This window comes from Astatotilapia calliptera, chromosome 15, assembly GCF_964374335.1.
Source record: "Astatotilapia calliptera chromosome 15, fAstCal68.1, whole genome shotgun sequence".
Classification (NCBI taxonomy): Eukaryota; Metazoa; Chordata; class Actinopteri; order Cichliformes; family Cichlidae; genus Astatotilapia; species Astatotilapia calliptera.
Window position 1 is genome coordinate 14,099,087 of NC_137436.1, and position 60,535 is coordinate 14,159,621.

At 40.3% G+C, this 60,535-nt stretch overlaps 7 protein-coding genes across 12 annotated transcripts; 6 read left to right on the plus strand and 1 right to left on the minus strand.

Annotated features, from left to right (window-relative positions):
• The first annotated feature begins 2,670 nt into the window (after positions 1–2,670).
• LOC145420382 (uncharacterized) lies at positions 2,671–6,634 on the plus strand. The gene is made up of 5 exons (XM_080289569.1): positions 2,671–2,841; positions 4,994–5,078; positions 5,171–5,250; positions 5,350–5,464; positions 5,543–6,634. The coding sequence occupies exons 1-5, from the start codon at positions 2,776–2,778 to the stop codon at positions 5,710–5,712; spliced, it is 516 nt and encodes a 171-aa protein (XP_080145695.1). The 5' UTR covers positions 2,671–2,775; the 3' UTR covers positions 5,713–6,634.
• An 816-nt stretch (positions 6,635–7,450) lies between these two features.
• On the plus strand, positions 7,451–17,714 carry laptm4a (lysosomal protein transmembrane 4 alpha). The gene is made up of 7 exons (XM_026142899.2): positions 7,451–8,031; positions 12,116–12,236; positions 13,677–13,753; positions 14,766–14,888; positions 15,791–15,886; positions 16,026–16,124; positions 16,792–17,714. Exons 1-7 carry the CDS (start codon positions 7,864–7,866, stop codon positions 16,864–16,866), a joined length of 759 nt encoding a protein of 252 aa, XP_025998684.1. The 5' UTR covers positions 7,451–7,863; the 3' UTR covers positions 16,867–17,714.
• A 616-nt stretch (positions 17,715–18,330) lies between these two features.
• On the plus strand, positions 18,331–22,860 carry matn3a (matrilin 3a). 5 transcript variants are annotated; one of them, XM_080289353.1, is made up of 7 exons: positions 18,361–18,578; positions 19,180–19,617; positions 20,105–20,680; positions 21,605–21,730; positions 22,064–22,161; positions 22,310–22,376; positions 22,474–22,860. In XM_080289353.1, the coding sequence occupies exons 1-6, from the start codon at positions 18,413–18,415 to the stop codon at positions 22,364–22,366; spliced, it is 1,461 nt and encodes a 486-aa protein (XP_080145479.1). In that variant the 5' UTR covers positions 18,361–18,412; the 3' UTR covers positions 22,367–22,376; positions 22,474–22,860. The 5 variants fall into 5 exon arrangements, with proteins under 5 accessions (XP_080145481.1, XP_080145479.1, XP_080145480.1 ...); XM_080289355.1 differs by lacking the exon at positions 19,180–19,617 and having other exon boundaries at positions 18,331–18,578; XM_080289354.1 differs by lacking the exon at positions 21,605–21,730.
• Positions 22,861–27,340: 4,480 nt separating this feature from the next.
• ttc32 (tetratricopeptide repeat domain 32) lies at positions 27,341–29,965 on the plus strand. 2 transcript variants are annotated; one of them, XR_013901590.1, is made up of 4 exons: positions 27,341–27,505; positions 27,715–27,881; positions 29,170–29,356; positions 29,494–29,965. XR_013901590.1 is itself a non-coding variant. In XM_026142524.2 (3 exons), exons 1-3 carry the CDS (start codon positions 27,390–27,392, stop codon positions 29,295–29,297), a joined length of 411 nt encoding a protein of 136 aa, XP_025998309.1. In that variant the 5' UTR covers positions 27,342–27,389; the 3' UTR covers positions 29,298–29,965. The 2 variants fall into 2 exon arrangements, 1 of the variants encoding a protein (XP_025998309.1); XM_026142524.2 differs by having other exon boundaries at positions 27,342–27,505; positions 29,170–29,965.
• Positions 29,966–30,136: 171 nt separating this feature from the next.
• On the plus strand, positions 30,137–34,847 carry zpax1 (zona pellucida protein AX 1). Its single transcript, XM_026143206.2, has 21 exons — positions 30,137–30,294; positions 30,379–30,455; positions 30,528–30,623; positions 30,703–30,827; positions 31,029–31,172; positions 31,253–31,333; positions 31,409–31,573; positions 31,661–31,757; positions 31,830–32,047; positions 32,123–32,279; positions 32,355–32,563; positions 32,649–32,766; positions 32,834–33,033; positions 33,145–33,259; positions 33,330–33,499; positions 33,576–33,664; positions 33,755–33,885; positions 33,985–34,174; positions 34,323–34,458; positions 34,539–34,668; positions 34,752–34,847. Exons 1-21 carry the CDS (start codon positions 30,275–30,277, stop codon positions 34,817–34,819), a joined length of 2,736 nt encoding a protein of 911 aa, XP_025998991.2. The 5' UTR covers positions 30,137–30,274; the 3' UTR covers positions 34,820–34,847.
• A 4,614-nt stretch (positions 34,848–39,461) lies between these two features.
• Positions 39,462–45,608, minus strand: LOC113007014 (uncharacterized). Its single transcript, XM_026143316.2, has 21 exons — positions 45,466–45,608; positions 45,328–45,386; positions 45,162–45,248; positions 44,913–45,034; positions 44,620–44,763; positions 44,377–44,475; positions 44,123–44,293; positions 43,720–43,822; positions 43,197–43,411; positions 42,772–42,922; positions 42,473–42,684; positions 42,279–42,393; positions 41,967–42,166; positions 41,778–41,892; positions 41,536–41,705; positions 41,354–41,448; positions 41,019–41,149; positions 40,170–40,359; positions 39,918–40,056; positions 39,724–39,817; positions 39,462–39,563 (listed from the first exon to the last, which is right to left on the minus strand). The coding sequence occupies exons 1-21, from the start codon at positions 45,486–45,488 to the stop codon at positions 39,493–39,495; spliced, it is 2,706 nt and encodes a 901-aa protein (XP_025999101.2). The 5' UTR covers positions 45,489–45,608; the 3' UTR covers positions 39,462–39,492.
• A 1,063-nt stretch (positions 45,609–46,671) lies between these two features.
• Positions 46,672–50,827, plus strand: kcns3b (potassium voltage-gated channel, delayed-rectifier, subfamily S, member 3b). The gene is made up of 2 exons (XM_080289894.1): positions 46,672–47,367; positions 47,839–50,827. The coding sequence occupies exon 2, from the start codon at positions 47,843–47,845 to the stop codon at positions 49,337–49,339; it is 1,497 nt and encodes a 498-aa protein (XP_080146020.1). The 5' UTR covers positions 46,672–47,367; positions 47,839–47,842; the 3' UTR covers positions 49,340–50,827.
• Positions 50,828–60,535: the final 9,708 nt, after the last annotated feature.

The following is a 60,535-nucleotide window of genomic DNA, read 5'->3' on the forward strand; positions in this document are numbered from 1 at the left end:
GAAGAAAGGGATGCTTAAAGAACCTTTTTCTTTTTTTCTTTGGGTATGTAAGTGGATTGGCGGAGGCCGGTGGGGCCATCAAAAGCTATACAATTCACCTGTAACGCTCGTAGTGACGGCTTCTTTGCTTCATATGAATTGTAGAATAAATGTAGTATATGTGCAGTTAATAAGTGTAAGATTATTAGTTTCACTAAAAAAAAAGTCTAGTTGTGGTGTTTGACAGGCCTTGCTCTAAATTTGTAGTGATGCTTTTATTTGTCTGTACAGTTGTACATTTGTAAACGTTTATGCTGTAAATGGGATGTCTTTTACACTTTTTCTTTTTTCTTTTTTTTTTTCTTTGGAGGGGGGAGAAAAAGGCTAATGTGCATTTAGATGTGTGTATATTCATCACTCCTTTCCCCTTGAATATAATGTATACAGGTTTTATTTGATCAAGTGTTATTTTAAAGGAAATGAAAACTTAATAGCTTCACAATCTGGCATGGTTTTTGTTTTTAAATCTGTTCTGGGCCAGCCTCTATTTGTACTGAAGCTGTAACATCCACTGTTGATAGTCTTTCTGATGTGTGACAGTTTAAAAAAAAATAGAAAAAGGAAAAAAAGGAACACTCTGTACTAAAATCGAGGCTGCATTTAGTCCTCTCTGCTACCATGGAAACTTCACAGGATATGACGAGAATTATTTTTGTACAGAAGAGTGCTGTATTTTGAAACAGCTACTACCTTGTAAGCAAAAGCAATGTAAAATATTGTCAATTATATAAATATGAACATATGAGTTTTGTCACACTGTCAAAGTCATGTACATTTTCAGGTGGCCTTATGTACATTTCCAGATGTTAGATGAAGAAAACGAACTCCTTTTTCGAAGCAGAATTGTGACATTGTATGATTAAACTGTTCTTCTAACATTTGACCTTAATTATTGCCGAGTTGTTTTTTTTTTGTTTTTTTTTTCCTCCTTATATGTTAATGATTTTATAATCATTTCAAGACACTGGATTCTAAACTAATGGTGAAATAAGTGCCTAAAAGTTGGTTTACATCCATCCATCCATCCATTTGCTTCCGCTTATCCTTTTCAGGGTAGCGGGGGTTGCTGGAGCCTATCCCAGCTTTCATAGGGCGAGAGGCGGGGTACGTCCTCATCCACTTGTATCAGTATGTGCCAGACTGCGTTGGAAAGATTAACATTAATTTCTGCTTTCCAAAACAATTAAAAAGCCTTCACTTCACTGAAAACGCAGCAGCTGCAGAAGTTAAAAGGGAACTTGTACCTCTCCTGTATTGTTCTTCATCAGCTTTGTGGTAAATCAAAAGTTACATTTATATTCCTCCTCACGTATGAAATGCTGAATGACTTAAAGATATCTTGGCATTTATCTCAGTTTCCAGCCTTGGTCTTAGTTACTACAGTTACAAGTCTTCAGGTCCTTTTTATGTAGAACAGCTCCCACTCTGAATCCGGTGACCCTGAACAGTCCCTTAGTTATGCTGCTATAGTCTCAAATTGCTTATGGACTTCCTATGAAGCACTGAGCACTTCTTTTCTGAGGTGGATTGATGCTGGGGCAGCCGTAGCTAGGTAGATAAGAGACTACTATTTAGTGTCCTTGGGCTGGACACTCAATGCATTCATCATTTAAGAGCACATGAATGTTTGAGAAGGCGTTTAGGCATGAAATAACAGAATAAATGATGCGTGGAAGTACAACCCCAGGCCCCAAAATGTTTAGATGTTGTGTAAATTAAAGTAGAATGCAATGGTTTGTAAAACTCATAAAGCCATGTGTTATTAATAATCAAACAAAGAAAACATCAAATGTTTATAATGACACATTTTATTATTTCGTGAAAAATATTTGCTCATTTTGAATTTGACGGCAGGAACACATCTCAAAAAAGTTGGTTCGCGGTGCACAAAATGCTTGAAAAATACTGAAAAAGAGAACATTTTTCAACTAATTAGGTTAACTGGAAACATGTCAGTTACATGATTGAGTATAAAAATCAATCAACGGAGAGTTTCTCAGAAAGGAATCTGAGCCGAAACTCGGTGTAAAAAAAAAAAGTCTAAGAAAATTTCAAGTAAAGTACAGGTATTACTGTAAAAGTCTTCTGAAAGCAGGTGACTCATAGTGTGTCATAGTATTTACAGCAAACATGTTTTTCAATGACTTATTAGGACTCATTGTAATCAATGTTTTTAACAAACAGACAGATAGGGAAAGTAGCGATGTTTCCCTTACATTTTTATTTCATTTTAGTTCGTTTTTCGAGTTCAAAAAATCATTTTAGTTAATTTTTTTTTCAGATTTCTTATTACTACCATTTTAGTTAACTAAAATGTTTTTTGTTTTTTCGTTTTTTACATCTAGTTTTAGTTTTAAGTTTAGTTTTGGTTAAATAGATTTTTTTTATATACAAAGCCAACAGGATCCTCACGCGATATGATAGATAAAAAGATAGTTTTAAGGGTCAAACTACAGCACGAATAAACAAATTACAGTTTTGCTTTTATTTCCTCCTACGGTAGGTTAATTTATTAATTAACTTTTTATTCATTTATTTGCTCTTACCCAGGGGTCTGTCTTATGTACAGACTCCAGCGTATGAGCCCTGCCACCTGTTATCAGCTACAGTTAACGTGTGTTTTATTGGTGGGCGGGATTTGGACACAGTGACACCGGGAGAAGCTGGAAGTTCAATAAAAACACCTTCGCAGGCAGCTCCGGAGAAGAGCAAAGCGGACACCAGCTCAGCTAAAGCATGCGGCTATCTTTGGCAGCTTCTTTATTTCTCTCTCTGGGATTAATACATCCGGTGTGGACGTCGGTAAGTCATTTTTATCTTGTTCAACACTTTTAAAAAGCCATACGTGACGCTAAAGATCTCGCGCTCACCTTTCTCACTTCCTGAAGTTAACCGGGCTGCATTAGACTTTCGAGCAAGAGATGTTAATGTGTACATTTTCAGCTAAGAGTGTCTTGTGGTTTGTTTTTATTTTTAGGAAAAGTCAACTGAAGATAATACCAATTAAAGACCAGTTTCTGGCTTTTGTAGAGTCACGTGACTGCAAAAAACAATAACACACACCTATTATCCACCATATTGTTATCGGTAGCAGTGATGAAGTAGTCTAATTCTATTAATCAAAGCTGAAATTCTTAACTATAAAAAATAACATAGAAATAATCAAAAGTATTAGGAGGCTTCTCGCTTGTTTATAACGATGCATGGTGTAATGTAAAGGCCGTAAAATCAGATTATTGTATCTGGAAAGCAGGTTTCAATAAATTGTTCAAACCTAAGAATCCGAAAGTATTAATTATTTATACAAGAAACCGTTTTTGAATCAGTCGAAATTTCTTTATGAGATATGGTTTGATCTTTTCATGTAAGCCTCGTTAAAAGGCAAACTTGTGTCTTCTTCAGGGTTTCGATTGGAGCCTTTAATCCTCCCTGAAACGTACATGATGTATGAGGCCTGTTATTACTAAGGCTATAAGCTTAAGTTGGGTTAGCGTCACGACTCTGATTTGGCCTCCATAGCATTAGTTTTCTTCTCGTTCAACCATTCTGTTGTTGATTTACTTGTGTTCATTATGTCTGGTTTCAACATCCAGCCTCTCCTTACCTCAGGGCATATACACCTGCTGTGACACATGACTGAAAAAATATTTTGATGTGGTCTTAAAATTAATTATGATCTCAGTGACTGAAAGCCCTCCAGGCCCTGAGCACCTATAGCAGGATTGTAAGACTGGTTCTTATACAGTGCTTTCCTACTCCGGTTGAGCACTCAAAGCACTTCCTTCTATGTTTAGGTGTATGCAAGCGTCGGAGCACTTTAGGGTTCAGTATCTTGCCCGATCATGCAGACAGGGATCAAACCATTAACCTTCTGATTAGTAAACAGCTCCACTTCCTGAGCCACAGCCAGAAAAGATGTTATGTTGTTGTGGAGTCCGTCCCCCCCCCCCCCCCCCCCTCACTTTTTGCCAAAATGTTAAACTTTAGTGTCATTTCTTCATGAGCATTGTCATAATGGTGGTGTAGAGGCTTCAACAAGTATTTTTCTCATAACCTCGGGTTCTGTTTACCGCCTTCTTGGAGGGCATCCACAATCTGGGAGAGCATCAAGGGTTCTGATTCCATCCATAATAATACTGTCTGTCATACTCAAGTCATTGAAAATGGTTTATTCAGTGAATGTTGTTCATGGTTCAACCAATTTTCTTGAGAAAAGCAAACTTTCCCAGTACAGACTCTGTATGGTGGGTCATGTTTACAACCCACGTTCCATATCTCATCTCTAAAACTGGAACACATGAATTCAAGTAGCTTTTGGAGGCTGTGCTATGACTCAGTGGAGCCTCTGTTTATTGGCTTAGTATGACTGTGTTTGCCTGTAACTGTAACAGAGCACATTTTATTTGTGATAATGCAGAATACCGGTCAAAGAGTACACAAACTCTTTCTTGCAGCTGTAGAATGGCTTCCTTATGAGGCCTGTATCTGTTCATTACACATAAACAACAGATTGTATATGTTTTATTGTACTTTGGGTTCTGAATTCACTGATTATGAGGACTAGACATTCCCATCTGATTCCCATCTGATTGTTCTAGCTAAAGATGTCACCTGTATTTATTATTACTCCCTGAAGTTGTAATTAAGTTTAATTACTTTCCAAATGGGTGGAGTTGTATTCCCGCTTAAAGTCATCTACTTGACACTACATGCCAGTAACAATCTAATCACTTGTGCCATTATGGGCTTGTCAGCCACAGTGTGTGTGTTTCAGGTTATTTATTTTGTTGTGGGACTTTGTATCCTGGACATGATTCATGTGTTTATTGGCTTCTTAAGGAAAGTACCTTCGTTAGCTTCCTTCACCTCTTGTATGTTTTCATATTTAACAATATAACAGGAAGCAGTCAGCATGTTTAAATACCCTCTTGTGTTTTTTTCCCCCCATGATTAGCTTTCTGTCCCTCCAGAGGAATTGGAGGGATCAGGCTATGACCTGGATGGTTCTGGTTCCGGTTCTGGAGATGGGTCAGAGGAGGGTAATTCTTCATCTATAAAATGTTAATGACCCATTTTACATAATGTACATGACCACTGTATGTTTCATCCTCTCTAACTGCACTCTTGCCAGGTGTAACTGAAGATCAGCACAACAGCAAAGACGGCAGAATTCTGGCAGAAACCAGAGACGAGACCAAGATTACTTTCCATGTATGACTTACTTCAATCAGTCCCATGATTTCTTCACCTGTTGATGTTGGTGGTGTAACAGGAAGTGATCGTGTGTAACTGTCTTGTCTTTTGCTTTAGGGCTTTTCAGACAAGACGTTTGGCAACACGCACAGGTCAGCAGCAGACGATGACTCTGGATATGTTGCTATAGCAAACAGCAGGAGCTACTTTGAGAATAGTGAATTCCTTGCAGGTACTTTGCAATATGGCACAATGAGAAAGCTATAAGCTGCGACTTTCTAATATAGCTCACCTAGGTTTATGTTTACAGGTGTTATTGCAGGGGGAGTAACGGGATTGGCTCTCGCAGCAACTGTGGCAGGAATATTAATCTACAAATGGCAGAAGAAAGAGGAGGAGGACCGATACAGTCTGGGCCCAGAGAAGGCTTTAGATCATAATTATCAGAAACCAAACAGGGAAAAAGTATTCCTTGTTTAACCACACCTGCATCTGATAACTGTAAAGCTGTTGTTTGAAAAGTTGATGCTACTTGGCAATTTATGTACCTCAAAATCTACTGTAAATGCATACTTTACTCGTGGTCTCTGGAAGGAAGGTGGGGTTCATATTTCTTATGCACTTAAAGTGAAATATGTCTATTGTTGTTGAATGTATTTATATTTAAGATAAAACATGAAAGATTTTTGTAGTCGATGATCTTCCAGGTGTCCGTCTTTTAAAAATAATTGTGATTCCTTCGTCGTACACTGAGTAGCTGTAGCACTGGGGTCGTATCCTCTGAGTTTTGGGTGATGTGGGATTTTGTTACGATGTGTAATTTTAATTGCCTTCAGTGTGTTTGGTTGAATGAAGGTAAAGCAAAGATGCACCGTTTAATATGTAATTAGTTATCATTATATGAAAGTTTCTGTTTAATTGTTTTGAAGAGGTAGCTTATTGTAGCATTTATATTTGCCTTTAAATGGGCAAAAAAAAATATCTACTGCACTTCTAAAGAAAATGGAGTGAAGCAGGCCTGTCCACCAGACATTCTGACAAATCATAATGCAATAATAAAACACGAAAAAACAGGCAAATTAACATTTTTTGTAGAAACTTGGCTACTCTGTCATGTTTTACAGGGACGGGTGAATAAATGAGAATCATTGTTAAGTTGCCAGAGAGTGATAATCAAAATTTCTGTAATGTGGTGACCATTGATAGGCAGGAAAATCTCTGTCATTCACCATTACTTTAAGCTATGTGACCCATGTGATAGATATGAATTGAAGGGGCAGCTCATTTAAGAGTGCATAACACCGCTATAGCTGCTGTAATGCAACATGTTTTATGTTGCGTATATGTATGTCTATTTTTGCATGTAATAATCAATAATAAAATAACTTTGTAACAATTAAAATCTGATTTTTTTTTATGTTTTCTGTGCAGAGGTGGTTTCTTTGAACCACACAGTTTGCTTATACGTGCATATGACTGAGAGTTTGTGCATTTTATTGCATGGCATGTGTTACTACTCAAAGATGATCAGAACTGCAGAGCCTTGTTTAAGTAGAAGGTGGTTTTATACACTGCATCCTGTAGGCTCAATATGAACTGAAAGGCTTTAAATTGTAATACCCTAATGGGTAAATATCATCTGTAAGATATTTTGTGTTAGTGAGCTTGATTATTTGCAGCATGGCATTATTATTATTTTTTTGTTATTATTATTATCATCGGAGATATAAGAGCGACAATGACAGTAGTGTGGTGTGCAGTAGTAGTGATTTAATTTACAATGGAGATGGACTGTGGACTATGATGTTTTCAGATGACATAGACCAGGTAAAAGAGAGCGTGGGAAGGTGGGGATTTGCTCAGGAGAAAAGAAGAATGACAGTAGAGGAAAGTCAGAATATGTCTTTGGAGGGGGAAGATGAAGGTAGATGAGTTTAAAAACCTGTGGTCAACCTTCCAAAGTGAAGAAAAGAACGCAGGCAGAATGGAGCGGATGAAGATGTGCGTTAGGGATAGCAGCAAGTCTAAAAGGTAAGGTTTACAAGATGTTAGTGAAACCCGCTATCATGTATGGTTTTGAGACAGTGGTAGGACTGACAAAAAACACGTGAGGTAGAGCTGGAGGTGGCAGAGTTGAACATGCTGAGAATTTCACTGTGAGTGACGAGGATGGGCAGGATCGGAAATATGCGCATCTGAGGGACAGCTCAGGTCGAGGAGTTTGGAGACAAAGTTAGAGAGGTAAGACTGAGATGGGTTGGAAATGTACAGAGGAAAGTTATTGGATCTTGAAGATAGAGCTGGCGGGTAGGAGGTTTATGGATGTAGTGAACGAGGATATGCAGGGGTTGGTATGGCAGAGGAGGATGCAAGGGGGAAAAGTGAGGTGTGTGCAGATGAAATACAAATAACAATTTATGAACATTTTTGCGTTGCGGAATATTCAGTAAAGTAAATCTATTTAGGCCTTTTTTTTATTATTTCTTTGCGGCCAATGGTTGAATCCTCTGTCAATCAAACCCTGGTGTCTCTGCCTTTTCCTGCCCGTCAGAGGGTTTGTTTTCATGCGCGCTGCGCGCAGGCCGTCAGGGAAGTGGTGGGCGTTCCTCTTCATTCGCTCGTTGACTGTTGATGCTGAGAAGAATTTCTCCTCCGCAATCAGCTCTTCAGATGTTTCTCCCTACGCTTGTAGAGGACATGCATCATTTTAAACCCAGTCGAGACAGACTGTACACCACTAGGTGTTGCGGATGTTGCCACGTCCGAACGGGGACGATCATCCTGGGAACATGGTACATGGTACGTACTGTGGTTCGCAATGATAGGGGTCAGTAAGCTAACGTTAGCTAGCACTTTACCAGTTCCGTTAAGTTCCCCAAAGTAGGAAGTTATGCAACGAAGGATGTTAATACAAGGTGCAAATGGCTCTGAGAATTTGTTGCAGTAGTTTTTAGGGACTAAAATATGAAGTAGCTGTTACTCTGGACTCTTTATTCGTCGAGTTAATGTTAACAGAAAGCTAGGGTTAGCAATAACCCGCTACCGCTGTCATGTCGGATTTTGCTTTCTGTTAGTCTCAAACTCGCACAAGTTTGAAAAAAAAAATCGCTTAGTAAATTAAAACAGAGAAGACGTAGTGGTTCATCATTTTTTCGAAGTCATCAGCAGCTGGTTGGTTATTATGCGTATTAAAATACATGAAATTTGACTTGCGTAGCTGACATTTCGCTAACTTGCTAACATGGCGTTTATCAAATAGTGGCCATAATAGCAACCCAAAAAAGCAAAAACGCGCATTTAACACAATAACTAATTATTGTGTCTCACATATGTGGTGATGGCAGTTGTATTAAAGTAGTCAAAAGTAAAGTAATTGGGCATGCCCACGTAGCTAAGGTTAGCCAACTGTTTTTTGCGCATCTTGTTGCTGCAGCTCTGCTGGCTGGTTAGAGTTAAATCGCTCACTGAATTAATCCCCTTTTCCTTTGCCCACACCACGTAGCAGATGTTGCATGCTTTGGTTGCTTATGTAAATCCCGTTTTGCTTTTTTTATCCCTCTGCAGCTGCACAAAATTTGCCTGGTTTAATCACGTGAACTGCGACTCCCAAATCACTCGGTCGTGTCCATAATGCTCTCTACTGCAGTCGGATAAATGAATAACAGTCGTAATCGACCGGGGTGTCATTTTTACATTATTAAATCCCACCGTTACAACGTATCAGATCAATGTCTGGTAGATAAATAAATACTAGCAGTTACACACATTATACCAAGCTTATTTTCTCAAATTAATATCCATAAATACTTCGATGGAGTTTATAAAGTTAAGCCCTCCACTCTTTCCTTTGTTGTTTTGTTATTGTTTTTTTGTTTTTGTTTTTTTAGCCCAGCTCAAGCCGTATATTTATATGTTTGGTATTGCTCACTATTTCGGGTGGGTGATATAGCCTCAATATTACGTCGCAGCATTTCAAGAAAATTTGCAATAATTATATTTCTGACAATATAGAAAAAAATACTAAACAGTGTGTTTTTTATATTTGCAGGCGGCTGCATTTGTAAGTTGATGACCCAGTCCCTAATTTTAGGTGTGAATCAAATAAAACAAGACGCAAACAGCAGGATTATAGTTCAACAGTTGTAATATATCTAGTGACAGCATAAATCAAATGTCAGCACAAAAGTAGCTTAGGTAGTTTTCTCTTGGGATATTTCAAGTAAAAATAGAAAATGTCTGCTTAACACTTTAGTTTAGATAAAGTAGTTTAACCCTGTAATACTACAGGAGCTGTACAATATTGTCAGCAAAAAAAATCTACCTGAGATGTTGTATCTTGTGAGCTTTTTAACCAGCTGTTGAAGCCCTACTACAAGGTAACCACACGAGTAATTTCCAGCCACTGTTTGCTCTTCCTGTAATGTGTAGTGCATCTAACAAGTTGCAGTGCTGCTTGGTGGAGTCATTTGTTTATATTTACATTGAACTTCATCAGCTGTTAGTATCTCCTCCTTTCCAGAAATTTGATTCTGTTCATTTGGATTTTAGTAGGTGAACTGTTTAGTCACTCATCCAAGTGAGTGGATATTATTCATCCTTACCTGGATGATTAAGCTTGCATCAAGACATATATCCTGCCTTGTAGCCTGGTTGTACTCGACTGTGTATTTTTTATTTATTTTATTTTTTTCTTTTGAAACAAGTGTGTTGTTTCCACCTTTAGCGGGACCATTTTTCTAGCATATTTTAGTACTGCAAGTACTGCACTTTGTTGGAGGATGTTGAAGTAGCTTCCTTTTTAAGTAATAAATTATCATTGGACCCGTGGCTCTTGCTTTCATGTTCAAGCTTGTATCCTTGTTGCACACTGGGGAACTTTAACACATGATGTTGCTGTAGCAGTGCTATTGTGATATGACACTTTTACAACACGTGGTAAAAATGATCATGGCTGTTATAATATGGCACAGCTCTACTCACTGTGCATTCAGACAGCGCTACACAACAGCAGGCTCTGTAATTTTCTATACAGAGTATGTACTAACATGGTCTTTAATGTGGTTTCGGCGTCTCAGGCTTGTTTGTTGTTACCATTAATGTAAAAAGCGGAAGTAGAGTTACTGAGAGAGGCGACATGAAGACGTACCTACTAGCTGGGGACTTTATTATAGTTGATGCAGCATGGTGGTGCAGCAGTTAACAGTGTTGCTTCAGCCAGAAAGTTCCTGTTCTGAATCTGCTGGCCAGCTGGGGCTTTTCTGTGTTTAGTCTGCAAGTTGTCCTTTTGCTCGTTTGGATTTTCTCCAGGTGTACAGACTTCCTCCTACAGTCATGCACGTTAGGTTAACGGATCCTAAATTGCATGCATGCTGGTGTCAGCAATGATAGAATGATTTAAACTAAATATTCACCTCTTTGTCAGTAATTTTGATCTAGAAAATTTAAATATTGTGTCTCAGATGTGTCGGAGTCACTTAGTCTTACCAATACATATGTGGTCACATTCAGTAAAGAAACATTAGCTGCAAGTAAAGATAGCTGGTAGTACTAATTGGTAAGCTAGTGTCATACATTACAGATTTTAATTATTGAAAGGTGTACTTAGTTTTTTGTAGTGTTTGTAGTGTAACAATTTTGAACTGTTTCTGCTTAAATTGTGCTACTTTAAAATGTTTGGGGATGTTTTGTTTACTTTCAAGCTACAGTTTTCTCAAGTGCTTATCCAGCTGGGGCTCCCAGTTGTCAAATAGCAGGTGGAGTCCATGGAGGTCCATGATAAAGTCAAACTAGTTGAAAGTGACTTTGATCACTTTAAGATAAGGAGAGTGTTTTCCTGTTTCACTGTCCACAAATGAGTCACCAAAAACATTTTTAAAATGGTGTTTGGTTTAACCTGTCAGTATGTGGGCTGGTTTTTCAAAGGCACCGGGTCAGAACTGGTCCCGTGGCTCATTTGTGGGAAGTCGATAATGGTGTGTAGCAGTGATTAATTCGGGCATCCACATTTGGCATAAAAATGATTTTTCAAGCAGATGATATCAAAGGAGAATTTGAAGGCTACATAACAGAGACCCAGTGTAGGTTTTATTTATGTCAGTGAGTAATTGGAGCATAAGTTGAAGGGCACAGGTGTAAGGGGGCTTCCAGATTGGGTTAAAATGGCCTTTATTTATATAGAGCTTTACTAGTCCCAAAAGACCCCAAAGCGTTTTACACATCCAGTCATCCACCCATTCACACACAGGTGATGGCAGCTACATTGTAGCCACAGCCACCCTGGGGCGCACTGACAGAGGCGAGGCTGCCGGACACTGGCGCCACCGGGCCCTCTGACCACCACCAGTAGGCAACGGGTGAAGTGTCTTGCCCAAGGACACAACGAGCGAGACTGTCCAAGCCGGGGCTCGAACCGGCAACCTTCCGATTACAAGGCGAACTCCCAACTCTTGAGCCACGATCGCCCCACATTGTATGTTCATCTACTTCACTTAATATCTTTGGGCTTAAACAGTATGTGCTAGACTCCTAATTTTGAAAGCATTCAAAGAAAACAAAAACAGAACAGTTTCTGAAAGATATTGTTGTGCCTTCTTGAATCATGGAAAAAGACGAATACCCAGATAAGGCAAAGAAGGAGGTTTTGCAATCTTGTTGTGATCTTTATCTGATCATACAAGTTTACTTCTCTCCCTTTTACGTAACCAGTGGTTTCAGTTGATCTTTTTCAACAATATACTTGTTGCTGTGCCTTTCAGCTTCAGTGTTGGCATGTTTCTGGAATCTAAAATGTGTCCTGGTAATTGTATGTTCATCTACTTTTGGTGAAGGAATACATATCTATGTATTTTAAAGCCCATTTTAACCTTCTCTTTCCTCCACTCAGGTAGTGAACCTGTTGATGGGCATCCTGCTCACTGTCGCTGTGACCCACCCAGAGAACGTCCCCACTATCGACCTGCAGTATGAGGTCATTGACCACTATTTTGCTTCTGACCGGATGTCTGGTAAGTAAAAACAAATTGTCATAAAACTAATTTCATAACAAAAAAAACTGGATTGTATTCTGGTTAGTGGATCATACACCAGTATTAACTTTCAAAGGTTGGTCTTTGAATTGTACTGTGTCCTATGACAGTAAGGGCTTGTGCTCTGAGGTAGAATGAGTGAAACATTAGTTCACTCCATTGGAATAAATAGTGGAGCCATGCCTTTTCTTTTCAGTGCTTTTCACTAACTCATGAGTCGCTGTTATTCTGTGGTTGATCGTGTGATTCATTTTCCACTGGGAGATCAGCTCCACACTCACTGCAAAACAAAATTTACAAGGACAGCAGAACACTGTTAAGTTGTTTACGTGTCATCTTAAAATGTAGTTTGGGGTGTGGTGCCACTGGTGCTACTTCCTTTGTGATTCCTTGAGGATTTATGTTTGTTTAGATATTTGTGTGTGCGCGACGGGGCAGGGCTGGCAGGACTGAGTGCGTGTTCTGTTTAGCTGGCAGTTGTTTTGTTGGTTGGCTTGGTGAAGGCCTCTTCATTTTAATAAAACAGTGACTCAGCGAGAGAGGAGGGGCCACATCGGCCATGTGGTGACCTTCCCATAACAGGCTTGTGCCAGCACACAGGACATTGGAGGATGTCCACTGCTTGCAAAGGCAATCTTAATATTCAGATGGGTTAAGTTGTTAAAAGTCGTGGCCATTAGGGCAGCTTCATCAGCCTCCACTCATTCAGCAGTTGAAGTCATTTTAAAACGTTGTGCAGCTGATAGAAAGAAGGGGTGAAAGTGGCTCTGTGGGTTTGAGGTTAAGGTCATTTCTTTAAATACTCCTTTTAGATATGCTGGTATAAATAGGAAATCCTGTGTTAATAATATCAGAATTATGAGTTGATGAAATTTTAGCTGTTCGTCTTCCTGCTTTAAAAAATATATTATAATATATTATTGCGGTGTGTGCGTTTGCCCCTATCAAATTTATTTTTCTTGAGCGGCAGTCCCCTGTCAGGTTCATGCATCAGTGAACATGTTGTTCTGCCTGAGCTAGTGAATAACGGAAGATTTTGTCTGGACCGCATTTCTGTAGTTGCTCACTCACAGGCATCTCCAGTGCAACAGGCAGAACAGTTCAGTATGAGAGAGACTGAGTAAGTGATGAGGAGAGAGAGGAGGATATGAAAGGCAGACCTTTTAATTATCCCAGACTGAGTTTCATTACGTCTTTACTGACTGAAAGCGAGAGGCTTAATGCTCCCCAGAGCTGGCCTTTAAAATGGAGTGAGCTGGAAAGAGAGAATCCCTGGAGACTGTTCACTTAACACTGAATGCAGCTGCCTCAAAGACCACAGGCAAAATGTTTAACAATAAAGCCAGTGCTGTAGTAAAATGTAGTAAAATCTTTAACTGTATTCATTCAGTGTATTCCTTCTGTCTTTTTCTCATACAGAAAATGCCTGTGTTGGATTTGCCATCTCTCTCTTGATGCTCACTATCAGTGCCATGATGGTGTACGGAGCTATTACTGTAAGTGTGCACTGTAAATAAAAAATTTTTCTTTTTAAATCTCTTTGACAGCGTGTAATATATTTAAAGTGTTGTCGTGTTTTTTTTTTTTGGGGGGTTTTTTTTAATGCAAAAATGTAATCCCAAATGTCGTGTTTAAAAGTGTGAAAGAAAAAGAAGCAGGATAAGAGGTAACCAAAGGAGAAAAACATGCCAAATAACCCTGATGTCATGGGGCTGAAGCACACAATACTGTGATCTTATTGCCTGTCGTCTTTACCTCACAGGCTTGCCTGATGGCATCAAGACTGACAGGTTTGATAGCGTTTTGACGTGGACCTGTATTTAGCTGCTAGTATGGATGACTGCACAGTTAAAAGTATGACACCCATCTGCAGGCTGGGTATACTGTGCATGCTGGTTAGTGTGCAGGTAGAAACCCAGAGACAAATGTGGCAGATACCCTTTTCCACTGTAGTATACCAGGTACCCCTTTTAGATTCCACCCTCCCCATTGTAATAAGTATTTAATTATAGTGTACCAAATCCAAATTCCTACTTAATGTTAGCAGTGAAGAAGATTTTCGTCAGAACCTGAGTACACTGTGCTTTGGTAGAAAGAAAATGTATCAGAAAGGACTGTTTTGCTGATTTAAACCTTCTCTGTATATATTTATGATAATGCCTGTTTATATCCATGGGTGCTTATTGTTAGCTGTTTGTTTACCTCAAAGCACATCTGATATTTCAATCTGAGCAGTGGAAAATCTCAGAATCGTTACGTTTAGAACTTGGAAGAAGACTTCTTAAGAAATGAGTAGTGCACCCACAGCTGTAAGATTTGTAGATCTAAATAACATTAATATGTTTAGGGTTTATCTTAACTAAGACAAGTGTTTAGAGATAAGGTTTGAATCTGCACTATAGTTCTTCCAAAATTATAAAAGATCTGCCCAAGTGATTCATTCTTTTAATCATCTTTCTTTCTTTCTTTCTTTTTTTGTTTGTTTTTTTGTTTGTTTTTTGTTTTTAGCACCGTGAGGGCTGGCTCATCCCATTTTTCTGCTACCAGCTGTTTGACTTTGCTCTGAGCTGCCTGGTGGCCATCAGTTCTCTCACGTACCTACCCAGGATCAGAGACTACCTGGACCAGCTGGTCAGTTCAAAGTCCGATGTTATTTTTCACAATATCTCAATCTGACTACACCCTTTCCATGACAGTATCTTTACAACTTCTCACTTGGCCCTCATCCAGTATCGCCCTCTTTGCTCTCTCTAAAGATTTAGTGATTCACACCATGCCCAGTTGGAAACTGAGATTTCGGACACTTATTAGTCAACATTTTCCATAAGTGCTGTTGCATAAATGCAAAGGTTGTTAAGGAGGTAGTGTACTTTTGTGTCACACTGGAAGTCTCATGGACACTACAGCGTATAAATGTAACTGGCTCTCTTCCACAGTCTGTCTTTTAACCTGTCTTCCTCCCATCACCCCCAACCGGTCGCGGCAGATGGCTGTCGCTCCATGAGGGGAGGGAGTTTTCCTCCCCACTGTCGCCAAGTGCCTCTTCAAAGAGCGTTGTTCGATTTTCTCTCCATTATTGTAGCGTCTTTACCTTACCATATAAAGTGCCTTGAGGCATCTGTTTTTGTGATTTAGTGCTATATAAATAAAACTGAGTAAATGTGCACATTTATACATCAAACACTCAATTACTAAACAGTCAGTATTTATAGGGAGTCCTTTCAGATGCAGCCATGACCAATGAAGCAACAGTCAACAGTCGCCGTATCCACAACCTAAGCTTTTCATGCTTCTAACGATAATAAGAGAGAGAATTCTGATTTTACCATACGATTTATCTCTACACGTACAGAGATTATTTCCTAGAGGGAAAAAAAATGTAAGAAAACAGATGAGCTCATTGTTATTCTTTCAGTAAGGGTGCTTCCAGAAGAAAAAAAAGAAAACGATAGTAGTCTTTTTACATTTCGAGTGTGGAAATGCTGACAGTAAAGTGAGTAAGAATCAACATTTTGTCTCCTTTTCCTCCTCAGCCGGATTTCCCATACAAGGATAACCTCCTCTATATGAACTCCAGCTGCCTGCTGCTCGTTGTGCTGGTCTTCTTTGCCTTCCTCATCATCCTCAAGGTGAATCTATCAATTATTCACAGTCAGACACAGTTATATTAGGATGTTTGTTTGGTTTTGGCATATGTGTTCATTTAGGAGGAGGAGACAGGAAGCTGTCGACTGTAACGATACAAATATTTTTCCCTCTGCTTTCCAGGCTTATTTGATCAACTGTGTGTGGAACTGCTACAAGTATATTAACAACAGGAACATGCCAGAAATCGCTGTGTACCCTGCCTTTGAAACCCCTCCCCAGGTATGCAAGCCACCTCAGCATCTATGAACAGAAAGTATTGAGGCACTGGCACCGTGATGCTGTAGTTGAGGCAGCAGGCGACACGGTGTCTCCACACTGAAAGCTGACCTGCTGAGAGGATAGTCTCACTCCAGATATTCTTTACGCCATCTTTAAAGAAACATTTAATATTACCGGTAGTTATTATTTAGGTTGCACTAAAACATGCTTCTACTATGGTAAAATTAATTCATAACTCAGGCTAAAATCGACAATATAAATGATTTAGTTTGCCGGTTATCTTCTCAGTTATTAGACTGAAAATGTGTCTGTAGACAAACAGAAGTTGCCAGCATTCACATTTAAAAAGCTCCGATTCACTTTGTGCATTTTCCTTTATTTTTAATCGAGTTTCAGAATAATTTCAAACTAATTTTAACTTCACTGATGCTGCTCTGCTCAGAATGTTCTGAATACTGCAGATGGGCCAGAGTTCTGATGTCATCGCAGCTTAATTTCATTTATTGATGTTGAATTCAACAAAGGAACTGAGAGTCACAGAACATGACTCTCAATTCCTTTTTTCAGAGACATGCTTGGTTGGGTTTTTGGTTTCATGTTGTCTTTTTTCCCCCTCCCTGTACAATGAGCCCTCACTACTCTTTAAATGTTTCTCTCTCTTCTTTAGTACATCTTGCCTACTTACGAGATGGCCATGAAGATGCCAGAGAAGGAGCCGCCTCCTCCTTACATGCCAGCCTAAACACCAGCCCTGTTGCCAAAACACACACGCACACACAGCCACCATATGCATTCCTTCTTGCCCTCACCTGATCCCCGACCCCTCTGACCTGTTGTGTAAGTGTAAGACCCCTGAAGATGTTTAGTTCAACCCTCCCACCTGCCCTCAGCCGCTGTATTTCTATAGTGTCTATAGAGCGTTCTGGAGATGAGAGGAGAAAGGTGGCAAATGAGAGCATGACTGAAAATGAATGAATGAATGTGTTTAAAAAGAGGCACAAGTGTATCCCTGTCCCACCCCATCTTCTGCCAACATTTTTTTTGTTGTCTTAGTAAAAGGGATATATGTGAAAGTTAAACTGCTTGAAATGCTCTTATCAATCCAGCACATCCCATTAATAGATTGATATATGAAGTTTAAAAGAAAAACAAACTGACAATCCACTTACTATAGCACTTATTGTTGCATTGTGTTACAGTTTTCCCCTCAATCATTAAGAAGTAAATGATTCTATCTCAGTCTTGAATGGAGTCTGTAGCATTTTTTGTCTGTTATTTATTTAGCTTCACTGTAATTAAGTTTTACCCCCACCTTAGACATCATCACCACTCTCTGCTGCCCCTATGTGTTGGCTAAGGTAGTAAACTGTGTTCCAGCTAAGATAAACGTGTGGGGGCAGAGGGCACTGATGGTGGATCATTTTCTCTGCTTTTTCTTTTTAACTTTTACCTGGTACCTGTAGAAAACGGCTAGTCTTGTGAAAATTAGTTGTTGCATGCTTATCGGCAAACCTTACCCTCGTTCCTATATTGGTCATATGATTTATCCTAGTAGAAATACATTTGACTTCAATAAACCTTTCAAAACTATTACATCTTAGTTCTCGTCTTTTTTTCTCATCATAAATAAACTGAAGGAAAATCGAGAGATATTAAAAAGGAGCTCTCACTACAAGTCTTGAAATAGCGTTAAGGACAAAAAAAACAACCACATGGTCTCATAGACTCATATGCTGGTGATTGATAATACTCATACGCCATCTAGTGTCAGCAGGTAGTAATACAGTGTTTAGGGACGTCCTCAACCCAGCCCTTATTTGTTTATTTTGTTTCCAAGTAGCCAGACTTTCTTTTAATTTTTGAAAGTAGTCTTAAACAGTAATTCTTCAGAATTTTTTAAGCTAATGTGTTATTGTCTATAGCTCCACAGGTTTTATAGTAAGTTATTCAAACTCTGGACTTTGTTGGTAGAGTGTATTTCAGACAGTATGTTTAGATCAACAAAATCACATATTTACCACTTTATTGTCCCAAATGTTTTTCATTATGCTAAAACAAGATTTGCATATTTGCAGCACTGTTGCAAAACATTGAAAAAGTAAGAACAAAGAAACATTTTTGGCTCTTCTATACACCTCCTGAAGTTCATGACCCACCTTTTTGGGGCAGACAGTTTGACGTGTCTCACTCAGGTCTCCTCCTACTCAGTGGCGGTTTGACCCCCTGATCCTCACAGACAAAGTGTTCAGAGAGGTCAGACCACAGAAGGCGCTCTGCACACTGAAAGGATGAAGGCTTTTCACTGGATCCTCCTGTACTGCGCTGCACCCCTGCTGTCTGATGTACAGGGCACATACCACCTCATGGCAGGGGATCCCGAGCTAATGGCTGCTCAGAGTTACGCTCAAACCAGAAATAATGGGCACCCACCGCTCAGGACCCTGAATCCAGCAAGTAAGTCTTTAATTTTTAGTATTCTGGTTTTACACAAAAGTCTAGCAGTGGTGGAATAGGTAGGCTAGGAAAAGAAATACAGCAGCTTACAAACATGTAAGACATTTAAAATATCAGAGAGCAGAGCAACTAGAATTTGACTCCCAAGTTTAGTGGAGTTGACAAAGTACAAGATACTTGAGTGAGCATACTTTGTCCACCGCTCCTTTCTAGCAGTATTATTTTGCTTTTTTCCACAAAAGATTAATGCACATTTTTTGTAGTAAAAATCATTCATTTTTAATATTACAGATATTTCATTCATAAAAATTCATTCTAACAAATAAATTTTACACTCTTCTCAAACACATCCTGCATGAATTCTCAGATCTTGGCTGGGGGTTTCACAAGCTCTGTGCAGACTATAGTAGAGGCTTGTCTGAAACAGCCCGGATGGCTGAATGCACATACTAATAATTTGTCTGTGATCCAAAGTAAACAAAAGAGATTATTGCACAGTATGTTTTACTTACTACACAATGTCAACTTACACAACTTTCCTGTTTACCTTCTACCAACCTACTAATGTTCTCATCACTTTTCCTTTCTGGTGGCCTCGTAGTTCACAGAAGTGACTACACGTATAGAGAAAGGTATCACTACCACTACCAGCCACCAAGGATCCCTCCACCGGTAGTGTATCACCCCTTTCCTCTATCTCCACCAGTGACTTACCACAGACCCCCAGTCCCTATATCACCTTTTCACCACACATTCAAAGGCCCACATATGCATCACATACACAAAGCTCTCTCACCACCACTGGTTCGTCATCCCCAACATGGGATCAAAGACCCGTTCCCTTACAAAGTGAAAGGTCTCTGTCCCTCACCTGTGGTACGCCCTCCAACTGAACCAGAACCGGCAATTCTACCAACCCTGCCAGCGAGTACAGTGCCACCGGTGACCGCTGTGCCGCCAGGGAAGACCACCACTCCTGTGACGCTACCGGTCAGTACCCAAAGCGGCTTCATCACCACCGTCAGTCCTGTGCCGACAGGTAGAATATTACCAGTTAGGTTTGCTTTCCAAACCAACCAATGCTCTTTTTTCAGGTCAGATATTTTAGTTCCATTTCATCAGTGATGTTTATGTAAAGAGGTAAACACTCCAGAAATGATCTAGTTTAATGTATGTGTGTAAAACTGGACTGGCAGGGATTCTAACTGCCATTGACATGCCATTTTTCACGTGTTGGGCATCCTTTTCATTCAGGAAAATGACATGAAAGGATAAAGCATGTCTCTGATGGACTGTTGAATCCCTGAAATGATGCATAGTATGTAAAATAGCATACAATATCATTTTAGAGGAACCACCGCGGCGATGCTCAATTGTTTCATTGAGTGCATCCCAAAGTATTCTTTCTTCTTTTGTGGATGAATAACTACATAATGACCTCAGAGAAAGTACAAATGTTTGTCTGAATAACGAACTGAATTTTTTTTGTATTATATCGATTTAATCCTGCCATGGTTTGATCACAGAGACAGACTCTCAGTGCAGAAGCCGTTCCCTGGACCTGGTCTTCATCATTGACAGCTCTCGCAGCGTGCGTCGAGGAGAGTTTGAGAAGGTTAAAATCTTTCTGGCCAACATAGTCGACACCCTTGAAGTGGGCTCAGATTCCACCAGGGTGGCTGTGGTCAACTACGCCAGCACGGTCAAGACAGAGTTCCTGCTCAAAGACTATTTTAGCAAACTAGACTTGAAGAAAGCCATCTCCCGCATTGAGCCTTTGGCGACTGGCACCATGACCGGCCTCGCCATCAAAACTGCAGCGAATGAAGCTTTCACCGAGCAGTCTGGAGCCCGGCCTCGTTCTAGGAATATCTCCAAGGTGGCCATCATCGTGACAGACGGGAGACCTCAAGACCAGGTGGAAGAAGTGTCTGCTGCAGCCCGGGGAAAGGGTATCGAGATCTACGCTGTCGGGGTGGACCGTGCAGACATGCAATCCCTTCAGCTGATGGCCAGCACCCCTCTGGAGGACCACGTCTTCTACGTGGAGACCTACGGCGTCATCGAGAAGCTCACGTCCAAGTTCAGAGAGACCCTGTGTGGTAGGACAAAGCCGGCCTGCAAGACCTTTTTCCATCATTAAGTCTGGGGGAGGCTTTTATGGGTCATTGACAGTTATTGGTAAAAATGTGAAAAAAGTATTAGAACAGATGGTCTCAGCCCCCGTATGGACTGCAGATGTCGGCTCTAGAACGTGCTTGTAGTCGCCAATTTAAACCCACGGAAAGTCTTAAGACTGTCAGCTTCTCTTTAAAAAGCGAAACGTTTATATGGTGATCATAGATTGATTATTTTTGCAATCAAAGCGTCCCGGCTCTCTGAATTTTTCCTTAGTCTGTGTTGAAAATAATTAAAACGTAGAGTAAAACCTCTCTACAAAACTTTTAAACATTTGGAAAACTGATTAGAAAGCATTCAGATGAACATAACATGATAAGTGAAATCCATCCATATAAGCTGATTTTATTCTTTTTGAAACATAAGAAACATCGAATTTTCAAAGTAAATTTATCAGACACAATGATCAACTATCAAAAACAGTTTGCTAACTTGTGTGACTGCTCTTCAATTACATTCGTGTACTAAAAGACAGATGTTGAAGGTTTGAAATGGATGTTTTGCTGTATTGTTTCTCCATATGTGTGAATTTGTGTGCGTCTGTTCGTTAACTGTCCAAACTGATGTGCTTTGTTATGTTACCTCAGTTGTCCAACACACAGCAGTTCACAGATGCGGTGAAGGTGTTTCCGCCACATGTGTGGTCAACTACAAATATCTTCGAAAAGTTTCCAGTCATACTTTTTTAACTCGTGCATGCAGAAAAAAATCATAAAATTCCAAAATGTGAAGTAAAAAATAGCTTCTATCTTTTTTTAGCATAGTCTTACGTTTCACAAGCTACCCACCTTGCTTGCACGCAAAAAACTGTACCCATGCTGCCATCCCTTAATCCTGGCTTATTCTAGGTGTGGACCCCTGCTCCATGGGACACGACTGCGAACACATTTGTGTCAACAGCAACGCCTCGTATTACTGCAAGTGCCGGAAAGGTTATATCTTGAATGCGGACAAGAAAACATGTTCCCTGAAACGTAAGATCATACTGTGTGGATTCCTGCAGCTCTTTGGTGTCATACTAATGCTCCTCAACAGTTTAAAGACGTGTAGATACCCAGCTTGGATTCTGATCAGGGCTTCATAACACTACAAAAATCCTGAATCTGTAGCAGATGGTTTTGTTTTTTTGGACAGTTTACATGAAATTGGTACTTTTCTGCCTTAAAAAGCTTCCATTCATTTAAGCTTTGTTTTGTTCTCCATCAGCAGTCTAGTGGGGGAAAGTGGCGTGGGTGGTGCTCTGTGTGCTTTTTCACTCTCTGCGTGATCTGTTACCCTGATGTGAAATTTGCTTTCTCCCGGCAAAGAGGTGAAGGTCGAGGTGGTGGAGGATCCCTGCAAATGCGAGGCTAGACTGGCTTTCCAGAAGCAGACGCAGGCAGCCATCCAACAGCTCGCAGCCAAGCATATCCAGTCTGTTGTTTCAGATGGATGACAGTTTATTATAAACAGTCTCTGCAGCTGACAGCTGATGGTTTCTTCGTGTTATTATTGTTACTGGTGTTATTGCTCCATTGTATAATTGTCAAAAAAAAAGTCCTTGACTCCTCAAACTTGCTGACGTGACTGGGAGAATAGAGCGTCTTGAGAACACGGTGGGCCGTGCCTGAAACTTTGCACGTAAGTAAGAGTCAGCGGCTTTTTCCTCCATGATTGGTAGTAAAAGGTTCCCACCCACTGGGAGCAATCTGACCTCCTGATTATTTATATTCCGCAGAGCCAGATGACTTTTGTTGCTCCCACAGACTACTGCATCATGGGGAGGAACTTCCTGCGATCCACTCTAACTTCAACCACAGACTGAGAGAAGCAATGACTCACAAATCAACCCCCCAGGTTACTGACTGCTGAGCAACAATGTCTACAAATAAACTTTATTTTAACTTTTTATTGATGATTTTTTCCCCCCCAAATCTACTGTAAATGTTACTTAAACTAAACCCCCAGGAGCATATTAAAATATATAGTAATCTAACATTTCTTTAATCTTTTTTTTCTATTTTGTACAAATGAATATTTTCCCATTTATCAGGTGGTGACACAAACATGTATCATACCATATATATAGTAAAAAATTCCATTAAAATCTAATCTCATATTTGTACATTTGTTGTTGTATTATTTTTGAAATAATATTACATGATGCACTCTATAAAATACATATTTAAAAAAATACAATTACTATCTAAAGATGTAACAGCGTTATAGTAAATTCTTTAAGTAGTAAAATTCTAGCTGATTGACTGAAAGATGGCATTTATTTTGTGAAAATATTTAGGATTATAACTCTGCATTCCAGAATTGTTACAGTTTTTGTAATATTTTTTTTTTAGTTTAGTTTAATTGTATTTACTTTTCAGTGTATTTTTCCTTGTTTAAGCGAAGCTTTTATTGTTTGGAAATGATTAGTTTCATTGGTTTTAATGTTAGTTTTAGTCTTTTGTAGATGTTACTGTATGGAGGAAATATGCTAGATGTAGGAAAATGAACACAAATGTTACCAAAAAAACCCAGAATTTCTTTGAAAGCAGGTATCTTAATTAAACATGTCTGTTTAAGCCTCACTGCTCACTGCTTACCCAAAAAGATTACTGTAAATGAAGCCTGGCGCTCAATGATTAAAAATCAAAATTAAAATTAAATGTATCAAACTGTCTCTGTAACTCTTCTAAAATTCATTCCAAGTCTTCTCAATGAACATCTATCTTCAAAAACTTGAAGGTATTTGGGAAAACATGTAGATACAAAAGAGTCTCTTACATAACTGTACATTTTTATGGCATACACATATTTCTATGTCAACTTAGAAAGGCAAATATGAAGGTAAAGCGCTAACATTTCTGTTTACAGTGCGCTGTAACACTGTTTGGCTTCACAGAACGGTAAAGATGTGTGGGGTCAGGGGGAAATTAGTTTTTAAACCTCTATTTTTTTTCACTCAGAAACATCTTTGATAGTAACATAACATATAGCAGGATTAAAGTCTACAGTTTACTTCTCTGACTGCTCTGAGTTGAAAACTTTCTGGTTTTGTACCCTGCTATCTTTTACGCTTTGGCTGGTGCCAGAAAAACAACAGACAGACAGAGGTTACCGTGTCACCTCTGGAATGACTCTGCAGCACAGACAACAGAGCTTCTCTGTCTGCGCTGTCTGTGTGAGTCAACATGCCAACGTTTACCTCAGGTCTGCTCTGGATCCTCTCCCTCCCTCCTTTAAGCAGACAGCTGTTTTTGGTTTGTTTGGTATTTCAGTTCATAGTTACCCCCCCCCCCCCCCCCCCCACCCCACACACACACACACACACACACACACACACACACACACACACACACACACACAGGCACACAGAGGTGAGCCCACCAGTGTTTCGGGGGGGAAAAGATGAATGGGACTCACATGCAACCAAGAAAAGGAAAAGACACTACAACGGATGTCTCTTCAGGAGGTTTAAATAGCAGAATCCTCTGCTTACATTCATTGATTACTCTGTTACTTTAACAGCTGCACATGTCCTCATTGAAATGCTTTTCTCGTGTCTCCTTATAATAAACCGTTTACCGTTTCTCACAAGTGTTAAGCTGGGGATGGTTTAAAGTAACCATATGTGCTCGTCAGAGGTGCAAAGCAGTGAACTCCCTGCTAGGTTTTTATTTTGGGAAGGGAAGTGTGAGGCCACTCTCATATCTACACACTAAATATTAAACAGCTTAGTATAAAACCTGGAAACAGGAAGAGAAGTGAAAATGACCATAATTTTCATGACCGAAAAAATTTGCCATCTGTCTCAGGCTCCAGAAATCAAATCAGCCTCATGGATCAGCCTCAGCCTCTTGTAATCACTAATCCAGACAATAACTGTTTTGTCATTAGAGCAATAACATAAAAAATGGACTTTGACTTGTGTAACAGCCAAATCTCATGATAAACAGTCTGTTCTGTAATTGCGATCGATGTATCTGAATGTATCACAGTGCAGACTGAGAGTTTTACATCAGTTGCACTTCACACGAGCTCCACATTGTCAGCGTTTTTCATCAGACAATTTATTTTAAATCTACATTTCTATATCATGTTTGTGTTGTATGATGCACGCACAGAAAGGTTTATTTTTATGTTGTTTGTTGCCACGGTTGCATTCATTTCTACTTAATTTAAAAATCTGCCAAAATACTCATAAAAGTGTAGACAGCTATATGTACGAATGGCACATATGTTTTACCTTCAGAGTGACTCTGTGCTGTAGTTCACCTTCAATAGGACCCTCTTATTGAAGGTGTGTCTTTCCTGGTTCTGTCAGTTCACAGTGATCTTGGATGTTTTGTGTTAATTCTCTCAGCAAACAGCAACATTTTGGGTGATGAGACTCGGCGGTGCTGAGATTTCTGAACATTATGTTTTCTTCATGATATCGCCGTCGAAATAAAACGGTTAAATCTTAAATAAAATGTGACAATTTAACACATAACCGCAAAGCCAACTTCTTCCTCTTGGATTCCTGTCATGTAATAATTTACAGTCACACTGACGTGAAAATTAGTATATTATATCCATTTTCTCAGTAGTGTCAACAGACAGTGGCCTACATGCCCTTCCTCTGGTCCAAACTGTTTCTGTTTGATCCGTTTCAACTCGTCCACACAGTCTGGAGATAAATGGGCTGTAAAAGGGAAGTGCACAGCCTCTGAATGACCTTTAGCTCTTAGGGTGTAATTTGTTTTCAGCGGGACAGTTGACTTCTTCACCCTGGACATTCTTCCTTACAGAATTCCCTTCTTGTTGTTCACTGCAGTGAGAGTTCCCATTGTCTTGTTACTGGTGTTTGGGGTGATTAATAAGCAGTTTTTTTCTTTAAAATATAAAAAAAAAAACGTCTTTAAAGATATGAAGCCTCTTGTTGGATTTCCTACTCAGATGCTTTTTATAGATATAATCAATATTATTTGCACTAACTGCATCATTTACTTTTTAAATCAAATCTAAGTTGAGTCTGACACCTGCTGTTAGAAAAAGAAAGCACAGTTTGGTTTTCACTCACATGGTGTTTTGTCTTCTGTAACATCCATCCATTTTCCACAACATATCCAATTTAGGTTCACATTAGGGCTCGAGTCTATCCCAGCTGACATCACGGAAGAGGTGGGGTGTATCCAGGACAGGTTTCAAATCTATCGCAGAGCTAATACATAGAGACAGACAACCACTCACACCTACAGAAAGCCAGAGTTCCTGTAGAGAAGTCATGGAGACACAGAGAACATGGAAACTCCACACAGCCAGCTGGTGGATTCAAACCCAGGACCTTCTTGTTATTAGGTGATGGTGCAGGTAGATAGTTTGCCCCCTGAGAGGCACAGTAAAACAATAAGAAGATAATCTCTCTTCCACAAATGTGTGTACACATGAAAAATCAAGAAAAACAGAGAAAGCTGTAGTTTAGTAGTTATTATGAGCAAAGAAAATAATATAGGAAAGGTGCATTTCTACGACAACTAAATGAAGAAAATGGGAGAGAGAGGAGAACAGATGGAGAAAGGTTAGTAAGGAGGGGGTGAGGGCATCTATGAAGAGGATGGAAAGGGGACAGGCAGGTGGTCCTGATGGCACACCAGTGGATTTTTAACAGGTTGTTTAATGCGATTATTGGGAGCGATCGGATGCCTGAGGAATGAGGAAGGTGTACTGGGACCAGTTTTCAAGAACAGGGATGATGTGTAGAGCTGTAGTAACAACAGAGGGATACATGAGCCATACCATGAAGACATGGCAAAGTATTATTAAAGGTATGTTAAGAGGACAGGTGACAATCAGTGAGCTGGTTTCATAATGTGAAAGAGCACTACGGATGCAACGTTTGCTTTGAGAATGTGATGGAGACATACAGAGATGGTGCTTCACTGTGGCTTTGTGGCTCTAAAGAAAGCATGTCATGGGGCGCCAAGAGATGAGCTGCGGTACTAGATGAGGAATTCAGGAGTGACAGATAAATATGTCAGAGTGGTACAGGACATGTATGAGGACAGCGAGACTGTGGTGGGGTGTGCAGTAGGACAGACAGGTTCAAGGTGGGGGTGGTATTACATGAGGGAGATGCTCTGAGAAGCTTCAGAAAGTGGTGACGGACAGGCTGACAGATGAGGTCAGGCAGGAGTCTCTGTGGACAATGCTGTTTGTAGATGTCAAATCTGTAGTGAGAGTAGGGAAGAAGAAGAGGAATGAAAGTCAAGCAGAAGACCTGTTTGTGAATGATAGAGTAGAGACAGCGAAAGTAAATGAGTTTCTATACCTTGGATCAACCGTCCAAAGCAATGATTAGTGCACAAGACAGACAAAGTTGATGGTTTGGACATGTATAGAAGATAGAGATTAGATGAAGGATGTTGGCTTTATAAGGAGCTGCCAGGCAGGAGGGAAAGAGGAAGAGCATAGAGAATGGTGCTTCGTAGTATTCAAAACAATAAAAACGATTTTTTATTTTATTTTTTCTTACTAATAAAGGTTTTAAAACTTTATTCGTGTTTAGTACCATGAACCCTCACTGATCTACGCCGACATGTGAACCACGCTATGATTGGACAGTTTGTAGTGCAACGTCACATCCGCAGGTGAAAAACAAGAAAACCTTTCGCACACATGGAGGAGAATAATTCCCAGATACTCGAAAACGCCCACGCTGAGTTTAAAAGGGAGAATTTTAAAATGGCAGAAGAGCTGTACACAAAGTTTATTTCTTCCTGCTTACAGTCCAGGTATCGTCATTTTATTCTGGAGACGCTAAAGGCTAGCTGTTGTCGTTTATAACATGGTGGTGTTATGACACATTCTGTTACACATTAAATTTTGTGACCCGTTGTCGCTAACTGCTAGCTAATTTCAGTTCCCTTCCTCTCTCTCATGTTCACATTTAACTGTAGCCATGATTTTAAAAGGGGGTTTTAACTGTGTTATATTTGAACAGGGAATGTGAAGCAAGCAGTTTAGCAACTGCTTATAACAACCGCGGGCAGATAAAGTACCTCCGGGTGGACTTTCGTGAAGCGGTGGATGACTACACCTCTGCGACACAAGCTGACAGCCAGTTTGAAGTGCCTTTCTACAACAGAGGACTAATTCATTATAGATTAGGTAAGAAGAAGCAACAATTAAGCGACAGACAGCTCGCAGCAGCAAGCCAGTTCACATCAACAGCCAAAAAACCCCACCTCAGCTTCCGCCCATTACCTTCAAAATAAATGTCTTTTTCTCTGCTTCGTTTTTATTAACCTCTGTAGGTCCTATTTGAAAACAGTCCACTAACATTGTATACCATATAAAGAAATATAAGCACACACTGTGTATTTATATGTGTGAGGTCAACATATAGGTTGAACATCTCCATTATAGCAGACTTGCCTGTGTTTCCTCATAATCATCATCTGAAACACAGATGACACTACGTCTATTAGAAGAATGACATTACTCCTTCCAATTGCGTTGAAAAGGTGTTTTAAACTATTTTGGCTAGACAGTATTTATGATACAAGTACAAGTCAGGTTTTTAGATCCAATCATAGCACAGAAACAGCTGTTATCAAAGACTCACAGAGAGTTTTGTGTTTCAGGTAGTACATTTAGATCTGCAAAAATAAAAGCTCGGAGGTTCCTCCGTTCTTGGTCCATTATTCTGACATGCTCCTGCTTGGTACTATCATGAAGGATCATTATATATCCTATCACTTTTATGCATATGATACACAGCTGTACCTACCTATTTATCACCCTTTTCTCTGAAACACTTTGAAAAAGACAGGAGCCATGTTATCATTTTGATCTCAGTTTCGATCGCTAATTAGCATAATGTGCTTTCTACGTTTAAATATATATCAATAGTTAGAAAAATATCATCTCAAACTGACTCTTAGAAATGGGTCCGTGCATTCATATCGAGTAGGTTAGACTACTATAACGCTCTATTTGTAGGATTATCCAAATCATTAGTAGGACAACATAAACTCTTTCAGAATCTGGCAGCCAGAACACTTACACGTATACACAAATTTTAACATATTGTCACAAAATGTGGCTTAAAAAGAGATGTGATGATCTGTGGATGGCTGCACCTCCACTGAAAACTAAAGATGATTACAAGAAAGGACAAAGACAGCAAAGGCAAAAGACATTGTATATACGAATAAATGCAAGACAGTAGAAACAGTAAAGGCTTCTGAAATCGTCAACTGTTATCCTGTAACTGTTTGGTGCTTTCTTTTCTATGACACTAGATGGAGCTGTGTATTTGCACTTGCAAAGGGTTGTGGCAAGTTGCCACAACCCTTGTGCTTTTACTGCTGACTCTTTAAAATCCAGCCTAGAAGTTTATTATAAAAGATACCCTTATATTTAATATGTATTTACAATTTTTATTATCTTACAGGCTTTTTTGACGATGCCAAGAGTGATTTCCAGCAGGCATTAAAGCTCAACCCGGATTTTGAAGATGCCAAAGTGAGCCTTCAACAGACACTTCTGGACCAGGAGCACAAGATAAACAGGGGATACTGACAGCTTCTGAACCTACATGTCACGTGTAACCTCTAATCCTGCTGATAACAAAATGTACACCAGTGCACTTAATATCACTAATTGTCCAACTGTTTTTATTTGCTTGTCATTTTTTTGTTTTTAAATATAAAATCATTTGCACAAAGAAAGACAGAGCTGAAAATCAGAGGATAATTGATCTGATGAAGCAGACGTCCCACTGGATCAGGGGTCACAGATGATGGATTTTTTTTTAAGAAGAGCATTAATATTCCTTTTTCACACCGACTCAAGCTCCTCTCAGTTAGTGAAAAATTTATATCCCTTTATAAAGGGCCGTATAAGACTGAGACTGGACACTGCAGACTTATCGACCCATCAGGTGAAAGCTTGATAAATGTTGAAGCCCCCTGTTGAAGGTTGTAGGAGAGGCTTTGTGACTTTAAATGAACCCTAATCAGAAGCTGACATAAAATAATAATGAGGAATGTCTCAGCTGCATAAAGCACACTTTGTGTCCTAAATTGAAGCTCAGACACAGCTTAAGTTTTAATACAAGGTGATGTGGTTTTAAAGGAAGGAAGTCAGCAAATATAGAAACAACAAACATACACAGAAGACAATATAAATATAATATAGACAAATGTAAATAGAATCACAAATCAGTGACAATAAATTTTTTAATGACACATGTCTGTCTCGCGCTTGCTTATTCACACAAATACAGATTTTGTGATGTCCTACGAGAAGCAAAGGCATCATAAGTGGAGCCTCCCCACAGTGAGTGAGGCAGGAAGCATCACTGATGCGTTTCACCTGTGCAGAGGTGATTACCTGCTGTATAAAACAGCTGCTGACGCCTGAATGAAGCAGTCAGCTCTTTTGCGTCAGAGCTGGTTTGTTGGTGGTAGGGCTTGCTTTGGGTTTCAATGCCAAGCTCTGGTTGTGGTTGGTTTCAGTAAATTTTTGTTTTTGCATGGTTACATTGACACTGCGACATGTGGCGGCTTAAAAACATGTAAGTTTAAGTTAAGTCTTGTTTAGTTTTCTGACAGTTACTCTAATTTTTCTAAAATGTGCATTTTTTTTCTCCCCCTTCAAGTTTATTATGGAACTTGATGGCTGCAGTAATTGTTTTAGGTCAAGCATGGCCAAATACGAAGCTCGCTTCACAGTCAAGTAAGACTAACTCGTTAAACTGCTCCAGATCAAATTGAGGCTACACTACCTGACCATCGTCTTCTTTCACAGGCAGTGGTTTAAAGGCAGACTGTTTAGGAAATCTAATGAGGCTGTCAATGGACGAGGCTTTAGCAATGGGGAACCAGCTTGTAGTGGAAGCCATCAGTGAGTTAAAGGGCTAATTGGGAACAGGCTGTGTCATTGCTTTGAGAAGAGATCCCTCATGTTTGCATGTCATCTCCAGATGGCACCCAGTGTATCTTGTTGACACCCACCTTGGCTGCTCAGTGTGGGTACAGCATGGAGTCTGACCCCTGGGGTAACACAAGAATCTACATGTCTCTGATGGGCTGCTTTGTGGACAACAAGGTATGTTGAGCTGAGGTGGAACTTTTTTCTTTCCAAACATTACAAATTTAAATATCACCTAGATTTTACTCCAACCTTCCATTTAATAGAAACCTTAAAAGTTTAGGTCTGCAAGTTTTGCAATTTTGCAAATGAGTACAGGTAATAGTGTATCAGGAACAGACTTTCAGGGGGAACTAACTGCTTACACTTCTCTTATAGGATGATGCAACATTTAAAATTGGCTTGAAACTCCAAATGTACAGCCAGAGGCCATCAGATGTGGTAACTCATGAAGTGAATCAAACGTGCAGCTACACTCGCTGGGCCCCTAAAGAGATTCTCTGTGACAGGAACTACATGGAAGTGGGTTACGTAACACTGCCAGGTTTACTTTAATACTTATGCCCTTCAAACTCTTCAATTAGCTTTGTCTTGTCTTCTAGGTGTCAAACTACTTGATGAAAGCTAATCCACAAACTAAGCGGCCGGCTCAGGATCAAAATGTTGACTCATATCTGCTTGAGGTGCCTAGATTATAGAGTTAAGAAAATTACTAAATGCACTCCAATGAAGGCTCAAAATGTTCCATTTTGCTGCAGGACTCTGGTGCATCACATGGTATCTGGAAGATGACATTTTTCACCCCTGAACCAGTGGTAATGGTGCCAAGGGAGGCTGAACAAGCTGGCTACAGTGCAATGACTACCTCTAACAGACTGATTATGCGAAGCCCTTACAATACACCAGAGACCTTCTCAGAGGATGTAAGGATTACTTCATAATGGATAATTATTTCTGGTAATTAAAACTGACAGTAAAGTCCATATATTTTTTTTTTATTTTTCCTTAAGGTGGCTGGAATCCCCATGGAAATCTTCAAGGTGAGCGTCTACAACAAGGCAGAAAGTGGTCTGGGTATCGTGAACTTGGCAGCAGCTTGTCCCACAGGTGAGCATCAAACCACCTTCACAGTAAGCATTAAAGTGTAGAATTGTCAAGAAGTTGCTTCCTCTCTTCTAGGGGGCGTACTCTTCACTGAGAGTGTGATCTCTTGGTACATCCCTCGCCGCATGACCCCTCTAATGGACGGCACATTCAGAATTGTAGAGATGCACATGGGCATCAATGGGCAGAGGCTGGATAGGTCTCAGATGGCTGCGAGAGGGTACACACTATCCACCACAGACTTTCACATTGTTGCCGAGATCCCAGTGGGCTCACCCGATGGTTACTACAAGGTCTGGAAATCTACCTCAACATGCGACTTGTGTGTTTGTATGTGCGTTTTATTAAAATGCTATAAATAATTGCAGAGTCATGCCCCAGAATACCAGTACTATGTCACCTACACTGTGGAGCCAATGCTCGAGGTACTCTGGAGGGCGGATGGGACCCAAGATGATATAAAATACAAGGTTTTATTCCCCATTACAACGCCTCTGATGCCCAGACCTCCCCAAGTGGAAGATTGTAAGTCCCACTTAAAAGTAAAGAACTGAAAGTCGAGCCTGCAGAAAAAGCCTAAACGTGTGGCTTGTTCCTCAGATACGGTTCCAGAGGACGGTGTGTTTAGCGTCATGTTGGGGGGCTTCTTTCATGATGTGGAGCTGAAGAACATCACCTTTGTTACTGGTGTTCTCACTGTGGAGGAGAGCAATGCCAGAGGCCTGATTGTCCAGGAGCACATCTACACCAATGGCACAAAGGGCTTCTCTTTACAAGTGTCCTTCAATGCCGATGTTGTCCTGAAGACCGTATGTGGCCAACTATTGGAAATTGCACTAAAGATTGTATTCCAACTGCCAACATAACTTTTTTTTTTTTTCTCCCCCCCTTAAGAATCCCGAACCCTTGGTTACAACCTACTCTCTCCCTTTGACCGTTGGGCTGATCATCCTGCCTGATGGAACTTCCTTTGCTCATGAGGTGACACTGCAGGCGTCTCTGCAGGATGTTGGTGAGACTCTTTTCTAGAATTGCACATTGAGCTTTGAACTCGAGATTGACTTTTCTTTCCCTTGCAGTGCTGCCTGCACTTACTGGCACCTGTGATCAGAAGCACTTTTACGTCAGGGTGAAATATGGCAGTCAAGACTGTAATTTTGAGACCGCGGTTGGAATGCGACAGCTAACCCCCGACCTGGCTAAAGCCTACAAGCTGCAGGAAAACCGCACACACTTGATCCTCAGAGTGCCCTACAATGCCCAAGACTCAAACTTTGAGGTGTATATAACATGACTCTTTGAAAACCTTCCAAGCACAGACCGGAAAAGCCCTGTAAATGCCAGTCTCCTTAGGATCCGAATTAAATGTGCTCTGAACATTTTCTTGCAGCTGGTTTCCTCAGTTTCCATCAAAGCCAGACTTGACATCGTGCTCTGGGAACCAAACAATCAGTGGGTGCTTGGTGACCTCTCCCTGGCCTGCAGCTTTCCCTTGATGACAACTAGTAAGATTTGATCACTTAAACTACTCATTAAAATAACAAACACAATCATAATAATGTCTACTTTCTTCAGAATGCTATCCTAATGGAACAATAACAGCAGTGGCTGTGAAGCTGGAATCTGTGCCCAGTCTCGTCCCAAGTCAGCTAACATTGAAGGACCGGTCTTGTAGACCAGTTTTCAGCAACGATCGCTTTGCCCACTTTTCTTTCTCTGCAGATTCATGTGGAACAAGTAGAACAGTACGTTTACAGACCTTTATCAGTTGAAAGTGCCTTTTGGGAAATGTGTTAATCAACTTGTGTTTTTTGTTTTAAGTTCTTTGACAACTACATGGTTTATCAAAATGAGATCAGCCTGTATCATAAGGTGACAGCAAAAACCTCACCTGCTGAACCTGGGTACAGGTAGGTAGACCTGACCAGTGAGTTATCCCGATGAACTGCTGATTCAAAGTTTAAAATGTGGTGGGTTTTTTTTTTCCCCATCCTGTTTAGACAAACCATCTACTGCTACTACATGGTCAACAAAACACAAACTGTTGCATTCAGTCACAAACCAAGGAGCGATGATCCTAGAGCAGAAATTGGGACAGGGCTGCTAATGGTGCAAATGAGGCAAGCCCAGGGTAAGTCGACAGTCGGTTTGCTACAAGGTGGAGAATTTGACATCTGTTCTCTTTAGGTGTATACACTGCCTTAGCGTTCTAATTGAGCTTCTCTTCCAGATGCTGCTTATCAGCACTTTTACAAAGCTGAAGATTATCCACTGAAGAAATACCTGAGAGACCCCCTGTTTTTTGAGGTGGTGCTGATGCAGTCAACAGACCCCCAGTTGGAGCTCATCGTGGAAAACTGCTGGGCTACTCTTCAAGAAGACAGGACATCTGTACCCCAATGGGACATCATTGTGAACAGGTGATGGCATAAGTAAATGCCAAAGTGGAAAATCTCCACTACTTCAACTATGTAGTCCAGCTAACTTTGCCATAGTCTAGAGTGGGTGGTTAATTACTTGGAAAATGAGTCTTCATGGTACATTTAAATTATATATTCTTCTCACTAGTTGTGAGAATCGCGATGACACCCATGTGACAGTCTTCCATCCAGTTAAGGATAATATTGCCATGCCATCCCACGTCAAACGCTTCTCTATGAGGATGTTCACCTTCACCAATAACAACGAAGTTCTGAGAGATCAGGTGATTCAGGCAATCTAGTCATAGGGCTGTCTAATGCAATACTGTATCAATGTGTGCTTAACCTTCCAGTCTCCCCACAGATCTATGTGCACTGTGATGCAGTGATTTGTAATACAAATGGCCCACCAGATGGCATCTGCAGAGGCCAGTGTGTGCATCCCACAGGCACAAAGGGCACTAAATTTCAAGGACTCAAAGGTGCTAAAAGGGGTAAGTGTTAATGGTGTAAGTAAGACTGGGACAAACTTCAAGTTTGAAGTGCAGTTGGTGACTTTTTTCTTTCCCATTTGCAGAGCAAAGAAGTACAGAGTCAACCCACCAATGGCAGCTCTCCTCTGGACCCATCCTACTTTCAAATTGATATTTCAATAAAAATAAATCTTAAGCTATATGGTGTCTAAGCTTTTCAATTTGTAAGCTGGGTCATGACTGTTGTAGATGCAGGCCTCAAGTTCTAAACTGGTCTGACATCTTTAACTGGCTATAACAAGGCCTCAAATGTAAACGTATCAGTTTAATTAAAACGATGCCGCTTGAATTTGCATATTGCACTTGTCTGAACTCAGTGTTCAGACAAAAGGGCATTGAAATGTGAAGTAAACTGCATGGTGTAGTGTCATGGGCTGAGCTTCACATGAAGCATTAGGCTTAAATTACTTGTACAGCATTGCTAAAACTTTCCAAAGGGTGTAGTAACTGTTCATAAATGCAATACTCTGTGGATGGGGTGCTCAATTCACAACCCAGTGTGGCTGAGTCAACTTCGTCTTTCTAGCTGACATCTTGCTGTTTCCCATGGCTCGTAAATGCTGAGTGATTCTTAGTGACTGTGAAAATGGTACAGACTGTGGTTAATGCAGAACAAAGTATTCAATTGTGCTACTATGGCATATTACAGAACTTCTGTAGTTGAGCAAGTTCATCTAACAGAATTGCTTCTCATCATAATCATATTTTAGTGACAATGCATTTGTGCACCTTCATAGCTTTTAATTTGTCTGTGCAAACTTCTATACTTTAAACTAATCACCTGTAAATTATGATGGCAATTAAGCTACAATTTTGTGGTTTGATAATTCTGTTTAATCCTATAGTTTAAGTGGCTTGGAGGGGTAAAAAGTCTTTAATCAGATCTTAATGAAATAAAATTGCTCTTGATATTCACTAATTTGAGAATCAACTCGTCAAGGGTTAAAACTGCACCGCAAATCAAATTGGTTTCATTTTTATAATCCAGTTTTCACAAAAGGCAGCTTATGGTTGCCACAGATCAGATGTTGTCATAGTCCTTTAATTTATGTAGTCTTGTATAGATGCGCCATAAAATCACACCCTCACCCATAAACTTCTAATTGAAATGTAAGTGTATAGAGCACAACTCAAAATGCATGTGGAATAAGGACAATCACTGGCTACAGGGAAAGCCATAAATTGCTTTGACAAAACTTTTATGGACAAACTAAAGTACTTTGCTTGCTCTGACTGCCAGAAAGTGGAGTCAGCATCCATCTTGTGCTTCCAGGGAAGAAGGAGACGACACATTTACAGCAACACCGGCTCAGACGCCCCCGCACAGAAGTGGCTTGAGCAGATGGAGATAAGATAACCTTTATTAGTCCCACACGTGGGAAATTTGTTTTGTCACAGCAGGAAGTGGACAGTGCAAAAGTTATGAGGCAAAAATTAGAATACAATAAGAATAAATACAGTACACAACTGTACAGAATAGAATAAAATAAAATACTATATACAGTAGAATAAAATAAAATAAATATACAATAAGATAAAAATAGAATACAAATACAAATAATAATGAATGAGTGCTGACGGAAAGCATCTTCTTTAACCAGATATGTCCTTCAACATGCATATCAAACAAATATGTAGGACTGCTTTCTTGCATTTGTGCAATATCTCTAAAATTAGAAACATTTATGACAGTAGGCGGGACTACTGTAATTGATATTATAAGGCTAAAAACTAACAGAAAAGCCTTTGGTTGATTCCAAATGCTTCTGTGAGAGCATATTTCTCTCATATTAGCTCTTATTAATTGATCCTTCAGCTTTCCAGCTTTTCTCTTCTGTGGAATGCTCTCTCTACTTTTAAGATTGGGTTTAAAACTTTCTTTTAAAGCATATAGTTAGGATGGGTTCAGGTGACCCCGAATCCTCCATTAGTTACACTGCTAATGACCTGGGCTTCTGGGGGCATCCCATGATGCTCTGAGTATTTGTTCTTCGCTCTGTGTGTTTAAGATAAGATAAGATAACTCTTTATTGTCATTGCACAGTCATACATAGTACAATAGTACAATGAAATTGGAAAACTGTCCTTTGTCGGCACTACATGTAACACAACACGACACGATACGACACATCACAACGCAACACAAACAACACAACACAGTATAATAACTTAGTAATAAAAAAGAAGAAGAAGTGTATGTGTATTGCACACTGTTATTATTGCACATTAATTATTATTGCACCTTGTTATAAATATAAATATTATTATTATTATTATTAACCCTAACCCCCCCCCCAAAAAAAAAAGTCCAGGTAGGTAGCCAGTCAGGTCAGCTATTTACATTGATCAGGGCTATTGCCCTGTTCTAAAAGCTGTCCTTGAGTCTATTTGTTTGGGACCTCAGCAGCCTGAACCTCCTGCCAGACGGCAGCAGCTTAAACACCCCGTGTCCTGGGTGTGTACCGTCCCGTAGAATGCTGCGTGCCCTCTTGAGACAGCGAGTGCTGTACAGGTCCTTCAGGGAGGGAAGAGGATGTCCAATGATTTTTTGGGCCATATTGATGACCCTCTGGAGTGCCTTTCTGTGTGCTGTGGTGCAGCTGGAGAACCACACACCGATGCAATATGTCAGTACACTTTCAATGGAGCAGTGGTAGAAGACGGTCAGCAGCTCCTTCTTCAGGTCCATTTTTCTGAGGATTCTCAGAAAGTGGAGACGCTGTTGGGCTTTCTTTAAAACCGCAGAGGTGTTAGAGCTCCATTGGAGGTCTGTGTCTATGTGCACACCCAGAAACTTGAAACTGGAGACCCTTTCCATGCACTCCCCGTTGATGCTGACAGGCTGCAGCTCAGACTTCCTCCTTCTGAAGTCAACTACCAGTTCTTTTGTCTTGTTGGTATTGAGGTCTAGGTTGTTATCGACACACCAATCTGACAGCCTCTGAACTTCAGCTCTGTACGCCGTCTCATCTCCCCCTGAGATGAGCCCCACCACAGTGGTATCATCTGCAAACTTGATGACTGTGTTGTCTGGGTGGGAACTAACAGTAATGTGTGTACAGAGTGTACAGTAGGGGACTCAGTACACAGCCTTGTGGAGAGCCGGTGTTGAGGCTGAGGGCTGAGGAAAGATGATGCCCCACTCTAACTCTCTGTACACGGTCTGAGAGGAAGTCTCTGATCCAGCGGCAGGTGGTAGAAGGAAGTCCAATTTCCAGCAGTTTAACTATTAGTCTGTCCGAGAGTATTGTATTGAAAGCAGAGCTAAAGTCAACAAAGCGCAGCCTGGCGTAACGGCCCTGCACTTCCAGGTGAGAGATGGTGGTGTGGAGCGTTGTAGCAATGGCATCTTCAGTTGATGTGTTAGCTCTGTATGCGAACTGGAGCGGGTCGAGGTTGGGTGGCAAGCAGGACATGATGTGACGTCGGACCAGTTTCTCGAAGCACTTCATTATAACAGGTGTTAGAGCAACTGGTCGGTAGTTCAGGCTGCTAATGTTAGTACGTTTTGGCAGTGGGACAATTGTGGCTGACTTTAGGCACGGCGGGATGCAGGACTGGGACAGTGAAGTGTTGAAGATCTATACAGCATCTATACGACACTTTGCATTTAATCATTAGTTATTAATCTCTGGCCCTCTTCCACAGTGCGTCTTTCATCCCATCTCCCTCCCCTCTGACCCCCCTGGTAACGACAGATGGCTGCCACTCCCCTAAGGCTGGTTCTGCCAGGGGTTTCTTCCAGTTAAAAGGGGATTGTTTGACTGTTGGGTTTTCTCTGTATTGTTGTAGGTCTTTACCTTACAATATACAGCACCTTAAGGCTACTGTTGTGATTTGGCACTGTATCAATAACACTGAATTAACTCCAATCCTGTTGTTCCACCATTGAGAGCCTCCTGATAGCACAAGATCAGAAAGATGTGCAGAGGATGGCGAAAGTGGCCTCATTGGAACTACACTACTATGGAAAGATGCACTGGTCAACAGCTCAAGAAAGCAGAGTACTCCGTTTGATTTAATTAGCTTCATTTACCATTCAGGAGCTGCTGAATGTCATTTAAAAAATAAATAAATTCCAGAGTATCTATTTATGAAGAAATATTTTGAAGTGGAAAAATGCACCCACCACACTACAGAAATCCTAGTTAATGCCTCTGAAAATATGAGTGTGGAAATTGTTCCTGTGGGCTGTAAAATGAGTCACTTTATACTGATGCATTTCGAAGACAACTACAAATATTTATTGGGCTTTCTAAAGTACAAAAGCAACTTTAAATTATTAAGATTCTAATCAGTCTTTTGGCTACTTTAGGCACCACGTTAGATCTTTCATTTGCATCCTCTGTCATACACTAACATTCTGGTCTTCCTCCTGCCTGACAGAGCAATTTGTCTCCAAGCTAAGCTGTCCTCCAATCATGTCTCGTCTGGCACCCCCCCAATGAAAATATTGGCACCTTCATTTCTCCAGCTTTGACTGGAGTTTTCGTGAGTGCCACCATCTCAAAACCACACGTCTCTCCATATCATAAACCTTTCATTTGTCTTTTAAGACACATGGTCACTAGTATTCCTCTTGTGAATGCACACTCACCTCTGCAAGAGTCCTTAACCCAAAGAGGTACATTGAATTATGACTTCTCACATAATTTGATAGGTGAGGCAACACAACTGACTACATACTCAGAATTACAGGTGGAAAATCAAATTTCCACATGTAGCAAAGCATAGGAAAGAACAGACAATAAAGGTGAATTTAAAAAAAAAAAAATCTTTATTGTATCAACTCATAATTACTGGTCCAAATGTCACAAATGATTTTGAACTTTGTTCCTCTGAGATATGTCTTTTACCTGTGGAGAGAAGAGAATGAGGAAAGTTAACAGTAACCAATTTCAGCAGGCTGAGAAGAAAATTAGTCTGAGACAGAAGTACTATGGCACACCATGTTCTCTTTTTCTGGGTCAAACCCTTGAAACAAAAGGTTCCATTATAAAAGACCTCATACTATACCTCTTCTGTACTCTGGGTCTGAACATTGCCCATTACAAATGCCACCTAATGGATTTCTGGTATCACAGATCACAACGTCACAGTGGACAAAGACCTAGAAGATGCAAGTGTTTTTATGAGTACAGATTTGCATGTGCAGTTTTCTGAACCATGGATTTTTTTTATATATATATATTTTTAACAGGCTGAGTTACCTGAGGACTTAGATCCTCTTCATTTTCAGTAAAGGCAAACATCTGGACCTCAAAGCGCTTTAAGTGAGAGGGATACTGAACCCTAGCATCAGTCCACACTGGATGGAAGACCACATGGTGTGGGTCTGTGTGTGGACAGCTGGACAATTTCAAAGATACATTAAAAAGTTAAATTTTGTCCCCCTACCCCATCCTTGCATCAGTATGAAGGAAGAGCTTATGCTAATACGCAAACACCAGCCTGAGCGTTACCCGTTTATGATCAGATCCCATCTGGGTTGGGACATCTTGTCCTCATCCAATGTTGCCCAGCAGTTCTCCAGCTCCAGTGATACTTGAGGATTTATTGCACTCATGAGCTCCACCTCAAAATACAGCGGCTGCTGGAGATGTTTCATGATGGGAGAGTCCTCGAGTCTGTAAAACTCTCTGAAGGAGTCGTCTAAGTGCAGAGAGACAGCATGAAATGACATAATGACAGGAGGCTTTGAACAATATCAGCTCAGGACATTGAGGTTTTTCCTCTCACAAATGCTGCATATACACCCGCCAATTATGGCCATGCACGGACCTACTTACTTGGGAGCTGCCAGCTCCCAGAACAAATTCCTGATTTGCTTCTTGCATAAAGCTCAATATCCAAATTTTCTGGGATGTTAGAATAAAAACTAAGATTAGTTAAGGCTTAGCTACTTTAATGAGAGCTGCGCCTAGGGATAAATTCAAAGTAGAATGACGAAAACTAATACCAACTCCTTACACGCAATAGACAAGGCATTTTAGATTATAGGAGCTCCTGGAGTAAAAACCATTGAAGCTGATTGTCAACATTAAGCAGGAAAAATTAGCCACATGCTGATGACAGCAACCTTTAAAGTCTGAACCATCTAGTTGCCAGAAATTTTAAAATGTTTTCAAAAACTATTAGATCTTCTAGAGATAAAGCAGTAAGGTTTAGTTTGTAAAGGCAGTTAAAGATTAATTTAAAATTGCTTAATGATTTGAGGATGACTTCCAGTTTAAGGGAGAAGAATCTTAAATCTCTCCAGTGCTGGAGTTGTATTTGTGTTGTGGAAAAATGAAATTATGCCAACTTCATACCCAAAGAAAGTCTCATTGCCACTTGCAGCTGGCCTTTTGCATTTTCAGCATATGGTTCACTCCTGCGAGGTCTAGTGTGGAAGGACACAGCGTGGGTTGTGTTGAGGTCGTAGTAACATGAAACCTTTAGCCTAGAAGACAAGCCATGAGATTTGAATGCAGTCAGAAGTGCAAAGACCAGAGAGAAAAATTCCTACAGACACTCATCTTTGTCTCAGGATCAAAGATTGAATAAGGGATAACGCAAAGCTGAAGGAGTCCATTTAATCCAGAGATTCAAGTTACTTTTAAAAACTTTAGTCTCCTAATTTTCCTAATAACGATCAGCCACTCACGCAAATTCTGCTTCCTCAGAGTCTGATGTACTTTTTGTTTCGAGGTCATGTGGCACAGAGATGTCATTTTCGTAGAGCATCGCATTGGGCAAAAACTAAGGGAACAAAGTTAAAGACAATACATCAGATCAGCCTCACCATTAATAGTCTGTATTAGTCATGAAGTTGTGCAGTGACAGTACCTTTCTGGTAGTCCCACAGGAGTTAGCAGTGAAGACAAAGTAAGCGTAGCGGTCATCACTGTAGACTGGACCGCAGGTGGGGTCGAGCAGCGTGAGCTCACTGGGGTTCAGGCTGGGAACAGACTCCAGTTTCACAGCCAGAGTGGTTATGGTACCATTAGGGAAACACTCTGAAAAGAAAAGTTTAAAAACTCGACTCGAACTCTCCAATGAAATTTAAACAACAAGAAACCCAAACCAACCAGTAAGCGGTGAGAAGAAATTGCAAGCCATCGAGAAGTCACTGATGGGCACGTTAGATTCTGGATCCTTCAGGATCACGTCAATTCTGGTCCTAATGGAAGTTGGTGTAATAGCCTGAAACATTGTTCAAGTTAGAGCAAGCAGGACATTAAACAGAAGATTCTCATCTACAGCAAAGCACAAAATACCTCAAACTCAACATCAGGGGCTGCAAACGGCACAACAAGATTGAAGTGAGTTCCATTCTCCATGTAGCCATACTGCTGAGCCAAACCTGGTGTCAGCAGTCGCTTTCCCACCATGGTATGAAAGTTGAAGTCTGAGGTTCCATGTTCCACAAGGACATAAAAGTTCTGGTAATCACAGCTTCCAGAGACGGAAGGAGGAACTGCAGGTAGATTAAAAAAGGCATCAAGAACCCTGGCCTGCAGCTGGTGCAAGGTCATGACAAACATTTCAGGCTTGTGTGTTTACATTTGTATATAAACAGCCATACAGACCCTTTTCTTCCAGTGTGGCTTCCAGGTAAACCGTGTGAGAAAATGGAGCAAACTCATTCAGCACCAGCAAACCAAAGGTCAGGTGAAGAGAGTAGACTATAAATCCCATTCCTCTCTGTAGGGAAATGGAAAGATTAGCAGTCAAATTAAATATGCATTAATATTCTGCCCCCCAAGCTGAAATTACATCTTACCGATTGTAGCACGGCAGGGTCTGTGAAGGGCACTTCAAGTGTAAAGACTTTCAAGCTGCTGTTAGGGGACACATGCTCTCTGATGTTAAAGCCTCTGGCATGGCACTGTGCTATAGTCAAAACCTCAGAGGGGAAGGTGATGTTCATCAGCGCCACATCAGGAGCAAAATGCCCAAGCACCAGCTTAAACACTTGCTGTTTCGGAACAGTCTCTGTAGGGACGAGAGAAGAGGAATTCAGTGAGCTTGCACTTTACACAAATAATCATAATATATGATAAGTGGAATGGAGAGACTCGCCGTCAAAAACTTGAAGATTCAGTGACAACAAAGGCGTCGTGATGGGAAACAAGACTTTGTATCTTGTGTCTTCTCCATCTTCAGTCCAGAGCAACTCCAGCATGGGTTCGATTGTATAGGAGAGGAGATACCGATTTCCCTGGATATGGCTCTGTTTATCATTTTAAAACCAAGAATTTGTCATTATAACTACTCCTAATGGAACATATTTAAAAGCAGAACAAAAGCTGTAATAATTCTTTATAAGATTCCTGCTTTAATGCTTGTAGAGCAACTCTTTTGGAGGCTCAGCTTTGGAAATGGGCCCTCATTTCACAGTGAGAAGTGGCTTTTACTACTTTGCCATCTTAAAAGGCCAAGGAAGCCATTTATCAGTATATACTTGATGCAAATCTTGATTTCTTATAAAAACAACTGCCTTTCACCTTAAAGTATCCACCGTCGGCCCCAACAGGAAGCTGAACAATGATGTACGAGTCGTCGGTAGACAGCTTGGCCGGCATCTGAGTAGGATCAAGCGTCTGACCGTTGATTCCTAAGTACACCTCCAAGAGCTGAACCCGCCCAGAGGACATTAAGGGGTCAATGCGTTGGGGCAGGCGCCAAGTGATCATGGTGGGCGTGAAGGAAACACTATGACCTGCACATAAGGCATAATATGAGGCCAAAACAGACACTACTATAGAGGATTTAGAGGCTACAAGGTCTGCTGGCAGACAACTTTGCTAACAGCTTAGCATTTCTAAACCACACATGCATACAAGTCTTCATATTAAACCTGGGACAGACAGCAAGTTAATATTTCTAAACGTCCAAATGCATCACCACCCTAGGAATAATGAAGACTAGAAAAAACAAATTTGCAGATTTAACTGCTAAAGCCTTCAGGTTTTAAACACAAGATGACACAGGCTCCCTGCAGCTTTCACATGGTTAGAGTTTAATTACCGTCCAGCACTGGACAAGCAGCTACAGCATCAACTCGAGCAGTCAGCCACTGCTTCTCAAAGATAGTCGAGGTTTTGAACACCTTCATGGGCACCCCTGCTACCTGCAGGGTGAGATAACATTTAATACATTGAAGATAAAGCATGTGTGCAAAAGAGCAGTTCGTTAGAACATGGAAATGTAGGCTAATGGGCCATATGTACTTTATCTTGTCAAATGTCAGACCGTAACAAGTTTAAAAAGGTAGTCTGATCATATAATGAATCTAAATCCAATTGGTTACTGACTGCAAGTGTGAGCCATCTAATGGGCTACAAGTACTTTAACCAGAGTCTGTCTGTAGAACAAGATGCCAGGTCATGTCAGGCATGTGTGAAAAGCATGCGATCTGCAGTTTACTCACAGTCTGGGTGTACGTTGCCAGTGCAGACTTTGAACTCCGGAGAATCACCCTGGTGGGAGTGTTTCCTACCCCGTACCCCCTTTGGTGGGCCTCAGTCGCCTTCATGATCCTCTCCTCAGGTGTGAAGAACACAACTGTTGTGATTATGTATCCTGCGTCTATGGGGCGTTTCTGTAAGGCAAACACCAAATCGTGACTTTACATGCAGAGATGGGGTCTGAGAATAGACTAGAGGCCAAACGAGCTCCTCCAACCTTTGCGGCTTGTCGAGTAGAAGCAAACTCTGGACTGCCCTGTTGCTCTGAATATGCAGGAAGGCCATAATCATCTGCAGCTGCCCTCTTCACGGACACCTAGAAACAAGACCCTTCGAGTCAATGATAAACCATCTCTCACCTCTCTAGGAACTGTTTTAGCCTTGATGCTCTTATGGGCTATAGCACCACTGTCATATAGATGGGAACATGACCACAGAAGGTTTTGCTGCAGTCACTTGCCTCCATATAGCTGTGGTCACAGACGATTTCCCTGAAGGCCCAGGGAGTGTAGCGGCAAGTTTTAACCACCTGGTACACCTCGTCTTCAAACAACTGGTTTCCATGCAGTCGAACATGCAAAGCAGTGGTGAATTCTTTATCGTCCTACAAAAAAATAAATATTTTTTAAAAAAAGAAAAAGTTAATACTAGAAGCATAGGACACATTGGGTGCTTTGAAAAAAAGAAAACAAAAAAACCAAACAAACAAACAAACAACCTCTAATAATTCTGTCTTTATCTTTGTTACGTTACCACATTGTGAGCAAAACAGTTTTGAAGAGAGGCATAAATCAAGGCGTTTCCCAGCAGATCAATCTTCACACTGATGCCACACTGCGAGGCTAAACTTGGCGTAAGAGGAATTGCAGTGTTATCTGAGGAGAGGATAAGGAACACATAAAATAAAAAAAAATAAAAAAAAATAAAAAAAGTGGGAAAAATTAAGCTTTAAGAGGCAAGAAGCCAAAGAATTTTTTTTTTTTTTTTTTTAAAAAAGCTTACTCATGACGGCAGTAATTTTCATAAGATTTCCTCCAAGTGGACCAACATCCACACGCATCACATTCCCCAGACACTGAGCGGTGATATCTGGAAATAAACATTGACGTGAGTAAGTAGGCAGTAGTTTGATTAAGTGACATTTTTAGGAAAAATAAATAAAACTTACTTAAAGGGGGCCTCTTTTGAGCCTGTGTGTTCATAACAACTACCAAAAGAATGAACCACCTGAAAAAAACTTAGTCAGTTAAAGACAAAAATCTGAAAGTTTGACTAAAAAGGTTCTTAGAAAAATAAAGCTACAAACCCCAATCCTAATGAGTGACCCATGGCACAAGAGGTGGGGAAGTGGTAATCTTAGCGTCTCTGTTTTTGCCGTTTTTAAAGAAGTTTGTAGGGGACCTAAAGGCACCTCTTTGGGTAAGATGAGGGAGGTTGCAGCCACACACAGGTGGATCTCGTTGGAGCCTGATGAGGTTGATTGGGTGGAAGTGAGTTTTAACCAGAGCTGCAAAAATGCTGACGGCACTTGTACTGGAATTAAATTCAAATATGCTTGTCCAACCAAATGAACTGTTGTAAAGTAAATAATTAATAAAATGAAGCATGTGTGTTTGTTTTGTTTTCTTATATACTGAGAATTCATCCAAACTCTGAACAGCATTTAAAAATTAAAAGTTATAGTACAAAACCAAAGCAGAAATGAATTTTAAAAAGGCAGCAGTGTTTTGTACTATTGCTAATAATTGCTGGTTTTACGTTCTTCAGTTGAGGGAGCAAGTCTATGTGAATAAAGTAAAATAAAAATGAAGGTGTGAGATTTTTCATACAATCTTCCAATAACCTGCCGAAGTTGAAATGAGTGGTGCAAATTCAAAAATGTCACAAATTCATTTTGACTTTTTCTAAAACCAATTAGAAAAAGTCTAAATGAAGTTGGGGTCTTGAGAGGTGCCACTGAGGTCAGAAGATTGTCCTTGTGCAGGTTGTGAGTTCATGATGGTTGCGCCACAGAAGAGCAGAATAACTATAAACTTCTGTAGCCCTGAACTGTTGTAAACAAATTTATTCAGAAAGCATGGATATTAAAATGGCAAATTGAGTTTTTAAGTCCTAAAGAGCAGGAAGCACTCAGGAAATCCCCTGTGCTTTTAGGAAGTGAAGAAATTGATTTTATGGTTATGATTTCACTGCTAAAAATCAAAAATTAAAACAAACAAAGATACTTCAGACAAATTATCATCAAATGCACCATAAAATATTATTATAGTTAATTTAGAAAGCATGAAGTAATTTCATATTTCTGTATTATTTAGGTTTTCATCAATCCCCCTATTTATTGTTTAGTTCATTTTATTTTATTATTTATTTTCCTCCACTAAAACATTATTAATTAAATTTAAAAAAAAAATACCTTAAGTAAATACTTATACAATCCAGCAATAAAAGCAAACAAAATAAATTATATCAGTTTTTTTTAATGCCTGCATTAATTTATTTTAATTTATTTTTTTTTATAGCATATGCATTTATTGTGTCAAATTTTTTGTGCTTCTTAACCTTGGCCGTTTTGGTCTTCCGTATCGCACACAGAAGTTGTGGGAGATGCTGAGGTTTCTTTCTTTGAGGGGATAAAAAACACGGAGTTTGGTAAGTTATAAAACCTGATTTATAAACGTTGAACAGCAGCTGTTTGATGAGTAGCGTTTTAGAGTCTGGTTTCTCAAAGTGGATTCAAATGTCATTTATTAGTTACTTCGCTCTCTGCAGCCAGTGCGCTGTCTCCGCGTTGGTTCAACTGCAGCTGTTTCACTCAAATACAGAACAAGTGGGGTTTGTAAAGGACATTGAGAACATCTGAAGTGACATTTAAAGAGTGAGTAAGTGATAGCCCAGGACAGAAACATAATAATTTTGGAGGCTCTTTTAAAATAAAGCGACTAGGTTACATACGTTATAAATTTCTCAAGAGGTGTTCCCAGTCTCTCGCTGCCCTCTCCTCTCCTCCCTCGCCCCTCCCTGTTCCCTAGAAAAGGGAACAAACTGCCTCCGTGCTTCTGTCCCGCCTCCAGCTCTTCTTGTCCCGTCCGGGGAGCAGCGGCGCCTCACTCCCTCGCTGACCTGCTCTGTGCGGCATTTCAGGAGAAGATGAAAAGCAAAACGGCAGGATAAAAGTTCTTTTTCATGGAAAGAAACGCTCCGAATACAGGTATGTTTTTCTACCTTTGCATTAAGACCCTATAATTAACAGACTTATCAGGTCCTTATTAACCAATTTAAAAAAACAAAAAACTTTAATTTGAAAAACTCAGCTTCACTTAAGTGTCTAGAATTCAACTGTTTAAAAATATCTACACAAAAATGTAGACGAGGGCTGGAAATCAGTTTGTAAAATGATATTTTTCTAGTGGTAATCCTGTACATGTGACAGCACCTCATGCCTCTCTGCTCTCTCAGTATAAGCCATTTCCTGTGTGTGCTGTATTGATCCCCCTCCCTCCTTCCGAAGACTAATGTATTCTACAAACAGTGCAGTCAAATGTGTCTTGATAGAAACCATCCATTTAAACGTTACAGTTAGTCTTCACTGGGGAATCCTTGTGGGCATTTTAGTTGTCATAAAAAAAAGACACAAAAAGTCTGCTAGAATGAACTGACTTCACTGTAAATGTCTTTTCAGGATCATGGGGTATGGGCAAATCCTCCACCGGCGAGGGGATGAGGAGGACCAGGTCCACCTCAATGTGGGAGGGGTACGGCATGAACTGGATCCTGATATGGTGCTCCGCTTTCCTCACACGCGTTTGGCTCGTCTGCTGTGCTGCCAGAGCGAGGCGGCAATCCTGGAGCTGTGTGACGACTACAGCCCGGCTGAGAAGGAGTACTACTTTGACAGGAATCCTCGGGTTTTCCTGTGCGTGCTTAACTTTTACCACACGGGACAAATCCACATGATGGAGGAGTTGTGCGTTTTTTCTTTCTGTCAAGAGATTGAGTACTGGGGTATCAAGGAGCTCCACCTCAGCCCCTGCTGCAGCAACTGGTACCACGAGAGGAAGGAGTACATCGAGGACAGAGACTGGGACATCAGGAGCGAAGACCAGCAGGAGCCGAGCTTCGACTCCTCGTTTGAGGAGCTCTCTGCTCTCGATAAAGACCTCGCCAAGTTCAAAGGGGCCTGGTGTGCAGAAATTCGCAGCTACATGTGGCTCAGACTGGAGGATCCGGGTCACTCGAGAGCCTCGAAGATCATTGCTGTGGCTTCCCTCAGCGTGGTGTTGACCTCCATCGTTGCCATGTGTGTTCACAGCATGCCAGAGTTTCAGCGTGTGGATGACAGTGACAGGCCCATCGAGGACCCCGTGCTCACTAGACTGGAGGCGGTTTGCATCGTCTGCTTCTCCGCAGAGTTCATAATCAGGTTAATTGTCGCGCCCTCCCGACGGAAGTTTCTCGGAAACCCCTTGAACATAATCGACGCCGCTTCGATTTTGCCGTTTTATGCCACTTTAGCTCTAGAGACCGCCGACGAGGATAGCGCAGAGGAGAACGAGGACATAGAAAACGTGGGGAAAGTGGTGCAGGTTCTGCGCCTCATGCGGATTCTCAGAATCCTCAAACTGGCTCGCCACTCCATCGGACTGCGAGCGCTGGGGGCCACCGTCCGCCACAGCTACCAGGAGGTGGGCCTGCTCCTTCTCTTCCTCTCAGTGGGAATCTCCATCTTTTCTGCTCTCATCTACTTCGCAGAGAAGGAAGAGGACACCGATTTGGGGACAATACCTTCAGGTTGGTGGTGGGCCACAATCACCATGACCACAGTCGGCTACGGGGACACCTGCCCCGTGACGGTGGCGGGGAAGATTGTGGCCACCGTGTGTATCATCTGTGGCCTGCTAGTGGTGGCTCTTCCCATCACCATCATCTTTAACAAGTTTTCAAAGTACTATCAAAGAAACAAAGCCATGGAGGGACAGTGCATCACCAAGCCCGAAAGACAAGACCCAGAACTCCCTCATTACAACATCAGGGAACTGTTAACGGGAAGCGTGTACCCCTTTATAGGAAGCATCGCCTTTAGGAACAGTGGGAGCAGCGGAGGGGACGATACGGACGCCTCCAGTCTCCAGGACATCGAGGTGTACGATAATGACGCTTGTGAAAATGGAGCAGCCAAATGAGATTCCTGCCATTTCACCGAGCATCACTCCCTTTATGACTGCGAGTCAGTCTCTGCCTCTCGGGGCAGAGTGCTCCATCACTGACCCTGCCTTCCTGCACTGTCTTCCCCCTGCAATTTGACAGAGAAATATTGTGGCCATGAAGTTTTTTCCCTCCTCTATCTCTCTCTCTTTCTCTCTCTCTCTCTCCCGCTCTCTGTCTACAGGGGAATAGCTGTGGCTGAAATATACAGCGTCGCTAAAACCGGGAAATCTAAAGGGAATTATCTGAACCTTGCTCAGAGGTTTGAAAGCCCATTTTCTGCTTGAGAAAACTGCAATGATGCATGTAGGAGGCCATAATGTTAATGTTTTTCAAAGTAATGTCCTTTATTGATTTCCTGCTTGCTGAAAAGTTCAGACAGAGAGTTTTCCAAATGCAAAAGTCTAGGATGACAACAGCACAGTTTGATGTTTAAAAATGGCGTTATAGATCTCAACGTTGGCTGCATGACCAAAAATAAGTGCATTTTGAAAGAGAGTAATAAAAATAGTAGAATTAGGCACAAAAATTGATGAAGAGAGGTGTCACATTCCTCTCAGAGCACCGTGGAAGTCGCTGATGTGCCGGGTTTTTATTTCGTTTTTGTTCGTTTTGGACAGTTCTGGCATCTCGGTGAAAGGGGAACTCATGTGGACATGAAATAAAATTCACAAGACAGGTGCTGCTCATTTGTGCCTGTTCAGATAAGCTTAAGATTCAGGCGTTTGCATTTATTTCTTCTCGCGAGTTTAAACTCACATCAGGTAATCAATGTGTCGAATTTAATTTTTGAGGAGTGCAACACTTTGAAAATGCAAAGAAACCTTCTTTTTTGTGGTATTCTTCAGCCTTATCTCTCCCTGAATGTATTGATCTCCTGTCCCCTGTTATAATTTCTGCTTGGATGGACGCTGCCCTACCAAACTTTTCTCTGCAGGCGTCTAAAGGTGCTCATGCAGCTGAACGGAAACAATTCAAACATGAATTTGATGGCGGTTGAGGAAAAAACATTTAAAAGCACCTTAAAAGGCTGCACGAGAAGCCGGTTTCTGTTCAAACACACAGACTAACTGAGGCTTAACCTGAACAGATAAACGCCATTACCGTCTGATTATTCCTTAGAAGTAACAAATGAGTTTCGATCACTTGGTTTCGTGTATCAGGTGTGCTCAGTAACCAGATTAGCATATTGCTTATTCCACACTTTGGGTTTATTGCCTTTGTCAGTTGCATTTTATTGTAATGACAGAACTGGCGCAGACACCTACTGATTATCAATAAATTTACATGCACAAGTGAAGAGCACAGTTGATGGCATACAGTACGTGACAGTGATTTTGCAGGCATGCATGCAGTGTGCATCCTTCCATAGGCACGACTGTCCGTATTTGTCAGGATATCTTTCTAAAAAACAAACAAAAAAAACCATGTGAGGAGTCACCACATGAATAAAGGGAAATATTGGATGATTTCTGCTCTCCGTTCAATTCTTGTTTGAACTGCTCACACCTCATGCCCTTCACTGAGAGGTCACAGTTAAACATCATTCACGTTAAAGCCCCGAAGCATCCGCTGCAACAAAATGAAAGGAAGTAACGATCTCATACATTTGAGGCACTGTTAGAATAATGGTTACAATAAAATGGTAGTGCTGCTTTTCTGAAATGTAGATTGCTATGAATATTGCGCAGTGATAATAATAAGGCACAACACCTCTCAACAGAGTAAAATACTAAAGTCGAGGTTCCGTTATTCGGCCACGATACAATTTCTTATGACTTCTTGATGCAGACAAAAATAAACATCAAAAGAACACTAAAAGTTTTTGTAAAAAAGACTTTTTATATGACTGAAAAACCTGTACACACTCATATATGTCTTTACACTTAGTCGGTGAGGACAATATTTAATTGAAAACCAAATCTGTAATCTTTATTCAATGTATGTGTGAGCATGTATATCTCTGTATGTGTTAAGAAATCTGCCCCAGGACATTCAGCTGACAATGCAACACAGTTGGCAACAGATAACTGCACAGATATCTGTTCCTCACCATTACTCACAGCCCTGTGGCTTCTTGGGCTTTGGTTTTGAAGAGGGAAGTGGATTTCAATATCTTGTATAGGCTTCCTATATAGCCCATTTCCCATAGCAGGTGGTGTCTCTTATCTATTTATTAAGTTTGCACTGTAGCATGACAACAGTTGCACCTAGGTTCAAATGTTTAGTTGATGTTGCTCTTAGGTTGCACATATTTCTGCAAGCATTTCCATTTCCAGTCCTCAAATAATTCAAATATTACAGTTTTTTATTTTAGTGTAAATGCCTGGATGCCAGAAAGTTTCACAAGAAAGAACCGGCTGCCAGAAGCCAAACAGTTTATTATTCAGCACCTGTCTCATAACTGTTTGCAGATGCTTCCATTTTTTTATGCAGACCTTTATACTTCTGTATTACTATTTGGACTCCTTCCCTCAAAGGTCAACACAGTAAAGATGAACAGTTATAGAGACAGAGTGCAGTGGAGTCATGGCTTCTACTGGAGGAGAAAATTGCATGTGCTGGTAAAAATGATGGATACCTCAAAACTTCTGTGTGGTGAGATCAACTGGAATTAATTGTTTATAAGCTGAAAAATGAAGCCTTTCATGAGGTGACATCGGGTGATTTTCAGGTGGGATTCAAAGGGATTCTGATCTACTGGATTGCTACTGATTGTGTAGCAGAAAGCATTTTATCCTCAATAAGCCAAAAATGAAAATTTGTTAAAAGTGCCTTAGTTAACTACAGTAGTAATAATAGGTTTCATATATATAGTTGGATGTCAGCTAACTATATATGAAGGGTGTAAACAGAGTGGCAGCAATGTGGTGATGAGAAATTTCAATGAAATTCAGCAACTTATAGCAATGACAGACAAAACAACTGACCGACAGACTTAGTATAAGGTGGATATATCAGCCATCGGTTAGTGCAGACCTGTCATGAAGCCCTGACCTGAGTGCTTTAGATGTTTTGAAACCAAAGGATGGATTAATGAGCGCTAACCCTGGCTATTCCTCCTTTCTGACTCGTCATGATTTACAAAATGAACATCATGGTTTATTCAGTATGACCTGAAGGTAGCGACTGAGCCTGTAAAGTTATATCACAGAGCAAGAGAGCTGCAGACGTCTATACAAGTGGAAGTCTTTCTGCAATCAGAGCAGTTGAACTCTTCTGGCCATTGTTAGGTGGTTGCTCAGCAACGTGATGATAATACGTCATGCATATTTCAAATTTTGTGGATATAAATTAGATGTTAGTGTTATGACTATAGTACATGCTTAGAAGCTACAAATGGGTCATTTTAGCCTGTTGGTTGGTGGTCGTTTATGCTGCCTATACTGTGAGGTGAGCTGGTGAAACTACTAGCACTGGGAGTAAGGAGAACCATTGATTGACATATGATGGCGTGCTGAACATTAGAGTTGAAGTTGATGTTCATTAGTGGCTTTATGATATATGATGATGAGCACTTTAAAAATGGACAGAGCTATAGGCTGACAACGCAAAACATATTTTTTAGCCTGTTAAAAGGTTTGTTGGGGGGGGGGGGGGGGGTTTGGTTAGAATATGAGCCCTCATTTCTGAAACTTGCGGCTCTCACTCTGTCTGTTTTGTTAGTTAATCTTCGGCTGTGATTCGATCCCTGCGTGCTCTAGTCGGTGTGCCAAAGTATTCTTGGGCAAGATACTGAACCCAATGCTTTCATTACATTGCGTGAATGCGTGTGAATGTTAGATAGAAAGCACTTAGGCATAGGGGGAAAGTGCTTGTATGAATATGTGTGTGTAAGTGGGTGAATAAGACATGTTGCATAGAGTCCTTTAAGTGATCAAGCAGGGTACAAAAAACTACAGAAGAAGCAGTCCATTTACCATTTACAGGAACAATCTATGGTGATCTGTTTTTCTCATGGAATCAAATAAATCAATACAACTTTATTTTGGTATTTAAATATGCCTACAGCTCATTTATTTTAAACCGCCTCGGCAGTTTTTTTTATAACTGGCACTGCATCCAGCCATTAAGTAAACCTTGAATAGATGTAACTGTGTTACTTTCACTCCAGCAGAACTCTCTAACAGGTACTGAAATTCTCCACTGCATGTAAATGCATTTACTACAGGAACATGTCATTTTGCAGGACAGGGTGACGTTGGGCAGGGTGTTGCTGGTGTAAATAATAAATGCACTTACCTGTTAAGGTCACATCGAATGTGTCAGCAGAAATGTCACAGTGAGTTTCAGGGAGTTCCAGACTTTCCCGTTAGGCTTTTCTTTTTTTAATTTTAAATGAAACAACCACCTTCATTACATTAAGGCTGAAGTGAAACTGCTTACTACAATACTTCTGTTGGGCCAAAGAAAATCTTAATCCGAGTTAATGTAGAGTATTAAAGTACTGGGATAAAAGGTGTCACTGGACAATTGAACTCCTGTCAGAAACTCTGTGACTACTTTCATTAGCTGAAAAATAAAAGCAAATCAATAAAATGTATTTAAGGAGCTTCCCCCCCTCCTCTGGATTTATGTCCATAATCGCCAGTCAGCACTTTGATGTTAATTTGAAGTGAGTTGTTTGTGCGCAGTAGAGACAGTGATGTCTTTCAGCTGGCAGTGCTGTCAGGAGGGGATACTTCAGCAGCGTCTGGTGGACATTAATGTTAAACAAAAGTCACCGAAAAGAATGATGGAGGGCGGAAAGAAGCATTGCAGGCTTTCACACTTATCCATCTGTGTGGCTTCAGTGTGTTTTGATATTTCAAAGAGAAAAACAGAAATCTACACTTGAAATATCTGACATTTGTTTTTAGGTATGAGTTTAAATCTGTATATTTAAAAACCCTCTGGGTCTATAACAGCATCTGTCAGTGAACCTCTCACATGAGGAAAAGGTCACTGCATGCAGTGATGAATGTGCAAGAGGCAAAGGGGACTTTTTATGTGGTGTGAAATTCTGCTGAGGCATGCTGCACCAGCCCACCATGCATTAAAGTTAGCCTAGTATAGAAGTGTTATAATATATATAACAGTGTTATAATATAAATAACAGTGAGTTAAGACTTAATGAAAGATGGTAGACGTGCATGTGGGCTCCAAATGAAAAAGAAAGTCCAGATTTGTAGATCCTAACATGTTCACAGGTGATGTCCTTAAAAAATTAAGTACATCCTGTAATTCAGTAGTTCATAGAACCACCTTTAACAGGAATAACTTTAAGTAATCATTTTCTGTATGATAATAACAAAACACGAGCTGCTTATTTGGCTGATATAAGTCCCAAAATACAAATACAAAACAGAGACAAAGAGATCCCCGAAATACAGAGTAACAAAATCCAGGTGGCTCATGAAACACACGAGGAAACAGTACAATGCAATAAAGAAAACAAATAAAAACTGAAGTTTTAAATACACATAGAAACACAGAGGGCAATCAGAGAGGAGTGGAAACACCTAGATAACAGAAAACAGCTAAAACTAATCGAAAACAGTGAGCTAGGAGAAGTAAAACTACATGACACAGTGACTGTCAAAATAAAACGGGAAGAGACGAATACTTAAAATTTTGTGGAAGACACTGGGACGACTATTAAAGTACAAGGGATCAAAAATATAAACAATATCAAACACTAACGGAAACCAGGTAAAAAAACAAAACAAACCATAGTAATAGGTGCCAGCTGAACTACCTCCAGATCAACACTAATAAAACCAAGGAGCTGGTGGTAGACTTCCACAGGCACAAACATCCTCCACTGCAACCACTGAACATCCAAGGTATGGACATTGATGCTGTGGACAGCTACAGGTACCTTGGTGTTCATCTGAACAACAAACTGGATTGGACTCATAATTCAGACGCCCTCTACAGGAAAGGGCAGAGGAGACTGTACCTGCTGCGGAGACTCAGGTCTTTTGGAGTGAAGGGCCCACTCCTGAAGACCTTCTATGGCTGTATCCCAATTCAGGGTCTGCAGCCCTAAAGTGCGCAGCCTCAACGATCCTCAAGGGCCGCGTACTTAAAGACCGCTAGGGCCGGAAGTGCGAGGCTTGTGAAATGGGACGGTCTAGCCTCTGTTGCGCTGCCCAGGTTGCCTAGCAACCATGATACTAACAGCTGGAAACGTTTCATACAGCATTGCTTGACAGAAATGAAGGAGGAAATCTTTTGTTCATTTGTTTGTTTGTTTCTACATGAGCTTTGATCATTCTCTGTAAGATTAAGGTCAGCTATTGAACGGCGTATATTTTAAAGTAAAGGCTTTAAAACCAAGTTAGTACAAACGTCACTAATGTCTCTAATGTCACTAATGTTCTTCGTTATTAAACATTTGCACATAAATAAGTGACGTAATATTCAGTACTTACTTAAAGTTTACTCTTCGGGCGGCAAAATTATCCACACCCACCGCTGCGCTATGCATTCTGGGATATGTTGGGCCACGAAGTCTACACCGCCACGTCCTTAAAATTCAGGGAAATGAAGGACGCATTTGAGGGCCGCATTTCGAGCAGGCTTCGAATCGGGACAGCCTTCGTCGTGTCGCTGTGACGTAATCGGCCTTAAAATGCGGCCTTTAAGGCTGCAGACCCTGAATTGGGATACAGCCTATGACTCTGTGGTGGCCTCAGCCATCTTTTATGATGTGGTCTGCTGGAGCGGCAACATCTCTGCCGGGGACAGGAAGAGACAGAACAGGCTGATCCACTCTGTTCTAGGATGCCCTCTGGACCCAGTGGAGGTGGTGAGTGACAGGAGAATGGTGGCTAAGCTGTCATCCCTGTTGGACAACATCTCCCACCCCATGCAGGAGACTCTGACAGCACTGAGCAGCTCCTTCAGTAGCAGGCTGCAGCACCCACGCTGTGGGACAGAGAGATTTCACAGGACTTTCCTTCCCACTGCTGTCAGACTCTTCAACAAAGACTTTTGCAGCTGATCAAACACACACAAACTCACACATGTGCAATAAGACTAAGTGCAATACGTGCAAAGTTGTATTTTTACTCAGTTGTATATAGCATTTGTATTCTATTTATATCCTATTGTATATATTTTATTTTATTTTGATGTATATATTATTTTATTTTATTATATTATATTCTGTACAGTTGTGTACAGTATATTATTATTATTGTATTCCAGTGTTCTCTAATTTTTGCTACATAACTTTGCACTGTCCACTTTCTGCTGTGACAAAACAAATTTCCCACGTGTGGGACTAAAAAAGGTTATCTTATCTTATCTATCTTATCGTATCTTAAGAAGACTAAATATGGAGAAATTATTAAATTAAAGAAAAGCCTGAAAGTAAAAAACTAGAAAATTCTAAAGAAACTTTTCAGTGACCTGTTCCTGTAGGGATCTAACTGGATTCTAATCACGGCAGCAAAATGTCCCTCAAAGCATAAAAGAGCCACTGAATTTCCTCAGTGTAGGCGTCGAGGGTTCTTGCTTTCCCATTTGTCATCCCTTCTTTATTTTGTCACTTTACCAAAGTGCTGCTCGTAGCAAGGTTAACAATGACTTTACACTACAATTCACAGGAAAATAAAAGTAGCGCACAAACTGTAATCATTATGGTTGTAGCTATTAGATAAATTCATCAAGTTGCTATTATATTTCATGGTCCCAGGGCTTGTTCTTGTCTTCCAGAAACTTTTTTAATATTATTGATTGTTTTGTTGTAGTTATTCTAGTTCTGAGCTTGTTTTTCTATGATATAATTGTTTCTTGATTTTATTATTTTCTTCCTATCCCAACTGCCATAAGGCAACAGGTCGCCAGTTTGTCTTAGGGCTAACATAGAGAGACAGACAACCAGTCATACTCATAATTAAGAATCACCAGTTAACCTAACTCCGCTGTCTTTGGAAACCTTAGTATCAACCAGGCCAGTTGGTGGATTTGAATCCAAGATCTTCTTACCCTCCCTGACATTATGACATTATATATATATATTATATTAATGCACACAAATGGGGTCTTTTGTAGAGGTTAGGAGTCCTGTGGTAGGAATGTTAACTGTTGTGCAGCTAATATCAGTAAATTATTTATTCATATCGAGTCAGTTTAGTTATAAGCACATTAATAAACCTTATATAGTGACAAAATGCTCTGACAATGTGACAGAACATCCATTATGTCACTTTCCTGGGTCTGTTGACCCAGCGTTTTAAGTTTTAGTTTATTTGGATGTTTATGTTTATGTTTAACTTCTTTAGGTTAGCTAATCTTATTTGTTTATTAGATTCCCATTTGTCTTTTCTACCCCTGTATTTAAGTTTCCCTCACCTTTTATGTGTTTCATGCTGCGTGTCTTATGCTGTCAAGTTTGTGTTGTCATGTCTGCATTCCATTCTGTTTCCTGTTTTATTGTGAAATTCCCTGTCCTATGTGCAGTGTGTCTAGTTTTGCTTCCCCTTGTCTCATTAGGTCTGATTTGTCCCAGCTGTGTTCCCACCTGTTCCCAATCCCCTCATTATCTCTCGGTGTACTTAAGTCCTCTGTCCTCCTTTGCTTAGTGTCATGTCGTCTGTTGTCCTTTGTGCCACGGTTCCATGGTCCCACATCAGGTTTCATGTTTTGGGTCTTTTTTATGTTTACCTTCAGTTTCCCCAGTTTAGGTTATTTTTTAAGCTTCACCTCTGCCTTTTGTTTTGTAATGTTTTTACCAGCCTTAATAAACGGCTCGCTTTCTGTTAACATTCAAGTTTTGTTCCACGTTCCTTGGTGTCTGCATTTTGGGTCCTCTTCGTCACTCTATACAGTCTACCTCCTCCAGACTGTGACACATTCATCCATGCATTATCTTATCTGACCCATCTAAAGTGTTAAAATAGTCAACAAAAATAGTTTTTATATTGATCTTACATTAATTTTGTGTCTCTCATATAAAGGTCTTACACCTGTTGTACCTTATATAAAAATTCAAGCCAAGCTTTAGTTTCCAAAGCTTTATAAATTGTGCCAAAAGATGGGCTACATAGGGGGAAAGGGGTTTTATTTCTGGTCCTCCATATTCATTCAATGTTCTATCAAACAGCTTAAATTTCAAATTGCAGGTTTATGTTGGCTGATTTAGCCAAAAGTGATCTGTAATACATTTGATTACACTCTCATACATGAATTTTTTTAATTTGAATGGGAGTGTACTAAAAGAAATTAAAATTTAAGAAAAACAATTGCAGTAATAAACCATGTCCCAAAGTTACAACGAATTATCCACTTAGGTTGTTACTGGCCTTCTAAAACCGAGGAACAGCTCTTCACAAACTGGATTCACTGATACATTTCTGCATTTACTGACGAAAACATTACGTTTAAATCTGTTTAAGAACATTTGTAATTGGTAGTGTTTACTAACAAAAAATCAGCTTGAATGCTGTTTACCCTGCAGGTCGATGGCCAATTATAAAAATCTATATTGGGAAAGAGATATTAGAGAGGCAAAGCTGAGGTGGTTGGGACATGTGCAGAGGAGAGATGGTGAATACATTGGAGAAAGAGTGTTGACGATGGAGCTGTAAGGCAGGAGTAAAAGAGAAAGACCACAAGTGGACATGCAGAGAGGGATGGAGTGAAAGCCAGCGATAGGATGAAATGGAGGCAGGTGATCCACCGTGGCGAGAGAAGCCGAGAGAAGAAGAATTCGGCGGTATAGTTTAATGCAGTAACTTGGGCAACAACACCATAATGAGCCAACTCTAAAATAAATATATAACTTTAATGTTTCCACATTTGTGAAATGTTAATGAGCCGGAACATGATTTTGTCAAGTGAGAAATGAAGAGAGAAGTAGAAGAGTCTTTTTTCTTTTTCAGTTCCTCGTGTGAATCAGAAACTGCAGAGACGACAGCTTGGAGAAACTGTTTTAATACTTCCATTAGCCCTTGCACTTAAATGTATATATAATGTTTTGATCAATCATTACATAGTACAGCCAGCCACAGAGTACAGCCACATCACATTCACTCTGCGGCAGCAGTGGTTTCTGCTAAGGTCACAGAAACAATTTTGTTTATATTTCTCTCCTGCTTTTCCCCTCTTGTGCAGAGATACTGAGACTGAGTGAAAGTTGTTATTATGTAAGTCTATAATCATTTATTACACTGACAGAGGTTTAGTTTTTAACACCAAGACCCATAAATCTTCAGCAGTTTATTCAAAAAACAACTGAGGGTTTTTTGGGTTTTTTAAAAAATTTTTTTATCTTCAGTTACATAAATAACCATAGTTTCCTAAAACCACTTAATTCCAGAGTTAGAAAACCTTTATTGTAAACCACAAAAACAAACATTTTTACTTGATTATTATTTAAAGAGTTTCCATAGCATGTCTCTTTTCCATCTTTTATTATAAATTTATTAGTCACCACCTGACAAATCTCTTTTAAATAAAGTGTAAAATAATCCAAGCGATTTGGGTTACAGATTCTTTCTGCTGATCTCCTGATTAGTTTTAAAAAATGAATTCTTCGACACATTCCCTCAGCCAATAGTTAGATTCATGCTTTATTCACTTAGTGCTGCAGTTCCTCGAAGCAATCAGTGCTGTTATGTTAATACCATTGGCGGATGCAGTTTGCTAAGCTGACATGAAGATGATGACTTTGAGGTCAGTCATTATTAATTTAGTCGCCATTAATAATTCAGCCTAATGTCCATATTCAAACCCTACATGAATTTGAAATTGTTGAGCATTATAAATACTTTGAGCTCTGTCTGAATACTAGACTCGGTTTGAGACCAATGTGGAGTAATGTTATGGGCAGCTGAAAGTATATACTGGGCTCTCTGCAAAGCTGACATTTTCCTCAGTCAGCTCTTCTTTTGGTGACAAGTAAACTCACCTGTCACGTCATAAGTTTCCACATAGACTTAGACATTTCTCTATCATACCTTCTTGTTGCTGTTTCTCACATGTATAGGGTACGTGTTATTTATCGATGCCATTTGCACTATTGTTTGTTAAAATTCTCTTTTGCACAAGTGGCACCTCTTACACTGGGTTCAAATAGTTTCCTGTCTAAATATAGAATGAGTGCTTTTTTATTATTTCACTGGAAGGTTTTATAAGTAAGTAAGTGAGTACTGTTTACATAAACCTAGCATAAAATGTAAAGA

Coding starts and splice junctions, on each gene's coding strand:
- zpax1 (XM_026143206.2), top strand. CDS start 30,275: ATGTGGCGGCTTAAAAACAT. Junction 30,295..30,378: donor ATGTGGCGGCTTAAAAACAT/GTAAGTTTAAGT, acceptor TCCCCCTTCAAG/TTTATTATGGAACTTGATGG. Junction 32,767..32,833: donor GGCGTCTCTGCAGGATGTTG/GTGAGACTCTTT, acceptor TTTCCCTTGCAG/TGCTGCCTGCACTTACTGGC.
- LOC113007014 (XM_026143316.2), bottom strand. CDS start 45,488: ATGGGTCACTCATTAGGATTGGG. Junction 44,764..44,912: donor ACTGTTTTGCTCACAATGTG/GTAACGTAACAA, acceptor ATTTTTTTGTAG/GACGATAAAGAATTCACCAC. Junction 42,394..42,472: donor ACCCTGCCGTGCTACAATCG/GTAAGATGTAAT, acceptor ATTTCCCTACAG/AGAGGAATGGGATTTATAGT.
- ttc32 (XM_026142524.2), top strand. CDS start 27,390: ATGGAGGAGAATAATTCCCAGATACTCGAAAACGCCCACGCTGAGTTT. Junction 27,506..27,714: donor TCTTCCTGCTTACAGTCCAG/GTATCGTCATTT, acceptor ATATTTGAACAG/GGAATGTGAAGCAAGCAGTT. Junction 27,882..29,169: donor ACTAATTCATTATAGATTAG/GTAAGAAGAAGC, acceptor ATTATCTTACAG/GCTTTTTTGACGATGCCAAG.
- LOC145420382 (XM_080289569.1), top strand. CDS start 2,776: ATGCGGCTATCTTTGGCAGCTTCTTTATTTCTCTCTCTGGGATTAATA. Junction 2,842..4,993: donor TACATCCGGTGTGGACGTCG/GTAAGTCATTTT, acceptor CCCCATGATTAG/CTTTCTGTCCCTCCAGAGGA. Junction 5,079..5,170: donor TGGAGATGGGTCAGAGGAGG/GTAATTCTTCAT, acceptor CACTCTTGCCAG/GTGTAACTGAAGATCAGCAC.
- matn3a (XM_080289353.1), top strand. CDS start 18,413: ATGAAGGCTTTTCACTGGATCCTCCTGTACTGCGCTGCACCCCTGCTG. Junction 18,579..19,179: donor CAGGACCCTGAATCCAGCAA/GTAAGTCTTTAA, acceptor GTGGCCTCGTAG/TTCACAGAAGTGACTACACG. Junction 19,618..20,104: donor CGTCAGTCCTGTGCCGACAG/GTAGAATATTAC, acceptor GTTTGATCACAG/AGACAGACTCTCAGTGCAGA.
- kcns3b (XM_080289894.1), top strand. CDS start 47,843: ATGGGGTATGGGCAAATCCTCCACCGGCGAGGGGATGAGGAGGACCAG.
- laptm4a (XM_026142899.2), top strand. CDS start 7,864: ATGCTGAGAAGAATTTCTCCTCCGCAATCAGCTCTTCAGATGTTTCTC. Junction 8,032..12,115: donor TCCTGGGAACATGGTACATG/GTACGTACTGTG, acceptor TCCTCCACTCAG/GTAGTGAACCTGTTGATGGG. Junction 15,887..16,025: donor CCTTCCTCATCATCCTCAAG/GTGAATCTATCA, acceptor TCTGCTTTCCAG/GCTTATTTGATCAACTGTGT.